The sequence below is a fragment of the Hordeum vulgare genome, chromosome 3H, assembly GCF_904849725.1.
Source record: "Hordeum vulgare subsp. vulgare chromosome 3H, MorexV3_pseudomolecules_assembly, whole genome shotgun sequence".
In the NCBI taxonomy this organism is placed as follows: Eukaryota; Viridiplantae; Streptophyta; class Magnoliopsida; order Poales; family Poaceae; genus Hordeum; species Hordeum vulgare.
In genome coordinates, this window is record NC_058520.1 from 24999782 (window position 1) to 25071870 (window position 72089).

Sequence of the window (72089 nt, forward strand, 5' to 3'; positions counted from 1 at the left end):
GGTCTTTCGTGTTCACATGTTGAACCTCGATCAACCCTTCTTCAATGCACTCCCGGATATGGTGGAACCGGGTATCTATGTGCTTGCTCCTTTCGTGATGAACCGGATTTTTGCACAACGAGATTGCAGCTTGGTTATCGATCTTCAGTGACACCTTCTGCACCTCCCGCTTTGCAAGAATAGCTAGGAGTCTTCTCAGCCACACTGCTTGACAAGCCGTCGTGCTTGCCGCTATGTATTCTGCCTCGCATGAAGACAGTGCCACCACCTTTTGCTTCTGAGAATTCCAGCTAATCGGATTCGTGCCAAGGTAGAAAACCATGCCCGTTGTGCTCTTTCGGTCATCAACATCACCTGCCATGTCACTATCTGAATATCCACGAAGGATCAATCCTTCCTTTCCCTTTCTGTACGTGCAACCAAGATTAATGGTGCCTTTCACATAGCGCAAGATTTGATTGACCGCGCTCATGTGTTCGGTTGTTGGATTCTCCATGAAACGACTCACGATCCGGACTGAATACGCCAAGTCAGGTCGGGTATGCACCAAATATCTCAGGCTGCCCACAACGCTTCGATACATTGTGGTGTCCACTGGCGGATTTGAGCTACGCTTGCTCAACTTGTGACGTTGGTCCATTGGAACTTGTGTCGCGTAGCAATCTGACATGCCACACTTGTCCAATAACTTGACAGCGTAAGCCGATTGACATAGGGAAATCTCTCCGGAGCTTTGCTTCACTTCGATGCCCAAGTAATAGCTGAGTAATCCCAGATCACTCATGCTAAACTTGTTCTTCATTTGCGCCTTGAAATGTTCAATTTCATGTACGCTATCTCCGGTGATAATCAGATCGTCGACATAAACTCCAACTAGCAGGTTTGAGCCTTTGGAGTTCTTTGTATAGACTGCGTGCTCGAGGGGACATCTCTTGAACCCGAGCGAGACCAGACTTCGGTCTAACTTTGAGTTCCAAGCTCTTGGCGCTTGCTTCAACCCATAAAGTGCCTTCTTGAGCTTGTAAACTTTTCCTTCTTCGCCTTTCTTCTCGTAGCCGAGGGGTTGTTCCACGTACACTTTTTCTGTGAGATCGCCGTTGAGGAAAGCGGATTTAACATCCATATGATGAACCTTCCAATCCTCTTGTGCTGCCAAAGCTAGGAGCACTCTCACCGTCTCGATTCGAGCAACCGGTGCAAACACCTCATCATAGTCAACTCCTTGACGTTGAACGTAGCCCTTTGCAATGAGTCTTGCCTTGTACTTCACAATGGCACCCTGTGTGTCCTTCTTTAACTTGTAAACCCACTTCAAACCTATGGTCTTTTGGTTTGGAGGTCGGGTTACCAAAGTCCACGTGCCATTGCTCTCAATTGCCTTCATCTCCTCATCCATGGCGTGCGTCCAGCTAGGACTTTTGCTCGCCTCTACGAAGTTCGCCGGCTCCTCAACTCCGAACAAACATAGTCCGGAGTACTCGAGTGTAACTGGCTTTGTGTACTTGTAGACTTTCTTGAGGGTCTTGTAGCGACGAGGCCCTGAGGAGTCCGTTGTGGCTTGCGAAGGAGACGACACAAATTGTGTCGGTGTTGATGCACTTGAGGAAGATGGCTGAGACCCTGGTGTATCATCGACATCCGTGTCGTCGGCGTAGTCGTCGTGACCGTGACCATCATCTTGATTGTCGTCGTCACTATGCGCCTCGTTGTCGATGTTGTCGTTGAGATCTCTGCCTGTGTGTGCGCGGCATTGTCGCTATCTCCTTGCGACCTATGCGCGTCGTTGTCGGTGTCGGCACCATGATGATCACTATCATTGTGGTCACCTTGGTTGGGCGTCTTGCCAACCACCTGGACATCCTCCCCTGCATCATCATCAGTTGGAAATTCAACTGCAAATATGTTACTGTTTGGAGCATCGTCGGCTGCGGCGCTCCAATTCCACGCTTGGTTTTCTTCAAACACGGCGTCGCGTGAAATTCGTAGACGCTTGGTTTGTGGATCGTAGAAACGGTATGCCTTGGTGCCAGAACTGCTCTCGTATCCGATGAACACCATCTTGGTGCTACGATCGGCAAGCTTTGAGAGGTGCGGCTCCGCCGTCTTCACATGTGCCACGCACCCGAATGTCCGTAGATGAGACACATTCGGCTTACGTCCGTAAATTGCTTCATACGGTCTTGCCGATCACCGCCTTCGTTGGAGCCCGGTTGAGAAGATAGACCGCCGTCGAGACAGCTTCTCCCCAAAAAATCCCCGACAGGTTCTTGCTCTTGAGTAAACTCCTTGCCATGTCAACGACGGTTCGATTGCGCCTTTCAACGACCCCATTCTGCTGCGGCGTGTAAGGTGACGTGAGGAACCTCTTTATGACAATCTTCTCGCAGTAGTCGTTGAACTCATTCGACGTAAACTCTCCGCCGCGATCTGTCCGTAGAGCGCGAACCTTCAGCTTGTGTTCCATCTCTGTTGCAGCCTTCAGCTTCTTGAATGCTTCAAACGCCTCATCTTTAGATCGTAGGAGAATGACCCACATATATCTCGAGTAGTCGTCTACCACAAGGAAGAAATACTTCTTTCCAGCGTGAGTTGCCGGGGTGATAGGGCCACATAGATCACCATGGAGCAGCTCGAGTGCATCACTTGCACGATAGGTAGACTGAGCAGGGAATGGCCTGCGGTGCTGTTTTCCAACCAAGCACCCGTCACATACTCGATCAACATGGTCGATAACTGGCATCCCGGATACCATCTCCATCTTTGACATCTTCTTCAAGGTGTAGAAGTTAGCGTGTCCAAATCTAGCATGCCATAACCACGAATCATCATCACTCTTGGCGAGCCAACACTCCGGTTGAGATTGATCAAGGTTGAGGATATATAGCCTATTCCGTGTGCGATTAACACGAGCTAGCACGTTTCGGAGGTTGTCGAAGATCGTCATCACTCCGCTCTCGATATTCACCTTGCATCCATTCTCGTCAAGCTTCCCAATAGAGATGATGTTGTTGCGCAGCCGTGGGATGTAGTACACTCCGGTGAGTATGCGATGTTCGCCTGTGAGACCCTCAAAGAGGACAGATCCTTGCCCGCAAATCTCCACAGCTGAACCATCACCGAACTTGACCGAGCCTTCAACATCGTATTCCAGCTCGAGTAATTTCTCCTTGCACCCCGTCATGTGGTTACTGGCACCCGTGTCGAGATACCACGACACGTTCTGATCACCGGATAACTTTGGTGTCACTTTTTCCTCATGAAGTAGCACCTTCCGGCTTGGTTTCACAACCACCGTTTCAGCGAGATCACAAACTTCGGCCATCAGAAGACCTGGACCTTCGTCTTCCTGCTTTGCCAAATTTGCCTTGATCTCCCGCTTGTTAGGCTTTGGACAATCCTTCGCAAAGTGACCCATCTTATTGCAGTTATAGCACTTGACCTCGGACAAGTCCAAGTTCCGTGGTTTCTGCTCTTTAGATTGGCCCGCCTTACCACGACCTTGTGGTTTGCCTTTTCCTTTGCCTTTTCCGGTTTGTCCATCGCCCTTCGTGTTACTTGAGCCTTCGCCACCGTCACGTCTTCCTTTGCTACTTGGGGCCTCCCAATCTGCGCGCGAGTACATGAGTTGGTCACTACCTCCTCCTTTGCCTTTTCGACAGCCACGAGCATTCTCTTCCCACGTTCGCAGGCGTCCGATCGCCTCCGTTATGGTCATGTCGTCGATGTCGTAAAGCTGCTCGAGCGTGCCGATGATGTACGTGAATTTGTCAGTCACTGAACTGAAAAATTTCTTCACAATCTCGGTCTCCTTGAGCTTTGCACCAAGCGCGCGGATCTCTCCCACCAAAGTAGTAAGACGCATGGCATAGTCGTTCACCGATTCAGTTTCCTCCATCTGCAACTTGTGAAATTGGCGCTTCAGCACTTGTGCCCGTGCCTTGGTGACGCGATCTTCTCCGATCCTCATCTCCTTGAGTGCGTTCCACGCCTCTCTTGCCGTCTCGAACTCCGCCAATGTCATCAGCACGGAATCCGGCACGGACTAGGCTATGGCGGCCATGGCACCTTCGTCGGACTCGTCATCGACGTCGTCGTCCGTGATTGCCTGCCACACTCGGAGGGTTCGGAGAATAATCTTCATCTTCACCGCCCACACGCCGTAGTTGGCGTCCGTGAGCATCGGGTACTGGATGGCGATGTTGCGATGCGACTGGACGTTGGCGCCGCTCGTTCCTCCACCACTGGTTGCTGACTTGACGCCCTTCTTCACCTTGTCGCCGTTCTTGTTCGCCTTAGCACCGCCGCTGCCGGACTTGACCGACTCAGCGTCACTGTCCGTCATCGTAGATCGTAAATCGTCGAGGCTCTAGATACCAATTGTTGGCTTTTGAACGTGCGTATGCAGCTGTACAGGCGTGCCTACGCGATTCTTGCTTCAGCCGGCTACTTGACGGAACTTGTGTAACTAGCGACACGAATAAAACTGATCGATTGATTTGATGGCTAAAAGGCCCGTGTCGAGCCTTTGCTTTGTATTGCTTTTCGTTTTTCTGGTGTTACAATCAACACCCCTAGGATGTCTTTTATACACGTCCACAAAGGACTATGAAAATAAACTAGGACTAGGAATCCTAATACTACTATGACTCGGTTTGGCTTTCTTTCCTAATCCTAAAAAAACAACATGATTAACTCTACAAAAATGGCTCGGACGTCGGCTTCCTAGTCGAGGAGAGCGAGATCCGTGCGCACAGGCTCGTAATCGCCGCGCGGTCACCGGCCTTACACGGCGCGGTGGCGGGCACCAAGGAGGAGGAGGATGATCATTCCACTGTCATGAAGGATGCGGTGTTCAAGGCCGTGCTCCATTTTATCTACACCGACGAGCTCCTTCCTGGGGACGGTACTAGATTGCTGGCTGGGGACATGCATGCTCACGGCAGCGTGCCGGTTTGGGCTGAGGAGATTGAAGGCCATGTGTGTAAACCTTTTGTGCGAGTCCTTGACAAAAGATAACGTGTTGGCCACTGTGAAGCTGGCGCGCCGTCACCGTTGCAAGGGGCTTGAAGACTACTGCATCGATTTCATCTCCACCCCGGACGTGGCCAAGGAGCTGCTGAAAGCATTCATCGCCTTGGACAACTAGCTATATATATAGTCTCTAGTACCAGTTGAAATCTTATTTTATGTCTTTTATCAATTTTGATCAGCTAAAGATCAAAAGCATCCCAATCAATTTATATTCCCCCTGTTGGATTTCGATGCATTGGTCAATTTTGTTGCTGTTTAATCTGATTTCAACACATAACAACTTACATGCGTGCATCGGTCCAACCCTAATCCAGTAGATGCCGAAAAGTGGAAGCAGAGGTCGAGCTCCATAGAGCTCTTTATTAGTTTTCCAGCTAAAAAATACATTTTTCATACCTCAAAAAAATATGGAAAAGTGTATATTTAGACATGTTTTTGTAGTATATACATATAAAATTTCATGAATATATATGTCCATATGTGATGTAAACAAAAACAACAAATGCATAGATTACAGTGGGCTTTTTCTTTGTTGTTAACGGATCCGGCAACGTTGGAAACGCTTGCGTGTCGTCAAGCTATAGTTCTTGCTCTAGACCTCTCACTACAAAGAATTGTCATTTCATGTGACTGCAAATCTGTTGTTTTGGAGATTAAAGGAGGAACTGAAGGAAGATACAGACCTATCATCAGGGAGATCAGTGCGAGGGCACATGAGTTTACTGCTTGAGAATTTTTTGTTTGAAGGTCAAGACATGAACAAAGAGGCACATAACTTAGTTAAATTTCCTAATTCCTTGGAAACGGAACACCACTTGGGGCAGGGCTTTTTCATGACCCTTTTTGTTATTCCTGTAAACCTAGTTATTGATTAATAAAGATGTTTGACCGATCAGAAATTTTGATGAAACTTTATACATACGTGAAGAACACACATATGTATTTATTTCAAAAAAATGTCATTTTTCATTCCTTGAAACATATATTTTCTAAAAGAAATAAAAAAGGGACTCCATCCAGTATGTCCTTTGCAACGCCGCTCTTAGTAGATGATTGTTTGCTTTCCTTCTAAGATGAGCCCAGTAAATGCTGCAAAACCTTATTTACCGCTCGTTGCGGCGAATTGTCGCCTGAACACATGAGCCGGCCTACCAGCGAGAGCAAGTGGGCCACACATTTTGCAGTAGACAATGCACTGTATGGCCCAGAATAGGTCTTATTTTGCTACCGCAAACTGTCTACCAAATGGTGACTCGAAATTCTTGGGGTTTCTGGAGCAATGCTAGACCCAAGTAAACTTACGTGAGGATTTTTACGTGAAGAATGATGTGGAGGTAATTTATTGGACAAGGATTAGTGACTGGGGCCCACCCCGACTGAAATCAAGGGGCGGAAAAGATTAGTGAAGGAAGATTACGTAACAACATGTAGTTGTACGTAGGTGTAGCATTTTGGGGGTTTCTGAACCGCTCGAGGATATTCCTCTCTAAACCTCTCCAAACCTCTTCTATCAAATAAGGACTTAATTATGAGAGTGATTGAGTTTAAGTAGGTTGGATGCACAGGCAGAATTTATGCTTAGTACAAGGTCATTGGCTAGCAAAGGCTGAAAATAAATCATGCACGTTGGAGGATGCATGACATATAATTAAAAGGGTAGTACTCTGCGCCGGCACGCCGGCCCAATATTTCGGCCGGTCAACCCGGATCCGTTCAATTTGCACGCGCGTAGCCGTCAGATCTCCCTCGTTATCTTCCACATCCCATCTTCAACCTCCCGCATGGAAGAAAGAGAGGAAAGGAGGGTGTCGCCCCCGCACACGCCTCGCTTCCTCATCTTCTCTCATCGTCGGTCATCCCTGGTCGTCGCCCCTCACCGTCGATACCAGCTCCTCATGATGTATGTGGCAAAATAACTCTCTGGATGAAACTTTCTCTATTGCCGATTGAAACACTTTTCATTTATCGTTGAAACTTTTTTCCATCAACGGTTGCAACAAATGCAAGCATGGTTCCACCGTCACGGGTCGCAACTCAGTCGTGATGGATGTAGCAAAACGTTATGCCGGTTGTAGCAAAATGAAGCATCGACTGTAGTAAAAATCACGACGTCATGTGCGATGTAGCAAAATGCGACACCGGTGGTAGCAAAATGCGGTGTCGGTGTCGGCGTCAAAACCGGCAGATCTCGCGTAGGGTGTCCCGAACCATGGAACTTAGATCGATGGGTTGCAGGAGAGAGTGGGACACGATGTTTACCCAGGTTCGGGCCCTCTTGAGGAGGTAAAACCCTACGTCCCGCTTGATTATATTGATGGGGAACAATGGTTACAGAGTTGATCTACCTCGAGATCGTACGAGCTAATCCTAGATGAGACACCCTCCCTGCGTATAAGGGCTACCGGTTTATATAGACATCGGGGCCCCTAGAGTTACATGTTACCGACATAGATCGGGAGTAGATGGACCGCAGTGGTCATCCCGCCTTGGAGTGCACGCCTGTCTTCAGAGCCTGCCATCTTGATCACGTAGTCGTCGGATAATCCGATTCTTCAATGACGCAGCCCATATGATCGACCCATGAGGGATAACCCGACTGCTCGAGGACCCTTAATCCGGAACTCCCTCAGCTGGTTGTAGCAAATTTCGATGCCGTTTGAAGCATGTAGTTAAATACGCCTTCGACCATGGATGCAACTTCGCCGGCCACATCCGTTGTAGGTCCGGTCGCCATGGAGCAGTTGAGAGAGGGGGAATCGAGGGAAGGACACTCGTTCGGTAGTAGGATATGAGGGTGCTCGCCGGAGAAGAAGACGGGGGCTCGCTGGAGGAGATCGTCGGGGTAAAATTTTCCATGACAACTGGAAGGTTGGAAAAAAGAAAGGAGAAGGACGCGGGGATGAGGAAAGAGATAACATGATGAGCCCTTCTGATTTGATTCACTGTAGACGCGAATGAGTGGGCGAGACCGGCCGAAGCGTTCGGCCGGCGCACCAGCGGCAAACCTTTACCTAATTAAAAATATGCATGCACGCATTCATTAGGTTGTCTTCCATATGTAACACAAGCATATAGAAAAGTGTCCTTCTGCTCCCGAGCTCAAATGAGCTCGATGAACGCAAAAATTGAAAAAAAAAATCAAAAACCATTTAAAAAATTTTGTTTTTTTTTTGTGAACAACATTGACAAAAGCTCTAAGTACGTGAAAAAGTTTGGCCGGAAATAACATTCCTATAAGGTGTGACAAAAAATAACGAAATCGATACTCTAAAAATGCGCATTTTGAGAGTATCGATTATGTTTTTTTTACCATGCTTTATAAAAATATTATTTCAGGCCACATTTTTGCATGCGTTTAAGAAAATTGTCAGTGTTGCTCACAAAAAAATTGAGAATTTTTTGAATGTTTCTAAAAAATATATCGAATTTATTGTTCACCAAACTCAAATGAGCTCGGGAGCAGAAACTCTGCATCCAAGCAAATACATGTACTATGAAACTACATTTAATAATGAATCTAATAATATTGATTTGGCAGTGTGAATGTTGATTTTTTTTAAAAAATTTGATCAAAGTAGAAATATATATTTTTGCAAGAAAAACTAAAGATACTTTGACTTCGTATAAAATTTATATGCAGACGTCATATCAAACTGAGTGAAGCTGGAGCTCATCACCTCCATCCATCGCCCTCGAGATTATGGGACGGAGGTAGTAAAATTTAGAAAGGTGTGAGAAGTTGGGTTCAGAACAATATGTTCGACTGTATGTACACCTGACACGCCTGAACAATATGTCCATCATACTCCGGCAGGGCTGCCGCCTTTCCTCGGGTCGCTCACCGCCGTCAGCATCCCGTGGAACACATTCCCGCCGCCGTCGTCCCCGCCCCTGGAGACCGGCGCCAGCAAGTCCTGCACGATCAGCTGGCACACGGCCCCGGGCAACGTGCTCTCCAGCACATGGCCCCTTGCCCGCAGAAACTCCATCGCCTCCGTGCTGAACTCGATGACCTCGCCGTCGGCCATCATGTCGTCCTCGTACCGCACCACGTTCGGCACCAGCTTGTGGTACACCCTGGGGCTCTGCACTGCGGCGAGCGGGCTCATCCCAAGGACGAAGTGGTTCAGGAACACCTGCATCACCGCCGTGATGATGTTGGTGCCCCCGCTGGCGCCCACCACGCCGGCGAGCTGCCCGTCCTTGAGGATGATCGTCGGCGTCATGGAGGAGAGCGGTCGTTTGCCAGGCGCGATGAAGTTGGCCGGCGCCGGCGGGAGCTTGTCCGGGGTCGGGCTGGACGACGGCACCGAGAAGTCGTCCATCTCGTTGTTGAGCACGACGCCCGTGGACGGCGACAGCACGTGCGCGCCGAAGTAGGAGTTCACCGTCGTCGTCATCGCCACCGCGTTCCTGTCGCCGTCCACCACGCACAGGTGGCTCGTGCCATTGTCACGCAGCTGGCTCCATCTGATCGATCGACGCACACAAAACATGTCAATTGTCGGTGCAAGGGTACGTACGATCGACACATGCACAAATGTTGATGATCGGCAATGGCATCCATAAATAAAATTGTTCGAACGTACGTACTTTGCGAGGTAGTAGGTGGGAGGGAAGGTGGTGTTGTCGGCGATCCTCCGCCGGATCTTGTCCGCGAACTCCGGCGACATCATCTCGGAGACTTTGCCGGCGACGTTGACGAAGCCGGGGTCACCGAGGTCCATCCGGACGGCGAGCATGTGCTTCACCGCCTCGATCAGCCGGTGCACGCCGAGGAAGCCCCTCAGGAACTCCGCCGACTTGTACCCGCCCAATACATTCAGCACCAGCGCCAAGCCGACGGTGCCGCTGGACGGCGGCGGCATGCCGAGGAAGGTGAACCCCATGGCGTCAGCTTCCATGGCCTTGCTCACCCCGACCCTGTACCCCTTCAGGTCCTCCACCGTCACAATGCCCCCCGCCCGCCTCACATCCTCCACGAGCCTCTCCCCGACGGCGCCGCCATAGAACGCCGTGATGCCGTCCTCCGCCAGGGTCTCCAGCACGTCCCCCAGCGCCGGGTTGCGGCAGAGCTCGCCTTCGCGCAGGAGCCGGCCGCCGGGCGCGAACACGGCGCGGAGGCCGGGGTCGGCAAGCACGTCGACCTCCTCGTCCTTGAGCGCGTTGGCCACGTATGACACGATGGTGTAGCCGTCGCGCGCGAGCGCGATCGCCGGCGCGAAGAGGGACTTCCACGGTAGCCGGCCGTAGCGCGACCACGCGGCGTGCAGTCCGGCGAGCTCCCCGGGGACACCCATGGCCAGCGCGCCCTTGAACTTGGTCGTCGGGTCGGCCGCGTACATGATCTGGTAAACACATTGCACATCATTTCAGCCAACCATCCGTGGAGTTAATTAGACTTGCGTAATTCAGCAAAATCGTTGTTTTGAGTTTTGACACATGGTAAAGTAGAGTAAAGATGGGAGAGAGAAGATTAAAAAATACGGGGAAATCTATAGCAGTTGGGTGGAAAATGAAAATGTTTCCGTCCATTTTGCGTGAATGGTTGGATGTGAATCCAACGCCTCCCCTGCCCTCGAGCATTATTCATCATTTTTCAGCTGCCCCCCTTCTTCCTCTTCCAAATCATCTCGTGCTCTGTCTAGTCTCCCACACAGGCGCACACACACACGCCCGCGCCTCCACTTGCTTTCGAACCGCATCGTCGAGTGAGACATTATTTAATTTCAGGCAATTAAACATTAGCAAAGCTATTAGAAAAAAGTGAATGAATCATTTGGTCACACTCGCATGTTACACATTGTAATATTTATTTCCCTCATCATGTCGAAATGGAGTAGGTGGAAAGATAGCAAAGCCTTCTCTTAAGAAATTGTTTCAACTCGATGGACTTACCACTACAGCTAGGGAGAGAAATTAATTAAGGCCTTGTTCGGTTACTTCAGATTCGAAGGGGTTTGGAGGGGATTGGAGGGGATTGAAGGGTAATCCCTCCCAATCCCCTTATGGAAGGGATTAATCGAACAAGCCCTAAGGCTAATTCTAGTCGTGCTCATCGAGTTCAAGGATGGGTCGAGCTCAACGATAAGCTAAATTTCACTGGACCATATAAATGAATGTATCTAAATACTAAAACGTGACTAGATACATTCATATCTAGATAAATCTAAGACAAGAATTTTGGGATGGAGGAAGTATGTGTCTAAAATTTCTGGATGAATACTCTAAATTGTGTGCTGTACAGAAAACAAAAAAAAATCATGAACTTTGAGGATACGGTATACTATATGCTAAAAAGCCACTTATTTGTCTTTTTTGTGTACCTCTCGCTTTAACGCGTTTCGACCTTAAAATTTACACGCATATAGTATTTGAATTTTGTATTCATATTTTTTAGAACTGAAATATTTAAATTTTGAGCGAGAGCACAAGCATGCCTTGAGCGAGAGAAAAAAAAGAGCACAAGCATGTTAGGCCCACCGCACAGTGACCTCAAGCAAGAGCACGACGGGTCCACCAGACAGTGACCTCCCGCCCAAACCATAGCGGCTGGCATGGGACCCACATGCCATACGCATCAGCGGAACGAGCGAGCGAGCGAAAAAAATCTCTCGCTTTTCGCTGTCGTGCCGGTCTCATGAATGATTGCGACGTAGTAGAGCGGAGCAAACGTACCGGCGTGGCCGCGGCCGGCGCCGTCTCGCGGGCGTCGAGGGCGACGGCGTCGCCGGAGGCCGCGTCCCTGACGACGATGAACGCGCCGCCGCCGAGGCCGCTGGACATGGGGTGCACCACGCCGAGGCACAGCGCCGCCGCCACGGCCGCGTCCACGGCGTGCCCGCCGGCACGCAGCGCCGCGGCGCCCACCTCCGAGCACCGCCCGTCGTCCGCCGCCACCGCGGCCGCGCCGGACTCCACCTCGTGCCGGCTCTCCCGCGCGCCAGACACCCTCGGTCTCCGGCTCCGATCAGCGGCAGGCTCCGCGCCGGAGCCCAGGAGCAGCAGGAGGACGCCGGCCAGGGCGAGCAGCGCAACGGCGATGCCCAGCGCGGCGCACGGGCGGCGGACCCTGCGGCGCGGAGGGATCACGTCCGGCGAGACGGCGCCGCCGAGGAGCGGGCTCTGCAGCGCGGCCATGGCCGGAGATTCCACGGACGGAGCCAACGAGCACGAGCAGAGGGATTCTTTGGATGGTGAGAGCTGATGGTGCTCTCTTCTCTTCTGTTTCGCTCGCGTGATATTTTTTTATAGCTCCAACTGGCCAAGCAAGTCTCTCATTTTTATTGTTGTTTTTATGGTTGTGATTATATACAGTATATATGACCCGATCAGAGACTGAGTTAATGAGTTTCATCATCACGATACAAAATTCACAAGAGGACGTAATCGCAAGGATTCTATTCAAACTAATAATCCAATTCACCATTAGAAAATACAATGATTGCTTAATTGCTCCGATCCACCGGGGGTGTGCCTACACTTGTTTAGCGGACACGTTCTTGACGAGTGTATTTTATATCTAATGGTGGCCAGGGAAGCAGATAAGTGGTGCACAAGTTCTCGGTGCTTGTCAGCTTGCAGAGTAAGGATTTTAATATGAAGAGTTAATTTAGATTTACTTTTTTATATCTGATCACTGACTGGACGCGTCCATGAACGTTTGAGCAGAATTTGAATACGCCAACATAGATGCTCTTATGTGTTGCAGTTGTAGGGGTAGCCATTCGCAAATAATGAAAAGTTGTAGCGTACTTGTGTTGTGTTTCAAGGACTGCCTCTGTTATGATTTATTAGTCTATCATATTTAACGCTATATTTTAATCATGATTTTAACAAATAAAATATAAATTTCACATAGCAAAATTAATATTATCGAAAACTATGTTTAAATACAAATGCAACTATGTTTACTTTTTGATGACATGCATTTATTGGACACGTTCTTGACGAGTGTATTGTATAGCTAATGGTGGCCAGGGAAGCAGATAAGTGGTGCACAAGTTCCGGCAATAAGCAGTAGAAGAATAACCCGTAGAAGAAGTTTAATCGCTTCCAGAGATCGGAGCCAGACAAAGATAAGATTCCACGGTGAAATTATGGAAGTTACGAAAGAAGCTTCGGACTCATATTGTTCATGGGTTGAGAGCGGGAGTTGAACTCTAGGAGGTCGAATCCCCCCTTGTTCCTCAGTAGCTCAGTGGTAGAGCGGTCGGTTGTTACTTGTCAGCTTGTAGAGTAAGAGCATCTATAGTCGGGCCTTGCAAATTCGAAACGTGTCCTCTATTTATTCACCCATGCAACCATATTTTTTATTTTCTTCTTTATATATTCAATCATTTACATGTGATTGATGAAAAGAAAGAGAGAGGGAGAGAAAATAATGAATAAAGAAAAGAAATAGTTGATTCAGGATGGGGTCGCGTCCTATATGACGGACTGAGCGGGAGCGCCCGGACGCGTCCGCGAGCCCTCATATCCACACCATATTTGGGATGGATATGAGGGTTTACGGACAACCCGAACATATAGGAACGATATGAGGGATCTGATTATGTCACTTTTTTCCTTCTCTCTCCTGTCCGGTCACTGACCGAGTGCGTTCGCGGACGTATGAGGGTCATTTGAGGGATCCGGCTGTAAATGCTCTAAGGTGACCATGATCAGTCTCAAGGACACACGATATTTAGAGCATCTACAACCGCCAACCGAAACTACTAAATCTGGCCTCTAAACGTTTGTGAACGTGGCGAGTGTCCGGACATGTCCGTTTTGAGTCCCTATTTATTCTTTTATATAGCCATGTTTTTTATTTTATTTTTATATTTTTGATCACTTGCATGTGATTGGTGAGATGAAGATAAAAAAGAAAGAAAAAAAAGGAAAAGGTGGTCTGGAGGGGACGCATCCTACGTAGTGAACAATAGAGACGTATATGGATGATATAAAAAGTTAATTTAGACATATTTTTTCTTTTCTTTCATGTCTGGTCACTAACTGAATGCATTCATGGACGTTTGAGCAAGGCTTGAAAAGGTCGGTTGTGGATGCTCTTATGTGTTGCAGTTGTAGGGGCAGCTATTTGCAAATAATGAAGAGCTATAGAGTACTGTGTTGTGTTTTGAGGACTACCTCCGTTCTGATTTATTAGTCTCGTCATATTTAGTGTTATATTTTAATCATGATTTTAACGAATAAAATATAAGTTTCACGTAGCAAAAATAATATTATCGGAAACTATGTTTAAATACAAATGCAACTATGTTTATTTTTTGATGACATGCATTAATATTTTGTCGGTTAAACCTATGATCAAATCTGCACAAAATATGAAGGTGGTTAATAAATCAGGACAAAGGTAATATGTCGAGCTTGCAAAACTTTCATGTTTCATGTTTGAGCCGATGGTTGTAGCTTGTATTAAGGACCTAGTATTATGGTTTCGTTAGTGTAATCGGGAAGAAATCCCCTTTCTTCTAAAAGAACTATCAAAAGCATCTTTTTGGAGGGTTCAAAGTAAACAGAAAAGTACTCTGTGTAGAGTGGCCGTAGCAAAAGGAGCAGCTGATCCAACCTTGCAGAAAACTAGGAGGAAGGATGTCACTGTCGAGGTCACGCTTGTAAACGAGACGGCACCCCCTCCCCTTGTATAGTAGTCGCAAGTGGTAGTATTTCCTTCCACGCCTCAATTCGTCGTCCTCTTTCTCTCCGCATGTCTCGATCGGTACCTCTAAGAGGCATTTGGATTACAGCCCGTGCGTTGCAACGAAAACAAACCATATGACACGTCCTAACATAATAATCATGACTTAAGATCTTTATTTAAACTCAGATTTACATTGCCTTTTTTTTGTGAATACATCTATGCTCTCTCTCTAACTCTCTCTCTCCCTAAGGTGAACATCAACTTTTCTGTTTTCATGTAATGTTTTGCCGATTATTGATAGTTTTTTTTGTCTAGAATCTCATTTTGACGAGGTGTTCATTTGCAACACGGATCGACTTCAGTACGAAAAAATGAATTATGCCCTACTGATTAAAATTACAGCATAAATAGAATTTTAAAATTGTTAAATAAATAAAATAACATCATATTTAGACTCTACGCATCACTATTGATGAAAATTACATTATAAACAGAATTTAAAAAAGTGAAATAAATAAACTAACATTATATTCAGATTCTACGTATGTTTCTAATAAAATTTCATGTATAATAATTTAAAATTGGAGTTACCGTTTAAAAGATATGATTTTTTTAAGTATTTGTCACTTTTAATTAAACTGGAGATTAATTAATATAAAACTGAAGGACGTTTCTATATAAATTGCAAAAAACGATTCGTTCTCACACTTATGTACGTACTGCGGGTTGATTTCGGGAAAACACAGGGGTTTTATCATAAAACTGCAAAGAACGATTCGCTCTCCCACTTATGTATGTAATGCGGGTTGATTTTGGCAAAACACGGGGGGTTTACTGTAAAACAGCCACGACGTATGGCAGAAGCATTATGTGCTTTATTATTAGGGAAAGAAGAGCATCTCCAGTCGTCCGTCTCCCCAAAGGCCTTTCAACATCATTTTCTAACGCCGGCCAAAGAAAAAATATTCTCATTCATGTCCCCAAGAGCTTGTTTTTCGTCGGATTTAACCAAAAATTGCGTCAGCGGACACAGGTTGTGCCCAGCCCCCTGGGGCGAATAGGTGTGCCAGCGTTACTTTTTTGCATGGCTGACTATGGGCTATTGGATCTCTCTCTCCTCTCTTCTCTCTTTTCTTCATATGCATGCGACCGGACTACGGATAGAACAAGACCGGCATGCGGCATGCACCAATCGGAAGCAAGGAAAATACGTGGCATGGGAGGCGGCTAGGAATAACAAGCCCCCAGCCTAAAACTTCCGCTGGCTCACCTCTCGCCGATGAAAAAAAACGACCCTACAGAGGTCAAACGGCTGGAGATGCCCTAACCAGGTCTCGCGGGACGAAATTACATTGTTTGGTTGTTTGGACTGTACCATGTTTTCACCTGCATGGAACTTAAAGTAGTTTCGGGCCTGGCCCACGAGCTACTGCCGAATCAACAGTTTTTCCGTTGTCAGGCGAAGCGCGACCCACGCGTGGCTCTTGGTTGCATGCCTCGGGAAGCGTGGAAGATGGACGAGATGTCTCATAACTCCCTTTCCCTCTCCTGTCACTGTCCACTCCTCCATTCACACCACTCCCTCTCATTCCCCTCACGCCCCGTTGCTCTCCTCTCCTCTCCTTCGGTGAATAGGCCGCCGTTGTGCCATCTATTGACCCCCATCAGCGCCGGCCAGAACCGCATCCACGAGCGGTGGGGTTACCGGCTTGGTGAACTCTAGGGTGGATCTGATGCGGGCTCTGTGGGCGTCGTCTCCGCTGTGCACCAAGCCATCACGTCCAGCCAATGCGGTGTCGGTCGCTCCAGCTCCTCCGCCGTATCCGGACCTCGTCGACATGGGTTCGATGACGTCGTCGGAGGGGGCGCGACCGCGCTGTTGGTCGGAACCCCTGTTGGTGGGTTTTCTTCCACATCCGAGGGTTTGTTCCATGGACGCTGGCGCCCTCCTCCTTGACAGCGCACGTGGCCACAAGCACCAGGCCAATGCCGGCGGCCGACGGCATTGGCGGCTCCTCCTCTTCTTCACCGGACATCTCCTTCCCGTCGGGGTTTTCTCCCCGATTCCCGTGCACTCCAGCCGCTCCGGTAAGGATGAAATCCCTTCTTTGCTCGTAGATGTGTAGATTAGGGTTTTCATCATTAGCATGAATTGGATTCGATTTGATTCCAATCGAATCAAAACGAATCAATTGTATTCAATCCCTTCTTGCATGATACTGTTCATAGGCGGGATAGTAGTGTTTTTGCTTGTTAGGTGTTTGATGTGCATGCTTAGTAGTGTTTATAGGCAGGATAGTTGTATTAATAGCCATGCCAATTGTTGTGTGTTTCATATTCAAGCATAGTGTGTTCTGCTTAGTGCTTAGTGCTGCTCATGATGTGCATTTTGTTCATGGGCATGGTAGATAGTTGTTGTGTTTCATGTTCATGCTCAGTGCTCATGCGTAATAATGTGTTCATCATGCTAGTTCAAGTCCACAACTTCGTCGGCCATACGATGCTTGGTCGGGAATGACAGTACTTCTATCGTCGTCACAGGATCATCCCAGACGTCCTCATCGTGATGCTCATCTTTGGCCTCGACCTGAAGGTTCATATCTACAAGCACGACAACTCCATTGAGTGCAGGGTGCGCTGCAGTAGGCACAGCTGCATCGGTGACCTTGCAACCTCTGTTGTCAAAAAATTCCGCAACATAACCTTTATTGCAAAAAAAAAAACTACGACACAATCTCTATTATAAATGTTTCTGCAACAAAACTATTGTTGCAGGAATCTGCAACATCATCTCTGTTATAAATGTTTCTGCAACAAAGTCGTTGTTGTGGGAATTAACGAGTGAGGTAGGGGACAAGCAGGACGTGACAGCAAATCGATCGGACACTGCCCGTACGTAGATCCAACGGCTATCGGTGTGATGGATGTATAACACACATCAACCGGTGAATGCGTAGCTGTCCCTTTTTTTCAAAGCCGGCAATGTAGTAGAGTACTACCCTTGTGAACGGAGCAGGCGACACCGACACGAAATGAAACATTTTGCCTCGCACGACGATGACAAGACAGACAGAGCGGATGGCACCAACCAAAGCACCCACGCCCGTTTCGATTCCAACGGAATTGAAAAACCCGATCGTGCGTAATGATCCGCATACGTGGCTAGCGTGGCCAGGCCAGCAACTATATTCCAGGATGTCTGTCTTGTGCTTGCTGCTGACCTAAAATATGGGAGCAAACATTAAGCTCAGCTGCACCCGATCCGGTCCATTTCTCTACGCCGCTGTCAGTCAGAGTACGTACGCCCATCGCCAATCGCCATTTTTGTTGCACCGGTTACAGTTCCGTACCCAAAAAAACATAGGGACTGCTACGCATCTACCGATGGATATTTATTAAATATCCACCACCTCGACAGCCGTTCGATCTCGCGCGTGTAGCCGTCCGATCCGCTGCGTCTGATCCGCTCTGGACGCAATTTCTGAAACGATGCTCGAGTTGCAGAAACTTTCGCTTTGTTGCAAAAAATAAACTTTGGATCTGTTAATTCCTGAAACAACGGTCGAGTTTCAGAAACAATTTGCTTGTTGCAGAATATTTTTTTCTTCGTCTTTCTGTAACATAGGTATTTTTACGGAAGAAATTTTTGCAACAAAATGTCGTGTTGCAGGAAACTTTTTGCAACAAAGGTCGAGTTGCAGAACGCGTGGCGCGGGGCAGCGGCGGAGGGCGGGCAGGGGCGGCGGAGGGCTGCGTGCAGGCCGGCGACGGAGGGCCGCGGTGCAGGCCGACGGGGCGGGGCCGTGGCGCGGGGCGGCAGCGGAGGGCGACGGGCAGCCCGGCGACGGAGGGCCGCGGTGCAGGCCGACGGGGCGGGGCCGTGGCGCGGGGCGGCAACGGAGGGCGACGGGCAGCCCGGCGACGGAGGGCCGCGGTGCAGGCCGACGGGGCGGGGCCGTGGCGCGGGGCAGCGGCGGAGGGCGGCATGCAGGCCGGCGACGGAGGGCCGCGGTGCAGGCCGACGAGGCGGGGCCGTGGCGCGGGGCGGCGGCGGAGGGCGAGCAAGGGCGACGGAAGGGGGCGGGCATGCCGGCGGCGGAGGGGCGGCGAGATGCAGCAGGCCGGCAGCGGCGAGGTCGTCGGGGCCAAGGCGGAGGCGGAGACACGGATGGGCAATTTTGCAAAACAACTGCCCAGTTTCTGAAACAACGATCCAGTTTCAGGAACGGTTCGCGATCAGATCGACGCCAAATCCAACGGACAAGCGAACGGCGGATGGATCACGCGGATCAGTCGGTGAAATGTAAGACTTTCCCAAAAAACATAGTACCAGATCACGTGACACTTTTCTTTAGGACTACATAGAGAAGAAGCTTTGACCCAGAGACTGCCATAAAAACCCGTTAAAAGCAACTTCGCCAACACTTTGCACGGCAAGAGCAAGAGATTCGACACTGAATTGGCCGTTTTGACTTTCCAGCCGAGCCATATCCGCTTATCAGGATCAGATCCTCCAGCCTGCTCCATTGCTCTAGTTTATCCCCTAGCTAGAAGGTTCCTCCTTCGGAAAAAATATTGTTTTTGCAACTCTAGCTTTTGCCAATTTTTCCTTATGTCACTCTAGATTTGACATTTCACTTTTGCCACTCTTAGTTGTTGACAATTATCACAATTGCCATTCTGTGGCATAAACAAAATTTTCAGAGTGGCAATTATGATCCACTGTCAAAATCTAAGAGTGGCAAAAGTGAAATAAAATTAGTGTGCTTTTGTCACGGAATGTCAATTATAATAATTGTCAAAAGCTAAGAGTGACAAAAGTGAATTGTTAAAACCTAGAGTGGCATAAGGAAAATAGGCAAAAACTGGAATGGTAAAAACAAAATTTTCCCTCCTTCTAAAGTGCAAACTACTTTGCAAGTTGCCAGCCAAACTCTCACGCACAATCATTAAATAAACGTCTAAACCTGGCTAAGAGTACACTTGCTCATTTACTTCTACCACAAGATATCTCGCCAAACTCCATACTCATTAAATAGCTTACTGTTTTGTATGGTTCGTGCCGTCTGCAAGCCGGTCAGCGTTGTCGATTGCTTTCGGCTTCGTCTTGGTTTTTTTATGTTCCGGCCTACGTGGCCAGCAAACTTGCTGTGCCTAGTTGGCACTGCATTTCGCATTGTTAACTTGAACGGTGCAACCAAAGTTACTTCAGTTAACTGAACTGGTGCAATTAAAAGGACAAGGAGGAGGCAGGGAGAAGAATTTGAAAACAAAACATCAATCGTCCATGCCTTGAGGAACTCTTGTGTTTGGCCCTTGACAATTATTCTATGTACTATTCTGGTTTTCCAGTCTATCCAACCTGCAGCAAAGCCAAAGTATCCATCAGCACCAAGAAGCCACCTCAAGCCACCAACAAACATAAAGTTTACAGGACATGGTAATAATAACCGAGTAAAAGCTCCACTGAGATAATGACTGAAAAAACACTTTACCTTGCGTGACCTACTCCGTAAGTCAGCATGCCCTATTTTGTTACAACCCAACACTGGGATTGGCAGATCCCGCGGCCACGACTCCCATTCCACCTCCCTGCGCAGGCCTAGCGGCTGCGCGTTGTCTCAGCTGCGAGTCTGCACGACGATCGTCCACCCATTTGCCATCTTTGTCGATATCTTGCACAAGCTGATCAATCTTCCGAAACTGGTATGGCCATGTCGAGTTGTATAGGAATTGCCGGAGATCAAACCTGTTGTCCTCTGGTGAATAGCTCTGCAAAAAATAGTAGGCTAAGGTTATAGCAGCAGCATAAGGCGGCAGGTCTTGTGTCTACAGACTGGAACAGGCGAGCACCTCGGCGTGATAGGATGGTGTCAAGACCGTCATCTTGTGCCGGTTTATGGCGTAGTACTTGAAGAAGTGCTTCACTTTATCAGCCACTTCTGAGGGGGATAGTCGCCCACACCACCTGTGGCAGAGGTTCTGTAGCAAGATGTTTTAGCACTTAATACTTGGAAACATATTTGCACCGATGATAATAACTACAATAATTTCACTTATAATTTAAAGATCAGCTAGTTATTTCCTGTATCTAATCCAACATTTCTTTCAGCAAAAGCATTGCAATAATAAGGCTACTGAAATAAATAAAAAACACTACTAAACACAATAGAAACACACGGCAGCACCACCGCACTATTTAACTTCAAAAATAAACCCATAAAACTCATGAAAAATTCTCACATATTGTTATGACCGGTACTACGTACCAAAGGAGGAGGCCCAATGGGCAGGATTAGTTACGGGCTTAGCCCAAGTTATCTTAGTTATCTCAGTGTCCAAGTTATCTTAGTTATCTTAGAGTCCAAGTTATCGTGATTATATAAACCGATGTAAACAACTTTTTTTGGAATTAAGCAATATAGTCATAACTCTATTGCCCGGCTCCTAGAGGAGCCGAAACCCTAGCTGCGCCACCGCCTTCCACCGCCGCGCTCCAGCCGTCACCAGCTCCGCTTCATCTCCTACAACATCCGCCCTAGACCCGGTAGAACCCTACGGTTCCTACCAATTTGGTATCTAGAGACTTCAGGCCGATCATGTCATCCTCGCCGGCCGCCACCACCCTCCCGATCACCACCACCACCCTGCTGCCGGCCATCTCCACCACGCCGCCTGGTACGGCAGCCGCCACCGCCTACCACTGCCGCCCCGGCCCCTGTCATCTACACCCCGGAGGAGGTCATGGGGGCCCTGCGCGACCTCGCCACCGCGGTCCAGGGGATCCGCCTTTATCTAGCCGGCCCCTACGGTCCGCCACCGGCGGCGCTGCCTGCCCCCGGCGGCGGGTTGCAGCTGCTTCCCAGGCACCAGCCACCACCGCCGGGACCCGCGATCGCCTGGTCACTGCAGCTGCCGCCCCCTCCAGCCACCACGCTGCCTTGGTCGCCCTGGCCGACTCAGGCGCTTGCGGCGTCGGCCGCGCCGGCCGCCCCCTTGCCGCTGCAGCTGCCGGGGCCACAGCAGTTCATCTCCAGGCCGCCCGCCACAACACCAGGCGTCCCGATCCAGCAAGTCCGGTTCCCGCCCTCACCGCCCCCCCTTACGGCCTGGTTGGCCGGGTCCGTTCCGCTGCCGGTCTACACGATGGCGTCGGAGCAGCCGGCGACCGCTGTGTAGTATGGAGGGCCCTCAAGCTCCGCGGGCCGCTACGCCAGCCGCGACGGGCCGTCTTTCCAAGGGGGACCCCCGGTGGCCACCGACCCGGCAACGTCACCCTTGCTCCGCACCACCGAGCCGTACGGACACGGCGGTCTTACTCAGACACCGCCGCGCTTCGCCAAGATTGACTTAGCCGCCTACGACGGTACGGAGGACCCCCCTCAAGTGGCTCAATCAGTGTGAGCAGTTCTTCCGGGGGCAATGCACACTCGCGTCGCACCGCACTTGGCTCGCCTCATATCACCTTTGAGGCGCCGCACAGACGTGGTATTACGCCCTCGAGCAGGACGAGGGCGACATGCCCTCATGGGAACGCTTCCGCGAGCTCTGCCTCCTTCGCTTCGGACCTCCGATACAAGGGAGCCGGTTGGCGGAGCTCGGCCAACTGCCCTTCACCTCCACGGTACAGGACTTCGCCGACCGGTTCCAGGCCCTGGCGTGACGGCTCAGCAGCGGGCCGAGCTCTTCGTCGGTGGTCTGCCGGATCACATCCGCGTGGACGTGGAGCTTCGGGGGCCCAAGGACCTCCAGACGGCCATGTACTACGCCCGCGCCTTCAAGCGTCGTGCGCAGGCTTTGCAGCAGGCGGCGCCGACACGAAGTGGCCGACAGCCTACCCGGTTTCCCTAGCCTACAGCTGTGCCGGGCCATCCGCCCCCGGTCCCTCCTGCGACTACCACTTCGGCCTCGACGCGGCCCTTCCACCAGCTCACCCCGGCCGAGCAGCTCGAGCGCCGTTGCCAGGGGCTGTTCTTTAACTGCGACGAGCCCTACGTGCAAGGCCACGTCTGCCCGCGTCTCTTCTACTTGGAGGCGGCCGACTACGTCAACGAGGACACGCCCGCCGACGAGCTCGGCGACTTCGCCGCACCAGCTGCTGCGGAGGTCGCACCGGCACCGGCGACAGCTCTCGTGGTCTCCCTCCATGCCCTCGCGGGTATACGAGCGGAGAAGACTCTGCTCCTGTCAGAAATGATCCACGGCGAGCGCCTCCTGGCCTTTCTGGATACGGGCTCCACACATAACTTCCTGCCCGAGTAGACCATGCGTCGCTTGGCACTTCAGCCGACGGGCGGGGAGTAGTTGCGGGTCACCGTGGCTAACGGCGACCGTCTCCGATGTCATGGGTTCGCACTGGACGTCCCCATCACCATCAGCGACGAACACTTCACCATCACATGCGCTGGCATCGACTTGGGCTGCTTCGACTTCATCCTCGGCGTCGACTTCTTACGGACCCTAGGTCCCATTCTCTGGGACTTCGACGCCATGACGATGACCTTCTGGCGCCTGGGTCGCCGCGTCCGGTGGGAGGGCGCGGGTGGCGCCCCACCAGCGACGCCACAGCGGCAACTGGCCACGACTGCTACCGAGTCCGTGCACCCTCTGTTGGACCATCTCCTGCAGCAGCACAGCGACCTCTTTGACGAGCCATAGGGTCTGCCGCCGGCCCGGGTGTATGACCACCGCATCCATCTCCTGCCAGGCACGGCGCCGGTGGCGGTGCATCCCTACCGCTACCCCCAGCTGCAGAAGGACGAGCTGGAACGGCAGTGTTCGCTCATGCTAGCCCTGGGCATCATCCGGATCTCCACTTCACCGTTTTCGGCGCCGGTCCTCCTCGTCCGCAAGTCGGACAACTCGTGGCGCTTCTGCATCGACTACCGCGCTCTTAACGCCCAGACGCTCAAAGACAAATTTCCCATTCCGGTCGTCGACGAGCTCCTGGACAAACTGCATGGGGCGTGCTTCTTCACCAAGCTTGACCTCCGTTCGGGCTACCACCAGGTGCGGATGCACCCGGACGACGTCGCAAAGACGGCATTTCAAACTCATCACGGCCACTTCGAGTTCTTGGTGATGCCTTTTGGCCTCTCCAACGCTCCGACGACTTTTCAGGCCTTGATGAACAACGTCCTCCAGCCCTACTTGCGTCGGTTTGTGCTTGTTTTCTTTGATGACATTCTTATCTACAACACGACATGGGCGAAACATCTTCAGCACGTCGCCATCGTCTTCAACGAGCTTCGAGCGCACCATCTTCATCTTAAGCGCTCGAAGTGCTCGTTCGGGACGCCTTCTGTCACCTACCTCAGCCACGTCATCTCGACCGAGGGTGTTGCTATGGACGCCGACAAGGTGGCGGCCGTTGCGGCCTGGCCAACGGCGCACTCCCGCGGATGCCTTCGCCTGGGATTCGGAGGCCACGGAGGCGTTTGATGCCCTCAAACGGGCCCTTACGACAGGTCCCGTCCTTCAGATGCCCGACTTCGACCGACCGTTCATGGTCGACTACGACTCCGGCGTGGGGTTCGACGCCGTCCTTCATCAGGGCGACGGGCCCCTCGCGTTCTTTAGCAGGCCTTTCGCCACGCGCCATCACAAGCTCGCAGCCTATGAGGGAGCTCATTGGTCTGGTGCAGGCCATACGCCACTGGCGGCCATATCTTTGGGGACGGTCGTTTCGGATTCGCACGCATCACTACAGCCTCAAGTTCCTATTGGACCAGAGGCTATCTACCATGCCGCAGCACCAGTGGATCAGCAAGCTCTTTGGCTTCGACTTCACCATCGAGTATCACTACAGCCTCAAGTTCCTATTGGACCGACGCTCTGTCCCGCCGCGACGACCACGACGCTAACGCGGGCAACTCCGACGGGGCGGCCCTCTGCATCCGCTTAGGGCCCTCGTTCGCCCTCTTCGACGACATCCGCCGGGCCACCACGGACGCGCCCGACGCACAGTCCCTTCGGCGGCGCCTTGATGCCGATAACCTGAAGGAGCCGTGGTGTTTAGCGGAGGGCCTGCTCCTGCATGGGCGACGCCTCTTCGTGCCGGATCACAGCGACCTCCGTCATCAGGTGTTGTTGCTGGCCCACTCGGCAGGCCACAAGGGTGTGCAGAAGACCCTCCACCGTCTCCGCGCCAACTTCTACATCCCGGGCGATCGGGCCCTGGTTCGAGACTGGGTGCGGTCTTGTGCGACATGCCAGCGTAACAAGACGGAGACACAGCGACCGGTAGGGCTGCTACAGCCCTTGGAGGTGCCTTCTCAGGTCTGGGCCGATATCTCCATGGACTTCATTGAGGGCCTTCCCAAGGTGGGCGGCAAGTCCGTCATCCTCATAGTGGTCGATCGCTTCTCCAAGTACGCCACTTCATCGCGCTTGGCCATCCTTACACCGCCACCTCCATGGCCCGGGCCTTCTTCGACAGCATCGTTCGCCTACACGGGTTTCCCTCTTCGATCGTCAGCGACCGGAACCCGGTGTTCACGGGGCATGTCTGGCGCGATCTCTTCAGGATGGCGGGCGTGAAGCGGACTTGAGCACGGCGTTCCATCCTCAGACGGACAGTCAATCCGAGGTGGTCAACAAGGTGATTGCCATGTATTTGCATTGTGTTACAGGTGATCGTCCTCGTGCTTGGGTGGACTAGCTTGCCTGGGCGGAGTACTGCTACAACACCTCTTATCACCTCGCCTTGCGCGCCACGCAGTTCGAGGTGGTCTATGGCCGACCGCCCCCGCCCATCCTACCGGTTGACCCGAAGACGGCTAGGACGGAAGCGGCGGATGATGGTCAACCGGTAGGATGGGCGGTTTTCAACGAATTCAGTCGGCACTATCCAGACTTCCAGCTCGAGGACGAGCTGTTTGCGCAGGCGGGAGAGATGTTAGGAGGCCCAATGGGCAGGATTAGTTACGGGCTTAGCCCAAGTTATCTTAGTTATCTCAGTGTCCAAGTTATCTTAGAGTCCAAGTTATCGAGATTATATAAACCGATGTAACCAACTCTTTTGGAATTAAGCAATATAGTCATAACTCTATTGCCCGGCTCCCAGAGGAGCCGAAACCCTAGCTGCGCCGCCGCCTTCCACCGCCGCCGTCTCCCTCTCGCGCGCAACGGCGCCCCGCCGCAGGCCGTCGCGCTCCAGCCCTCGCCAGCTCCGCTTCATCCCCTACAACCTCCGCCCTAGACCCGGTAGAACCCTAGCGGTTCCTACCACATATATACATTAGAGAAACAACACTGGATGCTCCCAGTATTGTTATTACACAGATTGACTTTTGATGTCTATTGGTAAGTTTTATTACTGATGTCTATTGGTAAGTTTTATTATTGAAGTGTCAAAATAAGTATGTGGAAGTGTCAGTTTTTTAACTTCAAACGGACCTTTTCTACCATCTACTCCCTCCGCCCCATAATACAAGAACGTTTTTAACACTACACTAATGTAAAAAACGCTCTTATATTATGGGACGGAGGGAGTACTATTCATCATAGTAGTGAGAGGAGAGGTGAAGAACATGCAAGCGAGTAAAACACTGAACTTTGTGTAGCCATCCCCTTTTAAGTATCACTTAACTGAAAGAAACTGTATTGCAATCCATGGAAAAACATTAAAAAAAGGAAACTCCTTGACAAAGCAGACATAATTCATATAACAGTAACTACAAACAAATGGCATTTTCCTCATATAGGCATAACCCATGGAATTACAGACATTTTTTGTCAAATATGCAGCTAAAGCTCGACATCATACATACACTTAAGTGTGGAGCAAAAGGATGCCTTGAATTCTAATTTTAGATTAGTAAACAAATAATAAAGTCAGCTGTAGACCAACCTGAAACATCGAAACAGGACCGCATCGGAATATTTTCCTTAATCTCCCATATATCGATAACTCCTCGTACGTCATCCCCATGTCCACTTCATCCAACTATTTAAACGGAAATAGCATCAAACGAGAATATTTGGGAATATAATTTTTGTGGATAGCTGGCTAAGACAATTGTATGCACAAGTATAACTGAAACTTTAATGAATAATATACTCCCTCCAGTCCTTTTTACTTAGCGTATTAGATTTGTGAAGTCAAACTTGGCACAGTTTGACCAAATTTATATTAAAAAATATCAATATCTACAATATCAAATATATATACTATGAAACTAAATTTCATAATGAATCTAACAATATTGATTTGGATTGTGAATGTTGATACTTTCTTCTATAAGTTTGGTCAAAGTAGAGATACTTCGACTTCGGACAAAACCTATATGCAGACTAAGAAGGACCGGGGGGAGTACTAATGGAATACTTTGAGGGCAATGTAACAACTGAGTTAAACAATGTTCTGTTACCAATCACGAGACACAAGCAGCATTACATAGATTTTTAAGCTATAATGAATTCGAAATATCAATAGGGAGGGGGGCGGAGGAGCAGGGTCAAAAGCACTGGGAACACCAAGTTCCCGTCAACAAACTAGAGCTGGCCTAGTAACAAACTTCTGGGTGTTCAAACTCACCTGGTTATAATCCATGCGGATTGGCTCAAGCTCTGCAGTAGGAGGTGCAGCTTCAACCTCAGCCAATGATGAATACTGAAGATTAACTGCTGCCCATCGTAGGAAAGCCCTAAGATCTTGCTTACTTACACTTCCAATGGGGTTTATATCGGCTGAACTGCAGTCATACTTAACAGACGAAGCAATGGTTATTGTCATTAGTCATTAGTTGTCATCACAGACTATCAAAGAGTCCCAACAAGTGCTGACTTGAAATGATGGATTCATGAAGGAAAATATATACTTGGTTCCCTAGGGCCAACATGGGTGAGAACATTGTATCTAAAAGGGAGCAGACATCTGTTAAACTTTTAACTTACTTTCGTCAAGTAACCACGCAATCCTTCATCCACATTTGAGCTTCCAAGAACAAGATAGAACCCAGACTTGTTATGAACCCATGGCATTAAAGAAGCCATCATAAAGGCAAGCACCATCCTGATTCGAGCTTGAATATTTTGTAATCCCAGATTCTCAGTATGTGATCCTCCGTCAACCTGAATTATTTAGCATAGATACTGATCATCAAAATTTACCTCAACTGCTTCCAGCTTGTCAAGGAACCAAATGCAAGCATGTCACTGGTCCCGGTCACTTCATGATTTATGATAGTTGTTGCTTGGTAGGTTATCTAAATTAAACATTTGGTTTCTCAAACTAGGAAATGGGATTTCAGAATTTTATGCCATGTGATAAATGATTATCCACTTTAGTATACAACAAAACAGAAGCAGCACTCTTAACTACTCCCTCCGTCCCAAAATAAGTGACTCAAAAATGACTCAACTTTATACAAAGTTGAGTCATTTTTGAGTCACTTATTTTGGGACGGAGGGAGTACTTGAAAGGAGCACACATAGCGCTTGTTCTTGGTTTTCTTTCAGTTTCTACTTCCATAATTACAAAGAAATGTTTCTCTGCTCATATACTTCAGAATGGATGAGTACTTAAGTCTGGGATATTTTGCATTTCACAAATATTGCATTCAACAAGTTAACATTTACCCACCACCAAGGATATAAGACAAAAACTTCAGTTCAACATTTTGTGTTAGCCATATAAACAAAATGTTGTTATAAATAAAGATGTTCGCAGAATGCATTTAGGCAGTTTCTTTAGTAGATTAGAATGCCATGGTATCAAAATACCTTATAGCGTGGTCGCTTGCCGGTTAACCTTTCAAACAAAGAAAGAAATGCAGACACTACACTGTCAATAGGTACATCGAAGTGGAATGAACCAATCTCTTCCGCCAGCCTTTTGGCGCGTGATCTGGTATCTTCAGAACTGTGGAGAAATAATACTATGAATAAGGGGGAAAAAAAATACTATGTGGCAAGCAAAGTATATGTAAAGCATATATACACTCTATGAAGAACATTAAGAAATAATAAAGATATAAATTAATGAAGAAACAATCAGCAGCATATGTGAAAGGTCCAATGCCTGTGAAATTCTGGTAGCTATTTCAGTAGTAAACCATATTGTCCTGGTTTCAGAGATCAATGCCAACTTCAGTTCCATGAGATGACTCTCCCAATAGTCAACCAATGCCAATTTCATTGGTACTCTCATGGAACTGAAGTGAGGATATACAGTTTTCGCCATGGATGTCCGAAATGCTAGTTTCAGTTCCATGAGATATAACACAAATGATACAAGTCGAGCAGGGCTTGGGAGAAAATACAGTACATATCATCATTATCAAGTTAATCAATTTACATAGAGAATATACTGATGCGTGTCAAATGAGAAGGACGGTACTCTAGAGAAAGATACACTGAAAAGAACTGAATCCTTAAGCCAAAGATTACCTATTTTCTGTTCCCATGTAAACAGTATAAAATAAACGTTTTGCAAGTTCTCTGCTGTCTGTGGGGAACTCCCCATCTTTATACTGACCAATCCGCATAGCATCAGCCTTAACTTGCTCATCTCCTTTATTTATATCTGCAAGTTGGGTGTATGAAAAGATCATTAGCCTCATAAATATTCCCTCCATTCAGAAATATAAGGCAAATTTTAACTTCCAAGTCCAAGCTTTGACCAACAATTAATTCGATGATAATAACGTGTAGGTTATGCATACAAATTTGGTACTGTTCAATTCGTATTTAAAAGAAATTATGATCATGATTTTTCTCGCTCTTAAAAATATAATGTACAAGATAATTACGATAAACACTTGAACTGGGACCGTCAAAATACGCCTTATATTTAGGCAGTATTGTCTTAATGAACCTACTATTACTGAAATGAAAAGAATAAGAACACTACAGCTAAGAATATCTAGAGGATCAGTGCTGATAGTTGCACAGACGGGCATGTAATAGCTCCTATTTCTTTTCTAAGGAGGACATATCAGTGTGCGGATAAACTATTTAACTACTTTCCTGCGACCTACTTCCTCCTTACCAAATTGATGACCCAGAGGCTCCATGAACCAATGCATGAAGCATAAACAAGGCATTTATAGTACATAATTTGGCAAGGAGATAGTACATCCCAAAAGGCATTTATAGAAAATTATGCCAATGGAGAAAACTAAGAAAGACTTTTTGACCTGACCTTTTATGACAAGCTGGCACATGCAGCCAACAATTGCTGCAACAGATGAACTATCCGCACCACCAGAAAGTGGAAGCAAAAATCCCGACGCTCGACTTCTGCGAAGATAATCCCATAGCCAGCAACTAGGTCCAAACGCAATCTCCTCTTCAGGACAGTGATACATAATCTTCAGAGGTGATAAAAAAAGGTTAGTCAAAACTTCAGAAAAAATCAACTGTGGCTTGTCAAAGTTTGCATATGACTTTCCAACACTACTCATCTCGGTCCGCATTTCGGATTTTTTTCAAGCACTACAAAGAAAAATAAAACAAAAATATGACAGCGGCAAATCCTAATCATTGCGGAGTATTAAGACATAAAAAGTTCACTAAGCACCCCTGTTGTCCATTGACCCATATGACCATACCTTAACCCAGTTCAAGAATTTACTTCTTCGACTCAACTATGAAAGTAAGAAGGCAGCTTAGTAACTAATAATGCACCAGCCGTCTAGCCAACATGACTTCAAAGCTTTGTCATCTCATAAACTATATTTGTGCGCTGTCTAGAACAAGGCTTTCAGGACAGCGATACAGATCGTATCATGCATTCTTAGAACTCTAACAGGCCGAAGTAGTACATATAACACTTTTATTGTAATTTTCTAGAATTGTTATCACTTGTCAGACTGTGGTCCCATCGGTAGATTAGCTGGGGTCACAATAAGGTCTTCTCCAGGGTTAACAGGAGAAAGAACAGTGCAACATGGCAACCCACTTAATTTAAGCAGGTCGGTGCACGTGCAAAGGTTTATAAGCATGTCCATGCCTAGGTTATTCGTGATGTGGTACTAAACTCTAGTTCGTTGCTGCTGTGTCATCATTTGGCAGTGGGCCAAATATTTGCTTCTTCTCATTCCATAGGAGAAACAATGGACATCCGAACGGTTGCAAGCTGGGCAGCAATTTCATTTGGAATTAGGAGCACAATTTGCATTCGCTAAAAAATGTTCCAGCGGTGCTAGTAAGAAATTGTGTTAGATAATTCATCTCAGATATTATTAGATATAACACACAAAACAATTATAATTGGAAATATAAATCTAAGAGTATCGTGATCCTACGATACGGTGGGTTCTAAAACAAATCGGTCTCTTTCGGACACGGTTAAAAAGTAAAATATAATATACTGCAGCGTTCCAGAAATGGATCAAATCCAGAAACAGAAACTAACCTCAATTGGATCAGTTGGGATCATTCCATCACGAAATGTTTGGCAAAGCTTATATTGTACCTTAACACAAGGTACTTTTGTTACGTGGCTTGCTTGCTCCCTAAAACTAGAAACACATGCTCGATAACTCGATACCTGGTTCCACAAAAGAATGTTCAGTTATGCGAAAATTCAATCCATATAATTACGTCGAGGATAAACCGTTATCTACTAGAAGTAGTAATTACAGGCTAGAAAAGCTCTCTTAACAAATATAAAGGAGAAGAACCGAAAACTTATGACCTTAGAGAACCCTATACACAATCATAATTCAACCAACACAAGAATAAAATTAAACATGGTGGAGATGCAAGTAATTTCTGAACAGCATATAATGATGCAACAGTTGGCAAATATTCTTCCAGGCAAAAACAAAGAAAGTAAACTAACAAATTTACAGAACTGAGTAGAAACTGTTTGTCTGTGTGAGTGTAGCTTGATTACCCTATTCTGAAGTACTCCTACGAAACATGTTTTCATACTGCCATTAATATTGATTCAAGATCCTTCAATTATGGAAACCAACTAATTCAAAGAATAATAGGAAATTAGGAACCACTAGCAGCACTATATGACTGCAACTAAAATCCGAAGGAGCTAGAACTTACAGCATCCAGATCTATCAAAGCATCCAACACTTCAACATCCTTCAATGAGAATTGTGATCCCTGGGCAACCACATCACCATTCACCGCAATGCAGCAGCAGCCATCTAGTGAGGAACATTCAGGACGACTTAGAACAAATGAATCAAATCATGCAACTCTGATAAAGTCAATTCATAAATGCATAGATCAACTTAGCACTAAACTACTGCTGGATTCACAATGTAGGTATGCTATGGATGGTTGTATTGCTTAAGGCATTTTCTCTAGCTTGTGTACTTCACTCACTGGCCTTCTATACTCGAGTCTTTTGTTTAGTCTTGAATAAGAAAGCTATTACTGGATTGAAGACAAAGGTTTCAATGATACATGGATGTCAGAAACAACAGAACCAAAAGCACTATATATCATCACTGCAACTTGTGCAACAAAACAAGAAAAGAATCACCATATGATGTCAGTAGTGCCAATTCAGTAGAATACTGAAATGTCACTCGAAGTTCAGCTTGTGCAAAATACCATTACTGTTACCACAGTCAACAATGTGTCAGGTATATCCAAATACAAAGGTTATTCTAGAAGGAACACTTGAGGAATTCCAATCACACACACTTCAAAGCGACCCTCAATCGACTGCAACCTTAATGTTGGAAAGAACAACGGTGGAACCTAAACATCGAACTAGAACTGATAATAAAGTGCTATGAAGTTTAAAAGCTCCCAAGGGATAGGATAATGCAAAGAAAAACAGAGAGAAAACACCGACATATTAGCATACCATAATAAAGGCGGCCACCATCACAACCCTGGTGATTAGCATACATGTATACACCACCACATAAGCGGGTTGCATTTCTCATGGAATCAATCCGAAGATTGAGCTTCCTTAACTGATGATGGCTTCCACTTGCATTCATGAAGACCTCGACGCCACTGAATGCTAGGTCAATCCGAGGAGCATTTGCAGTAAATAGCTCTTCACAGGTTTCAGCAGCCAAAGATCTGAAATTAATAACTAAAATGAAAAGCTGTAACAGAATCAGGTTAATTAAGCAGTCTAATATCATCAAGAAATGCAAGATCATCAATCACATAACATATACAATTACTAATTAAGAATGTGTAATAACATAAATCATATTAGCAAAGGGCAAATTGAGCATATATGCTAAAAATCATAAACATGTTGTAGCACATTTACATTAGATAAAAGGACTAACTAGGTATCAAGAACTAGAGATGCATTCTGAATATTGTAAAGAGGCAGGAAAAGGCATCGCAGGGACATTGGCTCAAAATGATCATAGAGGACTATAAATAATTATTAACAAAATAAAAACATCCTATACCTAGACACTTAGGTTCTGTATCCAACTTGGTTTAGAAAATATTCACAAAACATTGCCCTATCCAGTATGATAGCCAAGATAGAATCAGGCTGAAATCACATGTTCCCAATCATAAAGAAACAATTTAGCAATAGTACTTACACGTCAAGAAACTGAAGATAACCATAACCAAAAGGCACAGTTTCCTGGTCTATAGCTTCTGAGACATCAATAGGGAGTTGAAAGTCGACAAGTTCATCTTTATATGTCCAAGCAGAAAACCATCGAAATTCACGATAGTTCCCGTCATTTGCAAGGGACATCTTGGGCCGAATCATAATTATCTTGCGATTTAGGCAGAAAACCTGGCAGTTGTACCGTACACTCTTGAAAATGATAGGCATTCCTATGCTGCACAAGATGTTGTCTGTATAGTCACCAGACAGAATGTCCTTGAGGCACTCCCATCTGCAGGTTGTTCATATAGAAAAGAGTAATTAACATAAGAGTATAATATGAAGGTTGCAAATATTATACCACTAATAAAAATGTGAAATCCTAGGCAGAATATCATTACTAGGCATTATTCATTTTTTATTACACTTTAGAAATATCTCTACCATTAAACGGCAATGGGCACTCAAAGGGTTACCATACAAATTCAGTTCCGAATGCATACAGTGAAGTTTGCATAACACACATAAATAAAGCTAAACAGGTTAATGAAATTAGCGTTTCCGCGGTGCCTTTTTTTTTCAACCGTGACCACATAAACAAACAGAGAAATTAGTACTAGCATCTTAGCACTGCTATGAGAGTACATGTTTTGTGCAGGGTTCTTCAACTCATCGGTAGTGAGTAGGCTACGGAGAAGGGGCACTCACGCGTGCGCCGTGGTGTCCTGCTCGAGGAAATGGTCCTCGCAGCCGTATCCGGTGAGCTCGAGCTCGGGGCCGATGCGGACGACGGCCCCGGCGGCCTTGGCCCGGGAGATGGACTCCTTGACGTTGCGGAGGTTGGTGTCGAAGTCCATGGCCCACTGGTTGAGGTTGCAGGTGGCCACCCGCAGAAGCCTCATCTTGCCGCCGCCGCCCGGACCAGCAGGCTACACACAGGCGCACGCAGCTTAACACCAGGGCAAATCCAAATGATTAACTGAAGAAGTGCGCGTCGCTGCTGAATTTCCGGAAAATCGGAGCTAACCTTCAGTCACTGTTGAATTGGATACGGAGACCTGGAAAGGGGTGGAGCGGCCCTCGGATCCGGAGCAGGCGAGCGGCGGATCTGGAGGGACTGGCCGGCGGACGGCGACCTGGACAGGAGGAGGCGGAGGCTGGTCGGCGGTGGAGCACGGCCCGGCCCGACGGTTGTGAGGTGGAGCGGCGCGAGGGTGGTGGTGGGGATGGTGGTGGCAGCCTCGTCGGCCGAGGAGGAGCAGCTTGTGGGGGAGGGCCACTGGCGTGGAGGTGGGGCCGTGGGCGGCGGAGCAGGAGGAAGGAGAGAGAGGGCCGGCCAGATGGTGAAGAAAGAAAGGGATTCAGGCCGGCTTTGGGTCCATTGGAGGGGGAGGGGGATTTTTCACGGGATTCCGAGAGTCCTCAGGATCGTCGCGTTTGGATCACGGGATGATGGATCGTGGCGCTGAGATTCCCGGGGATCGGATTCCAGAGGATTTTTGGTCCGTTCGGCCCCCTCGGGAAATTCGCTGGCGCGAAAAGAGAGCGCCCGCGTGGTGCGCTCGCGCCCAAGGCAACGGCAACAGCCGGGCGCGTTTTTTTTTTTTTTTTTACAGTATTGAGCTCAAAGCTGGCCAAACGGGCCGTGCTTTCTGGGCCAGTCCGAAAGCACGCCAGCCAGGCACGCCATGGGCCGGGCCTGGCACGACTTAAACGGGCCGTGTTAGGCACGCGGCCCGCCTCGGGCCGTGCCTAGGCCTGAGGGCTGGGCACGCGGGCCGGCACGGCACGGCCCGTTTACCATTTTATTATTTATTTTTATATATATAGGATAAAAAAATAACCTAATAGGCTAAAATCGATCCAAAACACTGTCCAATATACTAAAGTCGGCCCAAAAAACAGCCTAACAGGTCAAAATTAGCCCAAATAACAGCGTAAAAAAACTAACAGATTAGCGGGCCTGGCGTGCCTACGGGCCGGCTCGTATAGCCTCCTTGTCGTGCCTGGGCTGGGAGGCTGCGCCGGTGGGCCGGCACGGCACGGCCCGGCTAATAATCGGGCCTCGGCGTGCCGTGTCGTGCCTGGCACGATTGTGACGGGTCGGGCCGTGCCAGGCTGGGCCGGGCCGTTTGGTCAGGACTGATTGAGCTATCCCAAACTTTAGAAGATCTACTACTAGTAGTAGAGGGCTATAATGCAATAGATAAATCAAACATATAATTAAAATTGTCTCCCACACCGAAGCTTATTTCTTACTCATATGATCCAAGCTTGTTCGGACATCAAACATGCACCCAACACGCTTCGTAAAATTCAACCGTCTAAACACCGAGGGTACCACCCAATCTAGATCATCTGTTGGGATGTGGTTGTCCAGACTATCCATCATGTTATATCCAACACGCTCGCCCAACATAAAACTCCCACCCCACCGCACACCCTTTCCTTTTCCTGCCAGAACCTCCTCTCCCTCTTTGGTTTCCTACATTTCTCGCTAGAGCCCTCTCCTTTAAAACCGGTTGACGCCCACCTCAACTTTCTCATGACGCCCTCTTCCCTTCACATTGTACTTCCTCACGTAGTGCCTAGGAGTCCCGCGCCAATCGCCCCGCTATGATCCCTCTTTGCGTGTTTGTTTACTGCACTTTGAAATTACTCATGTGTTGCAATGGGAGCATAATTTTACTTTGTGGCGACATAAAAAGGATATATAGTGACATTTGATTAAAAAAGGTGTCGTGTGTAGTTTCTAACCATGTCAGTATGTGTGTCCATCTTCCTCTATCGAGCTTTTCAGTTATTTCTCTCTTTGTGTATGTCTCTCGTGGCATAGCGGATCTCTTTGTCCAATCTATCCATCTCCTTTATCTACAACCACCCTATCCCCGCTCCACCTCTCCTTCCCATCCCATATCTCCCCGGCTACATTGCCTCCCATTTTGACACCATCTTGTCTCCTGACCTGCCCTCGCATATCCTTGATCAATCGTAGCACATATTACCATTTTGTTCACACACCATCTCATCATCACAACACCGTCAAGTGTCGTCCTCACCCATGGCCCAACAAAGCACACTATTATGGGTGATGATGAGATGGTGTCCTCCTCACCTTAGCCGCACTATGGTCAAGTATTAACTACATGGCACACACATGCACCTTAGAAAAAAATGTCTAAATCTTAGATATTCTGTGTGACTTATGAACTTCAGTAGCAAGGAAAAACTTGTTCGGCAACCCTCCACTCGTCACTTCTCAACTCCCAGCTCTAGTGCATGCTTTAGAATTTGGCAAAAAAATACAGTAATTCATCATCTGAATGGTTTAGAGACATAGTACAAAATACAATAAAATAGTGCACATAAAATATGAAATTAGACTTTGAGAAGAATTAACAAGGTTAAACAGTACTATATATATTGTAAGCACTCATTGAGAACATATTATCCTGGATTATAGAATCGATAGGATAGAATTGTGTTATCACGCACCAATAGCAAATAAAACCCAGTGAATTTTGTGTTGCAACTTTTTTTACATGTCAAGAGAGAATACGGGTCAACAACTCAGTGTGTCACAACAATGAGCATTGCACATAATCTGGAATAGAGCTGACCTTGCCACATTAATTAACTAAAAATTATGTTCGCCAAACAAACCTTCAAACCACTAAAAATGAACATTGGACGGGAGCAACCCTTCTGGCCTCGATCGTCAAATGTCTCCCATCCAGAGATTATACACATTTGTGTAGCTAGACTCGCCTGTGACCACGTACAGCCCGACCAATCATTTGTATATTACACATCTTCATTGGAAGCCTGCGGATATTCAATTAGCTTCAAAATGAGAACATGCAAAGTAATAGTATGGACAAAAAGCAAAAGGACAGATATGAAACATGATGAAATTCCCATAAAAAAAGTTGTGCTGAATTCTTCCACTATGTACAAAATCTGAAAACGATAGCAAGTTCACTCCAGGAAAATATTGTCCATGACCGGTTTCAAACACGGTTCTAGTTTCTTATAAGAACACAGAAGAGGGCAACACACAAACTGGGTGAAACGACGTGTAATATTCACTGTTTTCATGTACATGAAAACAATGTTTTCATGCACGCTTAAGAATTTGTACAATAGTATGAGTTGGCTTTGAAAATTACACTCAGCTCGGCTCCCTAAATTCGACATAATTTGGATAATTTAGGGTAGTACTATTAATTTGAGGGTTGATATCAATGTACTAATACATACCTAAACTTGCAAAACAAATCACAATACAACAGTATGTATCATATTTATTTGTTAACAACAATTCTCCACATGAACAGCAAAGAAGTATGTGAATCCACACAACTGGATCAACCTGAAAATAATGTTAAGGTACCAGCCTGGTTCTAGCTAAGTTAATTAACACTATCAACTGATGTATGATATTTAAGATCTACTGTTGGAAATAGAAAAGAAAATATTGTCCAGAGTACTCAAAGCTAACCTAAAAACTATGCTCCAATTACTTCGATGGGGCTCAAATTGCACCAATCATAAATGCCAATGTCATCGTTGTAGCCTACACTGCCTTTATTTGTAAGGATGGTAATCAGAGTAATTTTAACATGGGGATTAGATATAAACTAACTGAATTTATACCCTCTTAGTTATAGCGTTTGAATGTGTTTTGCACTTGGAGAATGCCATCTACATGCTTGGGAGTATGGATTGGGGCTCATGGAGAAGAGAGCAAGGCCTGCACACATACATGGAAATGTCATGATCTACTTGTCCACTAATTAAGCATTTGCTAGTGTAATTGTATCAGGCTTGATCATTAATATGAATCGATTAGGGTTGGGAACTATCAATTCAATCAATTACTTAAGCATTTGCTAGGAAAATATGAGCAATTAATAATCACGCCAAATAAATTTTGAGAAGTTAATAAGCACGCCTAGTAAATTGAAACTGGATGGCATTGCTTGAATGGACCAGTTAATAAGCATGCCCAGTAAAATTTGAGCATATAGAATGGGTTCTTCCCTCAAAGAGCAAATCATTTGTCAAATACCAAGAGTACATGGAAAGTGATCACAAATGGCTTCACTTCCCGCCAATTTCCAACCTGCAAAAACATACCTGATTATGTCCCATGTTAAATATAAATAGTTCATGGGTATGGCTATTGCTAACATAACTTAAGAAGATCTACTACTATGAGAAGCTTTTGCTATGCTATCCGCTACTCCATTTGCTTCACGGGAGCAGCTTAGAGCATCTCCATCACAAACTACCATAAGCTGTGTGGGAAACCTCAACCACGAAAAAACCGATAGTCTCCTCGGAATCCCAGTGGAAGACCTCAACTTCGAGATAGCCCCTGCTCCTCAAGATGCTACTAAGGCCACTATATTATCCTCGCGCCCTCACACAATGTGAGGTGTCGTGATTCCACTAAGTGGCGCCCTTGAAGGCGGCGACCGAACCTTTACAAACAAGGTTGGGGCAATCTCCACAACTTAATTGGAGGCTCCGAACAAGACCACGAAGCTTCACCACAATGGAATATGGCTTCGAGGTGACCTCTTCCGTCTAGGGTGCTCAAACACCCAAGAGTAACAAGATCCACGAGGGATTAATGGGAGGAACAACTTTTCTCTTGGTGGAAGTGTGGGGGAAGGCCTTCTTCTGCAAACCCTAGAGAATCAACAAGAGTTGATGGCTAGGGAGGGAGATCGGGCAAGTTTGAGCTTTTGGAGGAACAATGAAGCGGGAGAGGAAAAGGTGAGATCTCCTCGGGGAAGAAGACCCTATTTATAGTGGGGGAATCTGGTCGTTACCATCCCCTACTGGCCCAGCTCAGCGGTAGTACCGTGCACTAGGGCAGTACTACCGTCCTGTAGGAGCGATACTTTTGCTCAGCCTGGTCGAGGAGAGGTAAGACACCAGAGGAAATTACGAAGCGGAAGTGGGCGCGACAGAAGGAGGCAGCAGTACCGTTGGAGCGGTACTAGAGCTCCCCTGGGCGGTACTTCCGCCCAAACAAAGAAAAAGGTCCCCAAACACCAAAGAAATAAAACAAGCGGTAGAGAGTCCGGCTCTCGTGGGCAGCAGTACCACTGGAGCGGTACTACCGCTTCTGCAATTTCCTCGACACTATTTGAGGGCAGCTCCTTTGCTCCATAAAAGGGATGGAGAGCAAGAATGAGAGATAGTGTTCTACCAACTTTTCCAAACATGGATCGTGTGACACCCTCGTTTTAGTCGTACGCTAAACATACACGCAAATGCGTACGATAAAACCCAAGGACTCACGTGAAGATATCACAACACAACTCTAGACACAAATAAAAATAAACATCAGCTTCATATTACAAGCCAGGGGCCTCGAGGGCTAGAATACGGAAGCTCGATAAACACACGAGTCAGCGGAAGCAACAAATATCTGAGTACAGACATAAAACATGGGGTGCCTTAGAGAAGGCTAGCACAAAAGATACAACGATCGAACGAGGCGAGGCCTCCTTCCTGGGAGCCTCCTAACTACTCCTGATCATCAGCGGCCTCCACGTAGTAGTAGGCACCGTCGGGGTAGCAGTCGTCGGCGGCGGGGACCTCCATCTCCTGGGCTCCATCATCTGGTCGCAACAAACGGATCGAGGGGACAAGAGGGGGAGCAAAGCAGCGGTGAGTACTCATCCAAAGTACTCGCAAGTCTTACATCAGAACTACTGTAATTATGCATCAGTAACAAAGAAGGGAGAGGGTTATATGTGGACTGACTGCAGCAATGCGAGAATAGAGAGAGAAGGCCTAGTCCTATCGAAGACTAGCATCTTCAGGGTCTTGCAGCAATAGACGAGAGTAGAACACGGGTAAAACATTAATAGTCATATTGTTGCAGCAATATTAAAGTGAGGTCACGCCTAAAGATCCTCCCTCGACTCCCTGCGAGGAAGCAATCCCGAGGCAAACTAATTCCAGTTAAGTAACAATTGTAGTTGTATAAGATCGGGGCACAACTCCAAGTCGTCCTGTAACCGTGGACACGGCTATCCGAATAGTTAATTTTCATCCCTGCAGGGGTGCACCACATGTTCCGTCACGCTCGATAGCACTCTGGCCGGACATACTTTTCTGGGTCCTGCCCGGCCTCGGAATATCGACACGTCGCAGCCCCACCTAAGACTAATCAGAGAGGTCAGCCCGTCGGTCTAAATCCTAAGCGCAAAGGGTTCATGGGCCCAGTTCCCCTCCGCGCTCCTGCATGATGCGAGGGCGGCCGACGTCAGTCCTAGCATCCCTTAATCACAAGCGCAATGCATCTCGGGACCACTCGGGCGCGCGCCACTACGATTGCTGACATCTGAAAAGCTTTGGCTGATACCGCGACGCCGAGTACCCATAATTCTTCCCGCGTAGCCGGTTAGTGCGAAAAGGTCTCCGACCAACCCACATCAAATACCCAAATCCATTAACATTTTAATTAGGCTATCAACACAGTATCACGGGAATCCACCCGTCTTACAACTAAACACCAAAGATCCCAGTAACATGGTCGAGTAACTGTGTGGTTGTAACATCGGGGGGAATCTGAGGTATCACCCTCGTTGGATTCCGAACGATGTACCCGTCAAGGTGGGCTTGGAGGAATCACCCTCGGGGGTCCCACACTTGAGGGGTTGCACGACAGAGGCGTCATCGGGAATGGTGAAAGAGGAATCACCCTCGATAACCACGACCGACTAGCTATACTACAGAGATATCATCAGGAGTACTTAGCGAGGTGTCACCCTCGGTACCCGATAGTATCTCTGTAGCGTCGTACAACGAAGGGGGGTGTATGTGATGTGTCGGGTCTGGCTCGTCGATCAGGGATCGAGATTGAAAACAAGCAGGGCAACTGAACGACGGGGTCAGAGGGGATGACTGCTCCACCTATACTAGGCATATTAAAGGTACAGGACTGAAAGTAGCAGTTCATCAAAAATAGGCTATGCATCAGATATAGGAGCTAACTACAACAGTAGCAAAATACTAATGCAAGCAGTAGGAAGAAAGACATAGGCGATATAGGAATGATCAAGGGGGGGTTTGCTTGCCTTGCTGCTCTGCGGCAAAGGACTGATCGGCAGGGTCGTAGATGTACCCGGCAGCAGCGTCAGTCTCGGGGTCTACCGGTAAGAAGAGGGGGAAGAAACAATAAATAATAGCAACGGTGCAATACAAAGCATGACATGGCAAGATGCAGGCTAGACATGAGCTAACGCAGCAACATCCGTCATAGACGGGTCGGAAGAATATCTGACGATATTTTCCGGGTCTCGGGCTACTACCGGTCATACTGGAAACGATGGAAATGTTCCATGTTTGCCATGCTAGGGACGCGTGACAGACGAATGGACCGTGTATCCGGGTTCGTCTCGTTCTGCTCATCAACTTTCATGTTGAAAATATTTTGATCTGACTTACGGATTATTTAATATTAATTTTTAAAGTTTTATTCAATAATTAGGAATTAAAAACAGGTTTAAATAATTTAATAAAAAGCTATTATGACATCAGCATGATGTCATGCTGACATCAAGAGTTGACTGGTCAACTGACGAGCGGGTCCCGAACGTTATAGGCACAAGTTTTAATTAAGATTAAATATTAATTAATCAGATTAATTTAGTGGGGGACCCACGTGTCATACTCTAATTATTCTAATTAATTAATTTAACTAATATATATATATATTTATTTAATAAAAACATTAACGTTATTTTTATTTATTTAATTATCGCGTGGGGCCTCCCTGTCATAGACAGCGGGTGCGTTGGCCCCACCGGTAAGTGACCTTAGGCCAAATACTCGATTTTATTCACATATACATAATCATGTAAATATCGTATTCCTCCAAATATCTATATACGCAAATACATACATCGCATCTCATACATACATACATACATACATACATACGACATCTAATACATCTTTTGTTTTATTTTCTTTTAACTCTTAACACTCTCATCTCTCTCTGTTAACAGACAACAGAGAACACAACAGAGAGTCTCTGTTAACTTCCTCAACATAGAAGAGAGCCAACTTCATCTCCTCCTACCGGAGTCAAACGTCGACGGATCGGAGCCCCGTTTGCCGGAACGGAACCGGGATGGTGAGGGGAGCGCGATGGTGGGAGGAGCCCGAGGAGGGGCTCACCAACGTTGATGAGATGGCCCGGTGAAGCCGGAGTTCGCGGGAAGGCGGAGGCGACGGTGGTGATGGCGCGGTGATGACGGTGGTGCCGGTGAGGACGTGGTGGCGGCGGTGACGGTCGCCGGAGGGGGCCTCCCGGAGTCGTGGCCGGAGAGGAGAGCCCTCCGGTGAAGAAGGGACCGGCCGGATCCGGCGAGGGTTGCCCCGGCCTCAAGGGGAGGGAGGCCGGCCGGTCATGACGGTCGCCGGAGTTGAGGGGGGGGGCAGCCGAGGTGGTTGTCGGGATGGCCGGTGGGGAGTGAGGCGAGGCCGAGAAAAGGGAGGCCTCGGGGTAGGGAGGGAGATCTGGAGGCACGAGGGGAGGAGGAGGCCTCGGGGTGGGGAGGAGGAGGCCTCGGGGTGGGGAGGAAGAGGCCGGTGGAGGGAGAGGCCGGTGGTGGGGGGAGCTCGCCGACCGGGGTGGGGGCGAGGTGGAGAGGAGGCTCGGGGTGGGAGAGGAAGATCGTGGGGGGGTCTGGTGCGTGGGGGAACTGGGAGGGAGAGAGCCTCTCGTGGGGAGGGGTTACGAGAGGGAGGGGTGTCGGTGGGAGGTGGCCCCCCCCCCCACGAGGGGTGGTGCGGGCGACGAGGGAAGGGAGCCCCTGGCGGCGGCGCAAGTGGGAGGGAGGGAGCGAGGCAGGGGAAGGGCTCCCTCGCCCTAGGGTTTGAGGGGGGTGCGGGGTGGGCTGGCTCGGCTGGGCCACTTTGGTCGAGTCGACCACGGGGGTGGGGGGTTTCCTCTTTTTCTTTTTTTTGTTTTGTTTTGTTTTGCTTTGTTTTCCTTTTCTATTATTTCTTCTTTCTAATTTATTTTTTTTCTTTTAATTTCTTTTCTTTCTTTTATCATTATTATTTTTAATACTTTCTTTCTTTAATAGTTAATATGAATTTATAATTATAATTATCTTTTGTTTTCAATTTCGGAATCCAGATAGAAATTCAATGCGGGTCAACGACGGTAATTCTCGATGATGTGGCATCATTTGCGGGTGATCACTCTAGCTTAATTACAATATTTACTGTAGCAAAAGTCGAGGATGTCACATATCCCCTCTTGATAGTGCGGGATTATCTATGACTCGAGTCCACCAACCCTAAATCAATAGCTAAGCATCGTCTTCACTTTCCCTTACTGAGGGGAATATAACCATCTCGTGCCACTTGATAATGCTCTGAAAGCATACCGCACACGATTAGTCCGCTAAGGGTATCATCATCAACCATCAAAATTTCTTAGGAGAAATTGTGCTCTTACAGCTGGAATTTCATCAGAAGTTTTATCCTATGCATATAGTTCATCGTGATTGAAACTATATATATAATTTCTGGCCTCGTAAAGTGGAAAGCACCGCTCAAGCTTGGAGAGGCTTAAATCAATGATGCACACTTGCCCCAACCATGAGTTATCAACATAAATGATTATACAAAAATATATGCTTGGCTTTCTCATGATGATTAATTAATACTCGATTCTTCTTCTACTGGTTCCTACATGAAGTGAAATATTGAATTCAACTGGAATATTTTGAAAATAATTAAACGCAACTCTGAAGGTTGGGAACTCGACAAAGGTAAAGAGTTAGGTATAAAGATTGAGTTAGATTGTGTTAAATCTTTTTATGAAAACTGTTACTTTTCATAAGTTTTGTAATAAATATGGGCTTGGCTTTGAGATAGTAGCTACTTTTGTGTGAATCATTTGCTACTCATGTTCATCTCCCTAAGGAGAGGTGGTTTAAATATCATCAACCTATTGAGAAATTATTAGAGGAACCTATTAATTAAAGTTAAACAAGAAACAATTGTTTACCATGTTGATCAAGCTATGCCTACTTCTTATATTGAAAAACCACATTCTCCTGTTAGGATTAAGGAACATACTAAAGCTGCAACCGTGGTTAATAAAAGTTATATTAGGACTTTGAACAAATAAATGTTGAGCCTAATATTGTTATGGTTACAGATCTCCTAGTTGATAATATCGATGGGCGGTTTATTTACTTCTGTGATGAAGCTCCTAGAACTGCAAAACCTGTTAGAAACAAGTAGGATGAGTTAGATAAAATAAACCAGTTGTTGGCATGCCTATTGTTCCTCTTATAATTGGAGATCATTGTTATCATGACTTGTGTGACATGGGTGCTAGTGTTAGTGTTATACCTTTTACCTTATAATGCATGATATAGCACCCTCTGAAATTGAAGATATTGATGTCACTATTAAACTTACAAACAGAGAGACTATTTCACCACTTGAGATTGTTAGAGATGTTGAAGTCTTGTGTGTAAAAATTAAGTATCCTACTAATTTCTTAGTACTTGGTTCAAAACAAGATAGCTTTTGTCCCATTATATTTGATAGACCATTCTTAAATACTGTTAATGCTGAAATTAATTGTGTTACTGAAAAGGTTAAAATAAGCTTAATTTGGTGATGTGTCTCATAAATTTAATCTCTCTAAGTTTGGTAGACAACCACATGAGAAAGAATTATCTAGCAAATATGAAATTACTGGTCTTGCTTCTATTGAAGTGCCTCCTACTGATCCTTTAAAACAACACTTGCTAGACGACGAGAATGATATGCATATGAATGAGAGAAATGAGATAGATGATATTTTTCTTAGACAAACACATATTCTTAAACACAAATTCGTGTTGACATTTTAGGGGGTCCTCCTCCACTTAAGGGAGATCCCGTGTTTGCACTAAAGAAATTACCTGATACTTTGAAATATGCATATCTTGATGAAAAAAAGATATATCCTATTATTATTAGTGCAAACCTTTCTGAGCATGAAGAAAATAGATTGCTTAAAACTTTGAAGAAGCACAGGGCTGCTATTGGATATACTCTGGATGATCTTAAGGACATCAGTCCCACTCTATGTCAGCACAAAATTAATATGGAACCAGATGCTAAACCTGTCGTTGATCACCAACGACGCTTAAATCCTAAGATGAAGGAGGTGGTAAGAACTAAAATTTTAAAGCTTCTGAAGGCAGATATAATTTATCCAATTGCTGATAATAGATGGGTAAGTCATGTTCACTGTGTTTCTAAGAACGGAGGTATAAGTGTTGTGCCTAATGATAAAAATGAACTTAGCCCACAAAGAATCGTAACCAGTTATAGGATGGTAATTAATTTCAGTAAATTAAACAAAGCTACTAGAAAAGAACATTACCCCTTATCTTTTATTGGTCAAATGTTAAAAAGGCTATCTAAGCACACACCTTTTTGCTTTCTTGAAGGATACTTTGGTTTTTCTCAAATACTTGTGTCAAAAGAGGACCAAGAGAAACTACTTTCATGCGTCCTTTTGAAACTTATGCTTATAGACGTATGACTTTTGGTTTATGCAATGCACCTGCTACTTGTCAAAGATGTATGTGTATTATATTCTCATATTTTGGGAAAGAGGGAGTAGCATATATATTATACACTACCCAATAAGTATATATTGACGTAGGTGTAACTACACCTTGTAGTAGGATGTATTTTCCTATTTTGGAATCTGTGTGTGTGTGTGTTGTGTACACTGATGGTCAATAAAGAACACATTTGGATACCTATACATGTAATCCCATTGAGTTGCTTGGGCTAGAAGAAATTCCTGTACAATGTCATTCAGTACCTAACAAGATCTACTTCTGATGTCAATACGCTCATCATCTTTGCTTTACAATCTTCCCGTCGGCAGTCCAGTTTTCAGGCACAAAAGATAGCCACGCCAAAGGTAACAATGCGGCCAAACTTTGCAGCAGAATACCCAAAGGCAAGCTTGAGTAGTCCCCAGAGGACAGCCCGATCAGGGCAGACAGTCCAACCCCATACACACCACTCAGAATTGCTGAAAAGACCAATCCAGATGTGAAGAAGGCGAAGAGCGAACCTTCGCAGCCAGGGGGGCAGACGCTTGACAACAAGATCGAGAACGGCAGGACCTTGAACTGAGCGATTGCTTCTGCGAGAGCTGAGAAACAAAACACATATACCTCATTTGGTATCCCTAGCATAAGGTTTACTTGCTTCACTAGGATCAACTCCGACAGCACCGCGAAAGCATACATTATCTGAACTCCACACACGAGGCGCCTCAGGGGAATCCTTTTGAGATAGCGGTTGTAGAGGACGGTAAGGGAGACGACCATGACCTGTCCCATGACTTTTGAAAGACCGATGATCGATGAATCGAGCTTCAGATGCTGTGTTTGAAAGCAGAACATGGTTCCAGAGAGAACAGGCACGACAGCAAACGAGGTCATGATCCATGCAAGTGGGTAGAATATCCTTTCCTCGCGGACCGCTGTCATCAGGTTTGAGAACTGCTTACGAAGATTGGCCGGCAAAGAGCTTTTGAGAAGAAGGCTTCTGGAGTTTCCATGGGAGCTTGGCAGTGTTTCCTTTGTGCCTATGGAGAGTGCTAGTTGGAGGCCAAGGAGGACAGAGAATGCTGTGAACATAAGCTTTGGTTCCTGTGTTCTCAACAGAACGTATCCACCCGACAAGTTTCCTAGGAGGGCTCCAGCTGCCAGACCTATGAATGCATAAGACTGTAGTACGCCGGTCCTCTGTGTTCTGCTGAACTCCGTGACAACAGCATCGCTTACAACTTCCGTCACAGATGCTCCAAGATTTCCAATCAGAATGCATATCATGTGAGTTGGAAATGTGTCACCCGTAACTGGCATGATCGCGAGTGTGCCCCAAGCAGTAAGCTGTAGTAATGCTGAAAGTTCACAACAATAGCCAACATTAGCACAAACCACCTGAAAAATTCATTCAATTTGAAGGCTTTGTTTCCTTTTTTTTAGAAAAGGCTTTGTTTCCTTAAAAAAATCATCTTGAATAACATTCAATTTTCAGAGTATAAATTTTAGCATAAAAAGATAACCACTGAACAAGGAAATATGGTTGTTATTCAGTTTGTCAGCAATTTACCAGCAGCCGGTTTTATACCTTGACAGTAAAAGTTATAGGACCAGAGTGTTCTTACATAGTCACAAACAGGAAATTAAACAAGCAGGTAACAAACAAACAAATCGGCATCATTTCATTTGGATCATCCTCCTAAACTAGGACAAACATCACAGAGATCCTGTCCCAATCACCGTACGAAATGGCATGGGGGGTGGAGAATCTTAGAGGCAGCTTTCAGAGATTAGTGGACCACAAAACAGCCTCTAGCAACTTCTCACAAGCACCCCAGAGGGCACGGGGCGCTCTCTCGAGAATTCTCTTGGCAAGGCTCAGATTGTGTGACCACCAATCATTCTGAGTAAAACATGGATGTATCAGGAGCCACCAGAATAAGGGCAAGTAATCTCTGGGATTTACCAACTTGGCGAAGCTCAAATTGTGTGACCAGCAATAAGAGTGTCGTGCACACACCGGGCAGGAAGGTGCAGCGTGTTTCCAAAACGGATCTTTCACTAGAGCAGGTACCGACTACTGTAGATACCCATGATGCAGACAAGCCTTCATCTAGAAAGAACAAGTGCCGACTACTCTAGTAGATACCCATGCTGCTTTCCGAACCAATCTCTTTCTCGAAAGAAGAGGTGCCGACTACTCTAGTAGAAGTTGCTTAAACTACAACAGCTGACCCCCCCAGCTATCAAGGGATCAGTTCGGCCAATCTGTTGGTCGATAATAAATACTACAATACAGAGAAATAGTAGTAATCTCTTGAGGCAAATCAAAGCAATCCCAGTCGGACAGTGAAATTGGTACCCATAAGAATATGCGGTCTCAATACGAATTATATTTTGTCACTATCAGTGAGCTGAGGAGCTCCCTAGTTTTCCCAGCTCTTGTGAAATTGGACAATATAGCTGCAGCTGTTGAACCCTTGTGCTCATAAGAGTTTCCAATTTTCAGACAGATACCTGAAACTATTACCAGGTACTGTATTCGTTCGGCCGTCAGTGCTTCCGAGACGAGAATTTTAAGCCGAGATGAACTCGATTGTCACATTTGTTTCGACTGAATTTTGAGAGAATCGACAGTAATATGGACAGGCACGACGATTTCCAGCAAACGAGGAAGAAGAAGAAGGGGTCGTAATCGTAGTAAAGGGAAAGGGGAAAGTGGTGTGGGGGCGGACGAAGTCAAGCACAGCACACGCACGCACCTCCGATGGAGATGTAGGGGAGGCGGTGCTCGCGGCCGATGTAGACGGCGTCGGAGAGGACGCCGAAGAGCGGCTTGGCGACGAGCGGGAGGCTGCCGGCGTTCTGCACGAGCTGCAGCGCGACGGGGCTGAGCCCGAGCCCGCGGGTGAGGTGGAAGTTGAGGGCCAGCCACGGGAAGCAGCGGAACCCCTGCACCCAGTACCCGGCCCCGCACACCCACCACACCCGCCGCATCTCCCGCAGCGACCCCCACCTCTCCGCCGTCGTCCGCGGCGCCACGGGCACCGCCTTCGCGAGCGGCGCGGCGGCCGAGCAGCCGCGGGGCCTCGCGAGCCGCCACCGCCGCGGCGGAAGGCGGCCCGCATTGCCGCCGGCGACGGAGGAGGGCGGGGCCTTCGCTGCGTGCGGGCCGTGGAGGCACGGCGCCGGGGCGCGCGGCGAGAGGCAGAGCATTTCCGGCGGAGGAGGAGGAAAAGCGGGGGCGAGGCTTGTGTAGGGTGTGTGTGTGTGTCTGTCGCGACGATTCCGTCGGGGCCTTGTACCTGTATCTGTATGGCAGCCGTATGTAACCTCGGCTCGCCACGTGTCTCGTGGGCTTGATTTGTACGGTAGTATTGGCGGAGCGATGGCGCTTCTTTTGTTTGAAGGGAAACAGCAGGACTCCGCTGCATATTTGTGTTGCCTTTTTAAAATATACTCCCTCCATTCCCACCAAATAACTGTAGTCGAAGAAAACTAGTTCTTCCCAGTTATAATTATTTAGAAATATAGAAAGTAATACAGAAAATAGTTCAAAGGAGAAAAAGAACCATACACGCCAAACCAAAGAAGCTAAAAGGAGCTAGGAGAAAATTACAACTACAAACAAACAAACAGGAAATATACACAAAGTATAAATACAAGGTGGTAGTATAAATACAAGGTGGTCCTTTGCAGTATCACCTCAATGTTTCCATCCAATCTGCAAAGCCTCCATAGGGATTCCTAATTACTCTGTATTAAGATCCATTTAAGCTCTTGCTTGAATTTTTTTCTTGCAAACATATAGACTCGGACGAATGTGCTTGAAGCTAAAATCATCCCTTGTGGTCCATATGGCCCAAGAAGCTAACTGTTTAGGTGCTCCTTGAGGTGATCAATCCCTGATTGGAAGGAGTAATTGACAAAAAACTACCGGTATTGGGGTTGTTGTCCCACTGAACTACCAAGTTTTAAATTTTGACCAAAAACTAGCACTTTTTTTCTTAAGTGTCCCTAAAAATTACTAGTTTCAACTAAACACCATTTTATTGGATTTAAATAAAAAAACTGGCAGGTCTAGCCCACATTTCAAGCCACGTGGCCGCATTAACGGTCGGCAACCCTTTAGCCGTTAGTTGGCCAGTCTGAACCAGCTCAAACAGCCCGGTCGACTCACTCCCCCCACATCTCTCACTCTCCCCGAGCTCTCTCACCTTCTTCACTCCTCTGCTCTCACTATGGCGATGGCGACACACCGACACCATGCCGTCGTGGCCCAACAACGAGAGCTCCGACGATGACGAGTACATGAGCAAGTTTAGTAGCATGCACATGGAGTACTTTGTAAGTCTCTCTCCTCTCCTCTCCTCTACTAGGCTTGCGGTTGGGGTTAGGGTTTGAAGATTGTTTGGTTTCTTCAATTTCAGTTCCTATATGTCCATGTAGTTGATATGTGTGTATTTGTTGGTGCAGCAAACTCATGAAACTGTCATAGACTCAAGTTCTTTGGGCTGGTTGTTGAATTTGAGCCTAAGTGCATATTGCACAGGAAGAGGCCCGGCAAATTTGTTGGTTTTGAAGTTACAAACACTGGGAGGAGATTTATTGGGTGCGCTACTGATATAATAAAATGGTGTTACTCCATTTAGCAATTGAATTTGATTATAAATGATTTTTAGGTAATAAACTATGTATGAATTCTTCTGAATGTTGCTTTGGCGTACCAACATTGCTGTGGATTTGAGTGAATTTGTTGTTTTGAAGTTGTTTGTCGTTGGAAACAGAGCTAGGTTTTAGCATTGTCATATTTATGTAGCTAGCTAGCTAGCATGTGTATCCTTGTAATTTACTGAATTTCACTCCATTGAATTTGTTTGTTTCTGAAGAATATTGTGTTTACTGAATTTTCAGGATGGTGTGAACTGTGGTGTGGTGCAATGGGTAGATGCTCCCATGATGACTAATTCTGCAAAGGTGCTTAACTAAGTTGTTGGATATGTATCATGAGCAGAACTTTGGTAGAGTCCAGGATAATGAGGCTCATGAAAAGAAGAGGCGGCAAAGCTGAAAAAGGAACTTGATACATTGGGCAATTAGTACAGCCAGCTTGTGAATGATGTATCAAGCATGTTTGATTATCAGGATGGAATGAAATCTCATGGCATGGATTACACAAGCCAGGAAATCAATGAACTAAAGGATAAGAAGATGCAGCTTGAGGAGCAAACAAAGATTGAAATTCAAATGGAGAAACTTAAGTTAAGAAAAGAACAGAGGTGCATTCTTGAGACTCAAGTTGATATCCAGAACACAAGGAAGGCCATGAAGGAGATAGAGGTGGACAAAGACCTCCTCAAAGAAGAGAAAAAGAAGATGGAATAAGTCATAGCTGAGCTTTTGAAGGTAGGTCATGGTTGCAAGGAAAAGTTGGACAAAATAAAGGAAGTTGTCATGAAGGAGTGAAGTTGTAGCATGTGGTTGGAAACCCCTCGTCCTCTTTGTTTTCATCAACGAAAATGATGGGAGGAGGAAGGCAACGAGCCTGCATTGCTGGCGGTGTGTCACGCCCAAGATGCGACCCTATCCTCAATTTGGCACGAGGGCCTATAGAAGCGCATCTCGTCGTGTCGCAAGAATGGATATCGTTACAAGTACATGTACTGAAAACAAGATATATATATATATATATAATTGGCTTACACTCGCTACAAGCTACATCAGAGCCACATCAGTACATTACATAATCCTCAAGAGTAAGAGCAGGGTCCGACTACGGACGAAAACAAACGAGAAAATAAGGACGACGTCCATCCTTGCTATCCCAGGCTGCCGGCCTGGAACCCATCCTAGATCGATGAAGAAGAAGAAGAAGCAGCAACTCCAAGTGAACAATCAACACGCTCGCGTCAAGTAACCTTTACCTGTACCTGCAACTGGTGTTGTAGTAATCTGTGAGCCACACGGGACTTAGCAATCTCATTTCCAAAGGTATCAAGACTAGCAAAGCTTAATGGGTGAGGCATGGTTGAGTGGTGAGGTTGCAGCAGCGGCTAAGCATATATTTGATGGCTAAACTTACGAGTACAAGAAATAAGAGGGGGAAGATCTACGCATAGTGTACGTGAACTACTGATGATCAAATGAATGATCCTGAACACCTACCTACGTCAGACATAACCCCACCGTTTCCTCGATCGGAGAAGGAACTCGCGAAAGAGACAGTCACGGTTACGCACACAGTTGGCATATTTTAAATAAGTTAACATCAAGTTATCTAGAACCAGTGTTAAAAAAAGTTTCCACGTTGCCACATAACCGCGGGCACGGCTTTCCGAAAAGATTTAACCCTGCAGGGGTGCTCCAACTAGTCCATCACAAATTACCACAAGCCGCATAGAAATCCTCAATCACGAAGCTCGCGATCTCGTCGGATTCCCTAGTGGAAAACCTCAACTATGAGATTACCCAAAGCATCATCGGAATCCGGATGCACAAGATATTCCGTCAAAGGTAAAACTAATCCAGCAAGGCCACCCGGTGTGTCGACGATCCCGATAGGAGCCGCGTATCTCGTTCTCAGGACACACCATCTATGCAAAGTGGACGGGAACCAAACCTTGAGTTGCCCCATGGTGGCACCGCCGACTGCTAGGTGGGTGGACCAACACTCATGAGGAGCACTAGCCCGGGGGTTGATTAAATTTCCTCGGGTTAATTACTCCCTATGCGGTTCATTAGTTGTTAGGCAAATGTAGTACCAAAGTTGGGCCTTGCTAGACCAGCTTTAATCTAAAACGAATTATCAAGGGGGTCCCCATAACAACCCCGATCATGTTAGGAGCGCTCAATTATGGAACATAACACCAGTAGCCGAAACTAAGGGGGCAAAGGTGGAACAAAACACCAGGCTAGAAAGGCCGAGCCTTCCACCTTTTACCAAGTATATAGGTGCATTAAATTAAATAGCATTTAATATGGTGATATGACAAGGAATCCATGTTATCACATGGAAGCAACTACACCTGCAACTAGCAACGCTAACAACAGGGTTAAGCAAGCAGTAACATGGCCAATCCGTGGTTTGCTAGGTTGAACAGTTGAAGGTTATCATGGCATTGTAGATAGGCTGATATTCAACATGTGGTAGGCAATGAGACATAAACGATAGAAGCGATAAAACTAGCATGGCAATGATAGTAATGGTATCTGGGGAAATGGTCATCTTGCCTGAGATCCCGCTTGGAAGAAGATCAACTCCGAGAAGTCGGCGAACCACGTAGTCGAACGGGTCCTCACATTCCGACACGCTTGCGGAACTCTATCGAGACGGAGCAAACCGGAAACAAACATCAACACAAATATTCACCACGCGATGCACAACATGATGCACAACCTAATATGATGCATGAACAGATCAATGATGCAAGGGATGGCATGGCAATTCACCTCACACAAACACTACACATTAAATGAAGCTCGATATGCAACGGGTTGCATATCGACGAAACTCCACACTTAATTATTTAAGGGATATTTAAATTAGTGCCCCTTGTTCCTTAATTGTGCTCACTTTTCCCCACGCTCCAAACGTTTGCTCACTTTTCCCCTCTTCCTTAGCTGAAACTCTCACAAATGCTCATAGCGTCCGTTTGTCGTCTTGAACGTCCATTGACCGTTAATTGCTGACGAGTGGGACCGAGTCTTCGTCTGACTGTTGCTGGCTGATGGGTGGGACCGCAAGGAGACACGTATTGGGCAGCTTGTCTGAATCTGAAACATATCTAGACAGGCCGCACTGCACCGCACCGCCCCGCCTCCTCCGCCGGCGTCGTGCCGCGTCCACCGCAGTTGTTTCCTCCACCCTATGCCCCTATTCCGTTCGTCGGCGATGCCGCGTCTCCGCCAGATATAGCCCACCTCCCCATCTAGGATTACATGGCGATGTTGAGTGAGGACGCCCGGAATGCAGTCGACCGTGGAGAGGATTGGGTCGAATCCGCGGCGGATAATTCATGGATTAAACCTGGGTAAGCATTGTTTCCTCTCGACTTGATGTTCTAAGTCGTATTGTAGGCCGTATTTGACTTCTGTTTGCTTGAATCGTTCGAATTTGTGCTCGATTTTACCCGGCTAACTGAAGCCTTTATTTCCTTCAACAAAATAGGATTGATCCCGCGCTGGCTTTCCGGCTGGCGATTAGAATGGAAACTAGTGTGCTGCGTGGTACTAAACCGCATTTGATTTCATCATTTTTCTATCCCAAAGTGGTAGAAACCAGCATATCTTTCAAAGATTTGCAAGATGAGCTAAGAAACACCTATCCCTGGAGTGATGCCGATGCTGTTGAACTGAATTACTTCAGCAGTGACGAGCAAAGATTTCTCCCACTAACTTGCGACGATCATATGCCGTTGCTTTTTGCTGGGATTGTTGGCTGCCGATTCGGTAAACTCCAAATCGATGTGCTTCAGCCACGCGCAGAACGGGTGAAGGGGAAGGGAGTTCAGACATCATCTGTCTGTGCTAATAGCCAGCACCCCGGCACTCCTTGTAGGTCGACACCAAGCAAAGCAAGTGGTTCATGGAGCCACAACATGCCTGCTGCCAATTGTGGTTCCGATTCAGCTGCTGCTTCTCGTGTAACTTCTGCAGTTGGTGTAGAAGAGGATGCAGAACCTGACGAGGCAATGATGATGAAGACGAGATGATGTTCCCTGAACTGGTCGATGTAGCCAGTCAGCAAGCAGTGGATGACGAATATATGGAGGAGCCCATCAGCCAAGCTAGGTTTGATAACACTGACGATGAAGAGAAGGTGGAGAACATGGACAGCTTAATCGAGGATGAATACAATGGTGATGACATGCCAACAATTGAGTGGAACAGGGAAAAACCTGAGCTTAGTGTAGGTACCATTTTCCAATCAATGGTGGACTGTCGGAATGCAGTGACAACATGGTGCATTATATCTGAACGCTTCGCTGAGTCGAACCGCTCTGGATTTTGGGGGAAGAAGAGAAGTGGGAGGCACAGATGGATCTGTAGAAGAAGAGGCAATGAAGGGCAGTTTAAATAGCCGGGGGAGACGAAGTGGGTACACGCGCAAACGGCGTAGATCGTGACTCAGTGCTGCTGTGTGAACCGATCCGATCATCAATGTGTGAATGTGAATCGAAGCGAGCGTGCTCTGCGTTGGCGGCTCTGCATGCTCTGCGTTGGCGGCTGCCTCCCCCTGCTGCGTTGGCGGCTGCCTGCCTCCCCCTTCTGCGTGCTCTGCGTTGGCGGCTGCCCCTTGTGCCTGCCCCTTCTGCCACCAGCACAACTGAATCGAGCGGCAGCCGTGCGGCGTGAACTGATGCCTCAACTTATGGACGCGAGCGTGCGAGCGTGCGTGCAGCCTGCCACTTCTGCCACCGGCACGTATGCGTGCGACGCGTGAAAGATGTTGCGGAGCGACTGAATCCACTGGCAACCGTGCGGCACGGATCGATGCGTGCGTGTCGGCGTGCATGCATGCGTTTAGGTCTAGGTCACTAGATGCGTGTGTGGCGGTGTTCGCATGCATAGCAGGCTACATCGATGCCAAAGCCGGGCATGCATAGCAGGCTGCATCCATCGATAGTAGGCTTTTTTAATTTATTACCAACAAACTAACGGGCCCGTCCTATGAACACAAACACGGCCCAACCAGCGAAGCCACATCCACAGTCAACAGAGTCCAACATGGCCCCACAAGTTAGTTAACGGCCAAGACGGCAAACGCGTGTTATCAACATTTGTGAGAGTTTCAGCTAAGGGAGAGGGGAAAAGTGAGCAAAAGTCTGAAGCGTGGGGAAAACTGAGCACAACTAAGGAATTGGGGGCACACATGGAATAATCCCATTATTTTATTCACTCCCGTTTATTTACACGACAAGATTAAATTGTTGTTAACATGGAAAGGGTGAAGCGACGGTCCTACATGGCATCCTAGTCGTTTAACGCGCGGAGCAAAGAACGGAGCTACGACACAAGAGGCATGCAACACACGATATATGCCATGAATGCGTCATGCATGCAAGGTACAACACCACGGCAAGAGGAGAAAGAAACATGTGTCGCCACGCCGAGCGAGAGGGAACCATGGCGGCAAAACAGAAACGATGCCACGGCAACGTTCCTATCCCGATAACTCGTCGGGATATCGTGCCAACGTATAGGAAGCGCGTGCGGGAACGCTAAATAAAGATGGGGTGATCCCGGTTACCGGGTTCCCATGTGTCGGGCACAACATAAGAGGTACAACGTGCAACGGTCAAACATACGGTGCAAACATACATTCATCTCATACATTACATGCACACGGTCACGACACGTTCCAACGGTATTACCTTCGAAGCGTGCGAATCGGAGGGGTTCGGTTCGGTGAAGAAGAACAACGATCGTCATGGTCATCGTGGTTCTCGGGTCTCGTCGACGGTAGTCGTTCTCTCGGCGTCGGTTCACGGGTCTTCGGCGTCGGTAGTCGAACACGTTCCGGGGGTCGTCGCGGACGCCGTGGTACTCGTGAACTTGTGATTCCACGTCGGCGGGGATGGTGCGCGCGGCGACGCAGGCGGCAGCACGAGCAAACAACACGGCAAGTAGGGCAAGCAAGCAACTAAATCTATCTGGCAGCTACAGCTAGCAAGCAGCAGCAAAATCTACCTAGCAACAGCAACCTACAGCAGCGGCAGCAAGCAGCAACGGCAGCAGGTAACAACAACGGCGGCAGCAAGAGCAAACGATAGCAAGCAGTGCGACAGCAAGCAAGCATCAGCGGCAGCAGTAGGCTACAACGACAAGCTTCAGCGGCAGCAGCATGCAACACAACAGCTACAGCAGGGGTACTCATCGGTGTGGGCAGGCAACAACAAGTAGCATGCATGCGGCTCTGCCGGCGCTGGGGCACAGGGCAGCGTCACGCGCACGCGGCTCTGGCGTGGGGACGCAGCGGCAGGAGCTCTCCTCTACGAGGCCAGGCAGCAGGAGGGTCGAAGCACTGCTCTCAGGCGAACCCGAACTGAGGGCAGCAACGCGCAGGAGGGAGGGGCGAGGACGAGCGGGGCTCGGGCGAACCCGACCGAGGGAGATGGTTCCCGACGACGGGCGGAGCTCAGGGCACCACGGCGACCTACAGAACGGGATGAGAAGAGAGATGAGATGGGAAAGAGAGGAAAAGGGGGGGGGGGGGTCGCAGAGGATGAGTAGGGCGACGCATGGCTTCGGGCGACGACGCTGGAGTGCTTCAGGCACGAGCTCCTCGGTACCATGCATGGCGGCGCTGGAGGGAACGATGGAGAGGAGAGGAACGAGGAGAACGAGACGGGGAAGGAAGGGGTTGGCGGCGGCAGGAGGGAAACGAGCGAGGAGCTCGCTCCCTGGCGCTAGGGTTCGGCGGGCTGTCTGGGCCTTGGCCTAGCTGGCTACAGGCTGGGCTTCTCTCTCCCACTAATAAAAAATGCCTTGCACAAAATAAAAATAGCCGCTATAAAAAGAAAATACCACAACCAAAAGAAGAAGAATTTAACTAAAACAAAAATACCTTTGGGCTCCTTAAAACATGCTCCAACTATAAAAAATAGATTGGGCATTTTTGAAGAAGAAAAATAAAACCCTTTTTAGATAAAATTAGGCGCTGGTTTTAAATAAACAAAAGGAAAAAAAATAAAGTTAAACCAGAGGGTTGCCCCAAATAAGAGGGAGTATTTTTAAAAGAGGAGGAACATTTTATTTAGGCAAAATCAGAAACTGGAATTGCCTCAAAAGAATTAGGAGAGGAGAGGGGAGTTTCCTATTGCACTAAAGACTCTGAGAGCACTTGAAGCACTCACAACTAAGAACACACACACGCAACAGATGATGCAAGATGCCATGATGCAAACTAAATGATGATGCAATCAATAAAACTAAACACATGACGAAAACGGAAAATAAAGGGGGAATCTTCTGTAACGTCGGCATCGGGCTGTCACAACTCTCCTACACTACAAGAGGATCTCGCCCCGAGATCCAAGAATGAAAAGGGGGGAGAGGACGAGAAAGAACAAGAGGTAAAAACTTAGTCGCTTCTTTGACAAACGAGTGACACCAACAATCCTTGAAGGTTGCAAAGAGAAGAGGAACGATATGAGAAACAAGCAAGAATTCACGGAAACTTTCGGCAGCACTTCGGTAGGAAAATGGGACAAAAAGTTCAATAAGAAGAGAGAATTAGACAACATTCATAACAAACAACTAAATAGAGCAAGGGAACACCATGATCTTGATAGAACAACAAGATTGACCCAAAAGAGCAACATCACAATGCCTCCGGAACTATAGAATAGGAACTAACTCATACGGAACAAGAGAATGAAGAAAAGAATGACAACTACTATCTCAAATGAACTTGACAAGCACCCTTGCGAGAAGAATTGAACGGAGTTGTTGGAAAACAACAACGAAAAGAACAAGATAGTAGTGGGCTAATGGAAACCTTTCAAACTAATGAAGTGACAACCAACCACTAACAGAAACAAGGGTTGATTGGGAGAAACAAGATATGAACAATTTCTTACACCAAGAGGATACATTGAGAACTTGGATTAATGACAAGCACCATGATAGCAACAATCCATAGGAAAAGCTTTAGGTGAAATCCAAACAAAGATAGCTCAATGAAGAAATCATGGGTTGAAAAATATCTCATGATCATAGAATTAATGGGTTTAATTATCTCATTCTTGAAAGGAAAAACTCTTCAGGCTCCTACACTAACAAGAATGCTATAATACCACCTCCAAGGATAAAGGAAGAACAAATGCACTGGAAATGGAAGAGAAAGCATACTTGAGGTACTCCAACAAGAATCTTAAAGAATACTTTGAGAATGAATTGAAACCTTGATGAACCACCATGAAGGACCTCCATATACAAATGAATGATGCAACGATATGAAGGAAGAAAAGAATATGATTATGACCTGCCAAGGTTTAGATGATGCCTCACAAAGAGATACTTGATAGAACTTGGAACTCCGGAAAAGGAAGATAAGCACTTGAGAAAAGAATTGATATCATGAGCCACTCCGAAAGAAGAATTGAAATCATTTGATGAAACAAGAATAAGAATTATGTTATGCTAGTCCTTCATCAAGTTTAATTGATGACAAGCAACGGATTTAGCATACAACTTATTCCTCTTGAAAGAATCTTGAAGAGACAGAGAGATAAGCACCACTTGAGGCAAAATTGAAGGAAGCACCGGTAAGAATTCACAAATAAATGGGAACACCACGAATTAATGGAGATACATGAAAATGAAGAGATCATAAGCCACCTGAGAGAAAAACTAGAACAAGGCACCGAATAAACGAGAGACGAACGAAGAGACAACAATGGAGAAGAATTGAGGATGAAAGCTGACAGCTGAGAATGAAGAATCTTCTAAAATGATGGCCTTCGGAGGGTCGAGAAATAAAACAACTCAGAAATGCACCGGATAACAAGAAAGGGATTACTCATGATTGACAACAAATGAGAGGACACACGAAGCTGAGATGACATTCTTCACAAGAGTGGAACAAGACTGAGATAAACACTCCTTCGAATTTGCAAGCTGAGAATGAAGACGAGAAACAACACCAAGAATAGCTGAGACACTCCGGAATAAAGAAGAATGAAAGGTTGAGCCAATATGAGAATTAATTCAAATAGTTCTTGAAGAAGGAATATGACTGATGAAATTCATACTTACGTCGTAGTTGAAACGATTTAGAGATCCCCAGAAAATTAGAAGAGACATATAAGATCCCGGGAAAAACCTGTGGGTTATGGGCCCACTCAAAGAAACCACCGTTGAAATGATTTCTTAGAAAGAGAGATATTGCACCGGTAAAAAGAAAACTAGATGAGCTTAGCACCTCGAAATAATAGAAAGACCTGAAGACAAGAAACTCTGAGACATCTCCAATGCTCCGGATAGAATAGAGATAACTGAATAAACAAGATAGACTGATAAGAATCTCCAACATGGGAAAGAATTGAAAGATGAATAGGATATAATGAACACGGATAATTGAATAGAATTCACCGGTAGAGATACCAAGATTGAATAAAGATGAACATGAAGCTCCTGAGAATCTTCATAATGAACCACCGGATACAAAAGGAAGAAGAGATGGCGGAAGCATCACTGAATAAGAAGGTACTTGGATGAAATCCAATCACTGGAGAAAAAGGGCGGGAGGGCGGGGGAAAACAAGACAACTTGGGACAGATGAGATGAACTCCGGAATAAAAGAGAGAATGATCTTCATCAATTAGAGAGGATTGAATTCAGTTGCAGAGAAGCACACCGGTTGAATAGAATTGATACGATGACTCCGGTTGACAAGAATTGATAAGACAATTGATTAAGCAAAAGGATTAGCACTCTCATAAAAATATGAGAACACCACTTAGGAAAGATCTGAAATCACCACCTGACATCGAAGCAACTTGAATTACCATATTCAACCAAAACAAAGGGACGAGGCTTACGAAAGAAACCAGAACAAACTCATGACAAAAATTTCGTCTGATATTTTCGTGGACAGGATCGCACGGGCTCGATCCTTATAGTAGCCATCAAGTGCAAGGCAGTGCACCCGACATGCGAAGCGTCCCCGAGTCGTAGCAAGCTACAAGGACTCTTTAAGACACAACGTGTACCGCTGTAAGTCGACCGTCAACAAACGAATCCACTAGATGTCGAACCCCAACCTAACATCATGCATTTGTTGGAAGATTGTCCTATAAGCAACTACTTGAATTCCCACCTATGAATTCCCGAAATATCTGGTCATGCAATCTGGTACACGGATACAAGGAGTAATATATCACACAACTCCTATACTAACCCGTCACCTGTATCACATTCGTCAACACACAACCAGAATCTCGGACCTTCATCTACAACAGACCCTCGTGATCACAACGATACAAAGTATAGCAGTACTCCCGAACAATCTGCACCAGTACTGGGGACATCGGGGTTATCTCGCCACTACTAGTATTGAAGCAATTACGAACATCCTTCGTTCTGAGATACTAAGAAATCTGAATGATACCGATGTGCTCGAGAATCCCCTGGAGCTCAACTCCCCGGAATAAAATCAAATCAGACGGGAGGCACCAAGACAGAACTCCGTCACATCGGCATCATATAGACTCCAAAAATATCCGCGTGATCCTAAAAAAATTGAGCGAGAAGAGGAGTAGAATTAAAATATTACATCAAGATTCCTCACCAGAGCATAGAAAAGGAGAAAAAAGAATCCTACTCTCCGATATATAACTAGACTCAAAGTAGTTTTTCACTAGACTCGACTCGCCCAAGTTCGATCAATCAAGGGGCTCCTAGGTCGGTACTGCTCTGATACCAACTTGTCACGCCCAAGATGCGACCCTATCCTCAATTTGGCACGAGGGCCTCGTCAGGGATAGAAGCGCATCTCGTCGTGTCGCAAGAATGGATATCGTTACAAGTACATGTACTGAAAAGAAGAGATATATATATAGAATTGGCTTACACTCGCCACAAGCTACATCAGAGTCACATCAGTACATTACATAATCATCAAGAGTAAGAGCAAGGTCCGACTACGGACGAAAACAAACGAGAAAATAAGAATGACGTCCATCCTTGCTATCCCACGCTGCCGGCCTGGAACCCATCCTAGATCGATGAAGAAGAAGAAGAAGAAGAAGCAACTCCAAATGAACAATCAATGCGCTCGCGTCAAGTAACCTTTACCTGTACCTGCAACTGGTGTTGTAGTAATCTGTGAGCCACAGGGGACTCAGCAATCTCATTCCCAAAGGTATCAAGACTAGCAAAGCTTAATGGGTGAGGCATGGTTAAGTGGTGAGGTTGCAGCAGCGGCTAAGCATATATTTGATGGCTAAACTTACGAGTACAAGAAATAAGAGGGGGAAGATCACGCATAGCGGACGTGAACTACTGATGATCAAATGAATGATCCTGAACACCTATCCACGCCAGACATAACCCCACCGTGTCCTCGATCGGAGAAGGAACTCGCGAAAGAGACAGTCACAGTTACCCACACAGTTGACATATTTTAAATAAGTTAACTTCAAGTTATCTAGAACCAGTGTTAAACAAAGTTTCCATGTTGCCACATAACCGCGGGCAAGGCTTTCCGAAAAGATTTAACCCTGCAGGAGTGCTCCAACTAGTCCATCACAAATTACCACAAGCCGCATAGAAATCCTCAATCACGAAGCTCGCGATCTCGTCGGATTCCCTAGTGGAAAACCTCAACTCTGAGATTACCCAAAGCATCACCCGAATCCCGATGCACAAGATATTCCATCAAAGGTAAAACTAATCCAGCAAGGCCACCCGGTGTGTCGACGATCCCGATAGGAGCCGCGTATCTCGTTCTCAGGACACACCGTCTATGCAAAGTGGACGGGAACCAAACCTCGAGTTGCCCCGTGGTGGCACCGCCGACTGCTAGGTGGGTGGACCAACACTCATGAGGAGCACTAGCCCGGGGGTTGATTAAATTTCCTCGGGTTAATTACTCCCTATGCGGTTCATTAGTTGTTAGGCAAATGTAGTACCAAAGTTGGGCCTTGCCAGACCAGCTTTAATCTAAAACGAATTATCAAGGGGGTCCCCATAACAACCCCGATCGTGTTAGGAGCGCTCAATTATGGAACATAACACCGGTAGCCGAAACTAAGGGGGCAAAGGTGGAACAAAACACCAGGTTAGAAAGGTCGAGCCTTCCACCTTTTACCAAGTATATAGGTGCATTAAATTAAATAGCATTTAATATGGTGATATGACAAGGAACCCATGTTATCACATGGAAGCAACTACACCTGCAACAAGTAACGCTAATAACAGGGTTAAGCAAGCAGTAACATGGCCAATCCGTGGTTTGCTAGGTTGAACAGTTGAAGGTTATCATGGCATTGTAGAGAGGCTGATATTCAACATGTGGTAGGCAACGAGAGATAAATGATAGAAGCGGTAAAACTAGCATGGCAATGATAGTAATGGTATCTGGGGAAATGGTCATCTTACCTGAGATCCCGCTTGGAAGAGGATCAACTCCGAGAAGTCGGCGAACCACGTAGTCGAACGGGTCCTCACATTCTGACACGCTTGCGGAACTCTATCGAGACGGAGCAAACCAGAAACAAACATCAACACAAATATTCACCACGCGATGCACAACATGATGCACAACCTAATATGATGCATGAACAGATCAATGATGCAAGGGATGGCATGGCAATTCACCTCACGCAAACACTACACATTAAATGAAGCTCGATATGCAACGGGTTGCATATCGACGAAACTCCATGCTTAATTATTTAATTCACTCCCATTAATCACCACTTGACATCGAAGCAACTTGAATTACCATATTCAACAAAACAAAGGATGAGGCTTATGAAACAAGCCAGAACAAACTCATGAGAAAGATTTCGTTCGATATTTTCGTGGACAGGAATCCACTAGATGTTGAACCCCAACCTAACATCATGCATTTGTTGAAAGATTGTCCTATAAGCAACTACTTGAATTCTCACCTATGAATTCCCGAAATATCTGGTCATGCACTCTGGTACACGGATACAAGGAGTAATAACACACAACTCCTATACTAACCCGTCACTTGTATCACATCCGTCAACACACGACCAGAATCTCGGACCTTCGTCTACAACAGACCCTCGTGATCACAACGATACAAAGTATGGCAGTACTCCCGAACAATCTGCAGCAGTACTGGAGTCATCGGGGTTATCTCGCCACTACTAGTATTGAAGCAATTACGAACATCCTTCGTTCTGAGATACTAAGAAATCTGAATGATAACGATGTGCTCGAGAATCCCGTGGAGCTCAACTCCCCGGAAGAAAATCAAATCAGTTGAGAGGCACCAAGACAGAACTTCGTCACATCGGCATCATATAGACTCCAAAAATATCCGCGTGATCCTAAAAAAAAAATTGAGCGAGAAGAGGAGTATAATTAAAATATTACGTCAAGATTCCTCACGAGAGCATAGAAAAGGAGAACAAAAGAATCCTACTCTCCGATATATAACTAGACTCAAAGTAGTTTTTCACTAGACTCGACTCGCCCAAGTTCGATCAATCAAGGGGGCTCCTAGGTCGGTACTGCTCTGATACCAACTTATCACGCCCAAGATGCGACCCTATCCTCAATTTGCCACGAGGGCCTCGTCAGGGATAGAAGCGCATCTCGTCGTGTCGCAAGAATGGATATCGTTACAAGTACATGTACTGAAAAGAAGAGATATATATATATATATATATATATATATATATATATATATAGAATTGGCTTACACTCGCCACAAGCTACATCAGAGTCACATCAGTACATTACATAATCATCAAGAGTAAGAGCAGGGTCCGACTACGGACGAAAACAAACGAGAAAATAAGAACGATGTCCATCCTTGCTATCCCAGGCCGCCGGCCTGGAACCCATCCTAAATCGATGAAGAAGAAGAAGAAGAAGCAACTCCAAATGAACAATCAACGCGCTCGCGTCAAGTAAGCTTTACCTTTACCTGCAACTGGTGTTGTAGTAATCTGTGAGTCACAGGGGACTCAGCAATCTCATTTCCAAAGGTATCAAGACTAGCAAAGCTTAATGGATGAGGCATGGTTAAGTGGTGAGGTTGCAGCAGCGGCTAAGCATATATTTGATGGCTAAACTTATGAGTACAAGAAATAAGAGGGGGAAGATCTACGCATAGCGGACGTGAACTACTGATGATCAAATGAATGATCCTAAACACCTACCTACGCCAGACATAACCCCACCGTGTCCTCGATCGGAGAAGGAACTCGCGAAAGAGACAGTCACGGTTACGCACACAGTTGACATATTTTAAATAAGTTAACTTCAAGTTATCTAGAACCAGTGTTAAACAAAGTTTCCACGTTGCCACATAACCGCGGGCACGGCTTTCCGAAAATATTTAACCCTGCAGGAGCGCTCCAACTAGTCCATCACAAATTACCCCAAGCCGCATAGAAATCCGCAATCACGAAGCTCGCGATCTCGTTGGATTACCTAGTGGAAAACCTCAACTCAGAGATTACCCAAAGCATCACCGGAATCCCGATGCACAAGATATTCCATCAAAGGTAAAACTAATCCAGCAAGGCCACCTCGTGTGTCGACGATCCCGATAGGAGCCGCGTATCTCGTTTTCAGGACACACCGTCTATGCAAAGTGGACGGGAACCAAACCTCGAGTTGCCCTGCGGTGGCACCGCCGACTGCTAGGTCGGTGGACCAACACTCGTGAGGAGCACTGGCCCGGGGGTTGATTAAATTTCCTTGGGTTAATTACTCCCTATGCGGTTCATTAGTTGTTAGGCAAATGTAGTACCAAAGTTGGGCCTTGCCAGACCAGCTTTAATCTAAAACGAATTATCAAGGGGGTCCCCATAACAACCCCGATCGTGTTAGGAGCGCTCAATTATGGAACATAACACCGGTAGCCGAAACTAAGGGGGAAAGGTGGAACAAAACACCAGGCTAGAAAGGTCGAGCCTTCCACCTTTTACCAAGTATATAGGTGCATTAAATTAAATAGCATTTAATATGGTGATATGACAAGGAACCCATGTTATCACATGGAAGCAACTACACCTGCAACTAGCAACGCTAATAACAGGGTTAAGCAAGCAGTAGCATGGCCAATCCGTGGTTTGCTAGATTGAACAGTTGAAGGTTATCATGGCATTGTAGAGAGGCTGATATTCAACATGTGGTAGGCAACGAGACATAAACGATAGAAGCGGTAAAACTAGCATGGCAATGATAGTAATGGTATTTGGGGAAATGGTCATCTTGCCTGAGATCCCGCTTGGAAGAAGATCAACTCCGAGAAGTCGGCGAACCACGTAGTCGAACGGGTCCTCACATTCTGACACGCTTGCGGAACTCTATCGAGACGGAGCAAACCAGAAACAAACATCAACAAAAATATTCACCACGCGATGCACAACATGATGCACAACCTAATATGATGCATGAACAGATCAATGATGCAAGGGATGGCATGGCAATTCACCTCACGCAAAAACTACACATTAAATGAAGCTCGATATGCAACGGGTTGCATATCGACGAAACTCCACGCTTAATTATTTAATTCACTCCCGTTTATTTACAGGACAAGATTAAATTGTTGTTAACATGGCAAGGGTGAAGCGACGGTCCTACATGGCATCCTAGTCGTTTAACGCGCGGAGCAAAGAATGGAGCTACGGCACAAGAGGCATGCAACACATGATATATGCCATGAATGTGTCATGCATGCAAGTTACAACACCACGGCAAGAGGAGAAAGAAACATGTGTCGCCACGGCGAGCAAGAGGGAACCATGGCGGCAAAACGGAAACGATGCCACGGCAACGTTCCTATCCCGATAACTCGTCGGGATATCGTGCCAACGTATAGGAAGCGCATGCGGGAATGCTAAATAAAGATGGGGTGATCCTGGTTACTGGGTTCCCATGTGTCGGGCACAACATAAGAGGGACAATGTGCAACGGTCAAACATACGGTGCAAACATACAGTCATCTGATACATCACATGCACATGGTCACGACACGTTCCAACGGTATACCTTCGAAGCGTGCGAATCGGAGGGGTTCGGTTCGGTGAAGAAGAGCAACGATCGTCGTGGTCGTCGTGGTTCTTGGGTCTCGTCGATGGTAGTCGTTCTCTCGGCGTCGGTTCACGGGTCTTCAGCGTCGGTAGTTGAACACGTTCTGGGGGTCGTCGCGAATGTCGTGGTACTCCTGAACTCGTCGATTCCACGACGGCGGGGATGGTGCGCGCGGCGACGCAGGCGGCAGCACGAGCAAACAACACGACAAGTAGGGCAAGCAAGCAACTAAATCTATCTGGCAGCTACAACTAGCAAGTACCAGCAAAATCTACCTAGCAACAGGAACCTACAGCAGCGGCAACAAGCAGCATCAAGCAGCAACGGCAGCAGGTAACAACAGCGTCGGCAGCAAGCAGCAAGCGACAGCAAGCAAGCATCAGCGGCAGCAGTAGGCTACAGCGACAAGCTTCAGCGGCAGCAACATGCAACATAACAGCTAGCAACAGCTACAGGAGGGGTACTCATCAGCGTGGGCAGGCAACAGCAAGTAGCATGCATGAGGCTCTGCCGGCGCTGGGGCATAGGGCAGCGTCGCGCACGCGCAGCTCTGGCGTGGGGACGCGGCGGCAGGAGCTCTCGTCGACGAGGCCAGGCAGCAGGAGGGTCGAAGCACTGCTCTCGGGCGAACCTGACCTAAGGGCAGCTGCGCGTAGGAGGGAGGGGCGAGGACGAGCGGGGCTCGGGCGAACCCGGTCGAGGGAGCTGGTTCCCGGCGACGGGCGGAGCTCGGGGCACCACGGCGACCTACATAACGGGATGAGAAGAGAGATGAGATGGAAAAGAGAGGAAAAGGGGGGGGGGTCGCAGAGGATGAGCAGGGTGACGCATGGCTTCGGGTGACGGCGCTGGAGTGCTTCGGGCATGAGCTCCTGGCTACCATGCATGGCGGCGCTGGAGGGAACGATGGGGAGGAGAGGAACGAGGAGAACGAGACGGGGGAAGGAAGGGGTTGGCGGCGGCAGGAGGGAAACGAGCGAGGGGCTCGCTCCCTGGCGCTAGGGTTCGGCGGGCCGTCTGGGCCTTGGCCCAGCTGGCTACAGGCTGGGCTTCTCTCTCTCCCACTAATAAAAAAATGCCTAGCACAAAATAAAAATAGCCGCTATAAAAAGAAAATACCACAACCAAAATAAGAAGAATTTAACTAAAACAAAAATACCTTTGGGCTCCTTAAAACATGCTCCAACTATAAGAAATAGATTGGGCATTTTTTAAGAACAAAAATAAAACCCTTTTTAGATAAAATTAGGCGCTGATTTTAAATAAAACAAAAGGAAAAAAATAAAGTTAAACCAGAGGGTTGCCCAAATAAGAGGGAGTATTTTTAAAAGAGGAGGAACATTTTATTTAGGCAAAACCAGAAACTGGAATTGCCTCAAAAGAATTAGGAGAGGAGAGGGGAGTTTCCTATTGCACTAAAGACTCTAAGAGCACTTGAAGCACTCACAACTCAGAACACACACACGCAACAGATGATGCAAGATGCCATGATGCAAACTAAATGATGATGCAACCAATTAAACTAAACACATGAAGGAAACGGAAAATAAAGGGGGAATCTTCTGGAACGTCGGCATCGGGCTGTCACACGGTGCTATGATCTGTAAGTCATTGTCGTTGTCTTGATGCACCTCTTCAGAAGCTTTTGCCGGAGCTGGTGCCGTGGGTTGTGCAGGAGGAACATCGTGGTGGGCTGCTCATCGCTGCCTCTGTCCGACATCAGCACACTCCGCCTCCTTCATTGCCCATAACAGCATGTCGATGGGCAGGATCCCCTTACCAGGGGTTCCGTAGAGCTGGGATCCATGTTGTGATAGCATCGCATATTAGGGATTATAGACTAGTCATATTAATAAGGAATTTATTCTTTTCCTGGAGCCCATTCGAACAGAACTCCTAGGTTAAGCGTGCTTGGCTTGGAGTAGTTCTAGGACGGGTGACCGACCGGGAAGTTGGTCCCAGGTGCGCATGAGTGAGGACAAAGTGCGCAGAAAGGACTAGTATTCATCTGTGGGACGAGTCTAGATCCCACCATGAGTAACAACCACCGGCAGGTGTGTCAAGAGCGTTACAAGTTGGTATCATAGCCGACCCTCGCGGTTACATGGATCCTTGCGGACATGTGTGCGGTCATGTTGTTCATGGTGTTTGTGATCCGTCGTGGCACATGACATGGCACATGTACTGGACTGGATGCACAAAAGTTTGTGCCAAGAGGAACGTTCCTTTGACTAGACGAGGACGTCGGTTCCTATGAGTGGTGGTGTATGCCCATTCAAACAGAACTCCCAGGTTAAGCGTGCTTGACTTGAAGTAGTTCTAGGATGGGTGACCGACCGGTAAGTTGGTCCCGGATGTGCATGAGTGAGCACAGAGTGTGCAGAAAAGACTAGTATTCATGTGTGGAGCCAGTCTAGATCCCGCCATGAGTAACGACCACCGGTGGGTGTGTTCGAGGCGTTACACATGTGATGCTTCTCCTCACTAGTTGTCTTCTTCCTCACTTCATTTGCTGCATCTACGAGCCTTTGGACGCTGGTGTACCTCATGGCCACCTTCATGTAGTCGAGGAAGAGGTCTTGGTCACCGCGTACTGAACCAAGAAGCATGGCAACCCAACCCTTGCCAGTTGGGAATGGATTGAGCCATGGATCTGCTGCAGATGAAGAACCAGACATGATTACGAGATAGGAGGAGAGTTGTGAGTGAGGTGAGGAGGCATAAGTGAGGTGGATAGGTGGAAGAGTGCAAGTGTAGGTGTGGTAGCAAAGTGATGGTGTTGATTTAGGAGTCAAAGTGGAGGTGTAGTGTGGTAGTGGAGAAGTAACAGTGGTATGAAGTGTTTCAGTGTTTGATTTCATAAGATTTGACTGCTCTGGAGTGGATAGTTGGTAGATGTGGTAATGGTCAGAGTGTGTTGAAACATGTGCTAATTTATTGACGTGCTAATCTACTGATGTAGCTCATTTTCAAAGTTTGTAACTACATAGCTTCTCATACTTTCAAAAATAAATGTAGTAGGGAGATAACTGCATCAGACTTAAGCATTTCAAACACATTTAGATAACTACATAGATTCAGATAAGTATACCAAAATGCCACCACTCAGACAACCACACATAGTATACTAACATGCAAACAACTTCACACATAGTTCGAACTGACAGAAAGAAAACACGTGATTAAACTAGCACTTGTTGCTAATATTAAACTTGTTGCTATATATCCACAAGTGCATCCAGTTTCTGCTACATCTCCAGCACTGCATCATTACTGTCCCTAGAGGTGATGAAGGCGCTCGAAATGGCGGAGAGGAACATCAATGTACTTCTTGTCATTGGTCTTCTTCTTGGTACATCCTGCATCTGTGGTTGTTCCATGGTCGACGCCGCTCCCTCCTGCATTTGTTGCTCCATGGCTGGCGGCTCATCCATCTCCATCATGCGCATGAAAGGGACAATGATACGTCTCCAACGTATCTATAATTTTTGATGGTTTCATGCTATTATCTTGTCAAACTTTGGATGTTTTGTATGCCTTTTATATCTTTTTTGGGACTAACTTATTAACTCAGTGCCAAGTGCCAGTTCCTGTTTTTTCCATGTTTTTAACCCTTTTTAGAGGAGGATTTTAAACGGAGTCCAAACGGAACGAAACTTCCAAAAAGATTTTTTCTGAAACAGAAGAAGATCGGGGAACTTGAGAACCAAGGAAGGGGGCCACGAGGGACCCCACAAGCCCCCTAGTCGCGGCCAGGGGGCCCGTGCCTCCCAGGCTTGTGGGCTCCCTGGGCCTCCCCTGCCCTAGGTCTTTCGCCTATATATTCCCAAAAATTCGAGAAAAAACCAGGAGATCATCGAAAGTTCTTTTCCGCCGCCGCAAGCTTCTGTCTCCGCAAGATCCCAGCTGGGGCACGTTCTGGTGCCTTGCCGGAGGGGGATTCGGATACGGAGGGCTTCTTCATCAACACCATGACCTCTCCGATGATGCATGAGTAGTTCACCATAGACCTACGGGTCCATATCTAGTAGCTAGATGGCTTCTTCTCTCTCTTGGATCTTCAATACAAAGTTCTCCATGATCTTCATGGAGATCTATCCGATGTAATCTTGTTTTGCGGTGTGTTTGTCGAGATCCGATGAATTGTGGATTTATGATCAGATTATCTATGAATCTTATTTGAGTTTCTTCTGATCTCTTATATGCATGATTTCATATCCTTGTAATTCTCTTCGAGTTGTTGGTTTTGTTTGGCCATCTTGATCTATGATTCTTGCAATGGGAGAAGTGCTTGGTTTTAGGTTCATACCGTGCGGTGACCTCACCCAGTGACAGAAGGGGTAGTGAGGCACGCATCGTGTTGTTGCCATCAAGGGTAAAAAGATGGGGTTTTCATCATTGGTTTCAGTTTATCCCTGTACATCATGTCATCTTGCTTAAGGCGTTACTCAGTTCGTCATGAACTCAATACTCTAGATGCATGCTGGATAGCGATCGATGTGTGGAGTAATAGTAGTAGATGCAGAAAGTATCGGTCTACTTGTCTCGGACGTGATGCCTATATGTATGATCATTGCCTTAGATATCTTCATGACTTTGCGCGGTTCTATCAATTGCTCGACGCTAATTTGTTCACCCACCATAATATTTGCTATTTTGAGAGAAGCCTCTAGTGAACACTATGGCCCCCGGTCTACTTCACACCATATTTTCATCCTTACTCTTTTACTTCGTTGCACTTTCCGCCTTCAGATCTCACTTTGCAATCAATCTTGAAGGGATTAACAACCCCTTTATAGCGTTGGGTGCAAGCTCTTTTGTGTTTGCGCAGGTACTCTGGACTTGACGAGATTCTCCTACTGGATTGATACCTTGGTTCTCAAACTGAGGGAAATACTTACTGCTCCTGTGCTGCATCACCCTTTCCTCTTCAAGGAAAAAACCAACGCAAGCCCAGTCTTCGTCAACGTGTCAATCTCTGGCGCTGTTGTCTGTTGCCATAGCAGAAGAATTTCTGGCGCCGTTGCCGGGGAGATTCAAGTCAAGAACTCATCCAAGTAAGTGTCGCAAACTCATCTCTTGCATTTACTTTTTTTGCCTCTCGTTTTCCTCTCCCCCACTTCTGAAAAACAAAAATTTACAAAAAAATATTTGCCTTTTTCGTTTGCCTTCCTCGTTCGCCCTTTCCTCTCGATTGCTTTCTGCCCGCTTGTCTGCCTGCTAAGACCTGTATGGCCCAACCAAGGGATAAGAGATAGAAACTAGTGTTAAAGGCTTCATGTCTACACAGTTTGAATACAACAGTTAATTTCGTAGAGAACTGAAGGAGCAAAATTATTTTTGGCTTTTATGAATAAAGAAGTCGATTATATGGCCAAAGAATTCCTTGCACTAGATTCTCAGTTTGCTCGTCTTGAAAAATTGGTAGGCCAGATTTCTGATAAACAGGCTACTTTAGTCAATAAAATGGCTGCTAAACCTGAAATTTGTGATGAGAATCACGAAGATCTTAAAGTTCTTGGTGTGACTCCCATCG

The 72089-nt window shown here is 46.9% G+C and overlaps 3 protein-coding genes and 1 pseudogene across 4 annotated transcripts; 1 reads left to right on the forward strand and 3 right to left on the reverse strand.

Annotated features, from left to right (window-relative positions):
- The window catches only part of LOC123441409, a 14063-nt pseudogene extending 8917 nt beyond the window's left edge, over window positions 1-5146 (forward strand).
- A 3533-nt stretch (window positions 5147-8679) lies between these two features.
- On the reverse strand, window positions 8680-12326 carry LOC123442704 (glutathione hydrolase 3-like). Its single transcript, XM_045118823.1, has 3 exons — window positions 11710-12326; window positions 9625-10379; window positions 8680-9501 (listed from the first exon to the last, which is right to left on the reverse strand). The coding sequence occupies exons 1-3, from the start codon at window positions 12169-12171 to the stop codon at window positions 8832-8834; spliced, it is 1887 nt and encodes a 628-aa protein (XP_044974758.1). The 5' UTR covers window positions 12172-12326; the 3' UTR covers window positions 8680-8831.
- A 7535-nt stretch (window positions 12327-19861) lies between these two features.
- Window positions 19862-34648, reverse strand: LOC123442705 (glutamine-dependent NAD(+) synthetase). 2 transcript variants are annotated; one of them, XM_045118824.1, is made up of 15 exons: window positions 34213-34648; window positions 33894-34114; window positions 33172-33477; window positions 32460-32683; window positions 31685-31788; window positions 31038-31172; window positions 29823-29991; window positions 29069-29204; window positions 28403-28541; window positions 27575-27751; window positions 27216-27383; window positions 26529-26624; window positions 20531-20659; window positions 20173-20449; window positions 19862-20039 (listed from the first exon to the last, which is right to left on the reverse strand). In XM_045118824.1, exons 2-14 carry the CDS (start codon window positions 34085-34087, stop codon window positions 20213-20215), a joined length of 2214 nt encoding a protein of 737 aa, XP_044974759.1. In that variant the 5' UTR covers window positions 34088-34114; window positions 34213-34648; the 3' UTR covers window positions 19862-20039; window positions 20173-20212. The 2 variants fall into 2 exon arrangements, with proteins under 2 accessions (XP_044974759.1, XP_044974760.1); XM_045118825.1 differs by having other exon boundaries at window positions 33894-34134.
- Window positions 34649-45980: 11332 nt separating this feature from the next.
- LOC123439366 (probable folate-biopterin transporter 8, chloroplastic) lies at window positions 45981-49228 on the reverse strand. Its single transcript, XM_045116090.1, has 2 exons — window positions 48565-49228; window positions 45981-47160 (listed from the first exon to the last, which is right to left on the reverse strand). The coding sequence occupies exons 1-2, from the start codon at window positions 49016-49018 to the stop codon at window positions 46100-46102; spliced, it is 1515 nt and encodes a 504-aa protein (XP_044972025.1). The 5' UTR covers window positions 49019-49228; the 3' UTR covers window positions 45981-46099.
- Between the last annotated feature and the right edge of the window lie 22861 nt (window positions 49229-72089).

Coding starts and splice junctions, on each gene's coding strand:
- LOC123439366 (XM_045116090.1), bottom strand. CDS start 49,018: ATGCTCTGCCTCTCGCCGCGCGCCCCGGCGCCGTGCCTCCACGGCCCG. Junction 47,161..48,564: donor CCCCTACATCTCCATCGGAG/GTGCGTGCGTGT, acceptor GTGAACTTTCAG/CATTACTACAGCTTACTGCT.
- LOC123442705 (XM_045118824.1), bottom strand. CDS start 34,087: ATGAGGCTTCTGCGGGTGGCCACCTGCAACCTCAACCAGTGGGCCATG. Junction 31,789..32,459: donor TGGTGGCCGCCTTTATTATG/GTATGCTAATAT, acceptor GTTCCTCACTAG/ATGGCTGCTGCTGCATTGCG. Junction 20,660..26,528: donor GTCCTGTTTCGATGTTTCAG/GTTGGTCTACAG, acceptor ATCTTGCTACAG/AACCTCTGCCACAGGTGGTG.
- LOC123442704 (XM_045118823.1), bottom strand. CDS start 12,171: ATGGCCGCGCTGCAGAGCCCGCTCCTCGGCGGCGCCGTCTCGCCGGAC. Junction 10,380..11,709: donor CGCCGGCCGCGGCCACGCCG/GTACGTTTGCTC, acceptor TGTGTTTACCAG/ATCATGTACGCGGCCGACCC. Junction 9,502..9,624: donor CCCACCTACTACCTCGCAAA/GTACGTACGTTC, acceptor TCGATCGATCAG/ATGGAGCCAGCTGCGTGACA.